This window comes from Eschrichtius robustus, chromosome 15, assembly GCF_028021215.1.
Source record: "Eschrichtius robustus isolate mEscRob2 chromosome 15, mEscRob2.pri, whole genome shotgun sequence".
NCBI classification, from domain to species: domain Eukaryota; kingdom Metazoa; phylum Chordata; class Mammalia; order Artiodactyla; family Eschrichtiidae; genus Eschrichtius; species Eschrichtius robustus.
Window position 1 is genome coordinate 12,837,367 of NC_090838.1, and position 72,089 is coordinate 12,909,455.

A 72,089-nucleotide genomic window follows, 5' to 3' on the forward strand; every position below is an offset into this window, starting at 1 on the left:
ATGCTTCAATTTTCTTATTTCCAAGTTGATAAAAATGAACTAGAGACAATCCAAGATCCATTATCTAACATTCTTCAATTCTCACTGTGGTGCAAGTTTTACGAACTGCTCTTCAAATTTACAATACAAGGAGTTTACAAATGTGTGGTTCTTTATAAATAGGTAATTTCCTTAAATCTCCTATTTTCTCCCAAATAGTGGGAAAGCATGATGCCCAAAACTTTCAAGTTGTTTTCTGGTCTAAATGTTCTTCTTCTGGTAATCCTGGATCACACAGTGACAGTTCTTATTCCAACATAATTCATCTTAGTGGGCTTATGAATATTCAAACTAAAAATCTGGAAAGAAGTGTAAAGGGTGTGAAATTAGGAACCTTCCATTTGGTGATAAAGTAGACTCTGTGTTGTTCTCATAACAAGGGCCATGAAAGTTTCTCATTGCCAATAAATAAATTTTCAACTTCTGTGAGCAAAATCAGCCACAAAAGTTTTGGCTCTTTTTTTTTTTTTTGAATTTTTGAATTTTATTTTATTTATTTTTTTATACAGCAGGTTCCTATTAGTCATCAATTTTATACACATCAAGTGTATACATGTCAACCCCAATCACCCAGTAAGTTCTGGCTTTATTATATTATCCAGCTGATATTTCTTTTTGAACTTGCATGAGTACCCCAATACATACTCACCTTGTTATTAAAGATCAAAGTACTGAAATACAGCAAAATGCGTGGTTCTAAGAATAGCACCTGGCATGTAGTTGCCATTTAGTAACTATCTGCTCATTTAATAAACATATATGAAGCACTGTATGAAGACCTGAAGACAAACGATCTGTAGGGATGTGACAAAGAGAGGCCTAGTGCACAGTCAGACGCTTCAGAGAGATCAGATAGTATGAACACTAGAAAGTACTCCCTAGATCCCCAACATAGGGGTCAGTAATGACCTCAGAAAAACTACGTGAACTGAAAAATTGGACATCAAGTCCAGATTACAGAGAGCTAAGGGATGAGTCACTGAGGAAGTAGGTAAAATTTCCATCAAAAGTTTGGCTGTAATAGGGAAGAAAGAAATATAGTGGTAGCTGGAGGGGTAGATAGTATTTAGGTGAAAAAAATGTTTAAACTGGGAGAGATTCATATAAGTTAAAATGCAGATGATACAAAAAGTCTACAAATAATAAATGCTAGAGAGGTGTGGAGAAAAGGGAACCCTCCTACACTGTTGGTGGGTGTGTAAATTGACACAGCCACTACGGAGAACAGTATGGAGGTTCCTTAAAAACTAAAAATAGAACTACCATATGATACGGCAATCCCACTCCCGGACATATATCTGGAGAAAACTCTAATTCAAAAAGACACATGCAGCCCAATGTTCATAGTAGCACTATTTACAATAACTAAGACATGGAAGCAACCTAAGTGTCAATCGACAGATGAATGGGTAAAGATGTGGTATATGGACTATTACTCAGCCATAAAAAAGAATGAAATAATGCCATTTACAGCAACATGGATGAACCTTGAGAGTATCATGATAAGTGAAGGAAGTCAGATAGAGAAAGACAAATATCTGTTATCACTTATACATGGAATCTAAAAAATGTATAAGTAAACTTATTTACAAAACAGAAACAGACTCACATACATAGAAAACAAACCTATGGTTGCCAGAGGGGAAGTGGGGGAGGGGTAAATTAGGAGCTTGGGATTAGCAGATCACACGACTATATGTAAAATAAACAACAAGGTCCTGTTATATAGCACAGGGAACGATATTCAGCATCTTATAATAATTTATAATGGAAAAGAATCTGAAAAAGAATATATATATATATATATATATATATATATATATATATATACACATATATATACATATATATAAAACTGACTCACTTTGTTGTACGGCAGAAACTAACACAACACTGTAAAACAATTATATTTCAATTAAAAAATGCAGATGATAATAGTCCCATAGAGAGGATGTTATTGTATATAGAGGAGGGAGAGAGGAGATAATCAACGTCTCCCTCCTATATATAGAAGAATCAACATCAGGAGACAAAGAGGAGCTCAGAGAAAAATAAGTCGAGAAACACATTAGGATGCATTACCCTTAGGCAGGAGAAGCAAGCGAAGTTCCACCATTTGTACTGTAACACAAACAAGGAATTTGAAAGGAATGTACTTAAGTTGGGAGGTAGCAGGAACATTTTCTAAGACTGACTACACCTCTTCAGGCTGCTGTTTTCTTACTGGACCTATTAAATCAATGGGTCCAGTAAGGATGTGCATTCATCTCTCTTCTTTCTAACAAAATGCTAATAAACACTTGGAGCAATAGTAAGAAAACTGGAGTAGAAAGCATGAAATATGCTTTCCAGTCATGATGCTACCATTTATTGGGCTTTCACCTCTGAATATAACGCAATCTGAGAAGTACAAAAATGTTTCCATATAGCACAGTGCTTGAACACAACAGTGATCCGTGGGAAAGGACGCAAATTCCCTACCTGCCTTATAGGTGTTGTTGTATGGATAAGTAAAATAATGAGTGTAAGAGTGCTTCATCACAAAGTTGGCAAAATCTATCTACAGGTATAGGATTACTGGTTTCTTTGGTTTTTTCCTTAGAGAATCTACATTTCAAAACAGTTTTTTTAAAAAAGAGGAGAACAGCGAAAGCATTAACTTAGAGCACACCAAAGTGTGGGAGGCTGGGGGGGGGGGGGAAGGAGAGCATGCAGTCAATTCCTCTATTGCACATTCAGAGAGTAAACAACAAGTTTTGGAACTGAGAGCTATAGCCTTGAAACCACCCTGGCAGGCAGGCAACCCAGCCCATGAGAGCAGCGCCCAAAGGAAGAGGAGCAAGAGTGGCCTTCAGCCAAGTACGGATCTCACTTTCTAATCTGAGCTGTACTTAAACCTCACCTCGCTTCCCCTCTTGGCGTATATCCTATCTTAAATAAAACAGGAGACAAAGTGCTCTGTGCGAGAAGGAGGTAAGCCTCAGGAAACATTATTAATGACCCACCCCTCACCTTCAGCCAGGCAGAAGATCAGCTGCCCGGAATTCTCTTATGAATCTGCATGGGGTTTGTCCAGGACACTGCATTTCCTATAACTACCTCCACTCTATTCACCGTCATTGTATGAACAAGGACAACAGTGAGACTCTATCCTTTCCCACTTGACTCCAACCCTCCTCTAGTATGGCTTCTCCAGCTCATTGACTACCTACTTGCTGCCTGGCAAGGTCAGTGCTCAATAAATATCTGATGAATAAAGAATGAATGAATGAATGAATGAATGAGTAAATGAACGATCATTCTATGAACACCACCCTGTACTGCATGCTGGAGAATGACAGGACACTTAAGCTTGGCCCTGGCCTATGGGAAACTCAGCACATGAACAATAATAGGAGCATGGTGGCTTACCATGAGCCAGCTTGGTTTGGCCTCCATCAGACCTTGAACAGTTCTCATAATCAGTGTACTCTAAAGCTCTGTTAAGTGGAAGGTGGGTTCAGATCGGTCCAGTAGATTTTTATGCACAGTGTCAGAGGAATGCACATGTTCACCCCCTCCCTGGCACTCCTCTGTTTTGATGTTGGAGGAACTGTGTCTCTTAGATGAATAGTGTATGAAGAAAACCTATATATAATAACTAAAATTTATTGAGCATTTACTACTCTTCTAAGCATTTCACATATATCCATTTGGTCCTTTCAGAGGATTCAGGGTTTTTATAACCTCCATTTTACAGGTGTAGAAAATGAGACAAAGAGAGGCTAAGATACTTGCCCAAGCCATACAGATGATAAGTGGGAGACCTAGGAATCAAATCTAGGCAGGCTAATGCCCGAGCCTGCACTCTCAACCACTACAGTTTACTGCTCTAAGAGGAGAGAGGAGGAAACAGCAGGACCCCTGAGGATAATGAAGCTTGGACTAGACTTCAGAGACAAACCAAAGCAAGTACACACTCAAGGGTAAACGTGTCTTGTTGAAGGCTGTATTTTTGCAAAATCACACGGAACACTTATTATGCACAGGGCACCCTACAAGGCACAGTGAGATGACAACAATCGGCAACAATTGAGTACCTGCCATGAACTTTACATATGTTCGTACCAACCTTGAAAAAAATCTTGCATTTTACAGATGAGGAAAGTGAGACGCAAATACTAGACTAGGTCACATAACTGGCCTGGCAGGGACAGGATTCAGACCCAAGTCTGTCTGACTCTGCAACACCTGAGCTCCTCCATGGTAGCACATGGCTCTCCAGGAGAGAGATGAAGGTGTCCTGCTTCCCAAACTGGATTCTTGAGATCCTGACGGTGGCACATTGTAGTGTCCCGGGTTAGCCTCCCTACACCCAGGTTTTCCTGCCGGCCTCCTTTCAGGCTACTTACAAACTAAAACATGACAATCAAGTGGACAGTCCACACTTGCATAACCCAGATATCCACTGAGGTATCCTGTCTTTTTCCATTTCTAATGAAACTGGCTCAAACATCCTTCTCCATGTGATTGTCACTCCATATCTTTCCAATATCTCCAAGAAGTTTGGGTGTCTTCTGAGCATGTACAGACTTCTCTTCAAACATTCCCACATGAAATAATGGCAGGAAGTATAGGGAGCTTTTCCACCCAGATCATGGCTTGCCCACCTCCCTCCTTTGGCCAATTAGGAAACTTCCACCCTCATTTTCTTACTGGATGCTGGAGACATTTCTTCCCACCCTCCGCTCTACAGTGATAACATCCATACGGGGGTCTCTTCAAACCCGGGGAAAGATTCTTATCTTCGCATTTGTCCAGGACAGTAGGTTGAAGCCCAGCTTTGTCTCCCAACGTTCCTCTTCACCCTTGGAGTCAGAACTCTCTCCTGGAACTCTGACCTCCAAACACTAAGAAGTATTATTATGGAGGGTCGCTGTCTACTCTCTCAAGAGTCTTTACCTCCAGAAAAGAAGTGGGAAACTCTAGCAGTGAGCTGGATCACTACTACAGAAATAGATGGCTTAGCTTTCCAGCCCACTTGCATATTCTCATCCTTCCCAAGCCTCAGCTTCCACATGATTCAAGCCAGATTCTCTTGGCATAAGCAACGTTTCCTTAGAAACATCCACCATCATTTGCTATAGTCAGAACGAAGGGTAATTCTTCTCATCAGAATTCCAGGATTCTGCTCCACAGGTACTCCCCACGGGGACCTGAGCAATACTGTCTTCCATGGCTGGGTTCATCCCCATCACCCCCATCACAATGTCCTGAGCCGTTACCAGCATACGCCCCAAAGACTCAAGTACAGAGAGCAATTTGTGAGTGTGGTCACCAATCATGTTCTGGGGACTACCTCCTCCCAAAAGCGTAGGTGGAAAGCATATTCATCTCTGCTCTCCAGGTCCTTTAACCGTCAGGAACTCAACCTCAGGTGGCTAAATCAAACCCATACCAACATCTTCTCCCCCAATCAGAGCTAGAGCTTGCAGTGTTGATGTTCTGTCCCAGGCTATTCCCTGAGAGTAAGCAACACCAATGCCTTCTCCCCTTTGCCTAAAATTAACCTTACTAATCAGGGAATTGGAGAAATCCCCCAGTTTTACATAGCAGTTCATATTCTTCCCGCAGAATTATACCAGAAATAATGATAACCACTCACTCCAATCGTCCTTTGGACCAGTATATCTATTTTAAGACACATTCAGAGGTCTTCAGTGAGCTAGTACATGGTTCAGAAAAAAAAAGCTGACATGCAGATAGTTCTAGCCATACTTCTGAGAAAACTTGCTTCCATAGAATCTAAGTAGATTCTACCCATATTACTGACTTCAAGTAACATGCAAGTATAAGTAAGTAGCCCAAAGTCACTGAGAGAGATATTTGACATTCTGAGGTTGCAGATGGATTGCGTACAGTTTCGTGGGTTTCCTGTCGGTTGGCTTTCCCTCCCTGCCTCATAGGTCCTGCAGCGCTGCAACATCTCCACAGTATAGTATCTATTCACAATTCGCAATCCTTCTCTCCAGTGCCTGAGAATACCCGCTCTTTCACATTGCGTATGGCCTCTCTCAAATTAGGTTTGCTAATGTTGTGGCTCCCAGTGTGAGCCCATTCACCTGAACATTCTTGCTCAGTTGTTTGATCAATAGCAAGCGTATTTGCTGTGGAACTCCTAAGCCCTCCTGGACAGCAATAAATGCAAAGAAAGTAAGGACACAGAGATTTTGGTTTCCAAGATTCTTTCATGCCTAACTGGCTAGAGGATTTTTTTTAGCCAAAATGTTTGCAAAACACTGCATATAACTGATGATCTGTATGAAATATGGAGAGAGAGATTAAACTATGAGGATAATCTCAGAATTGTTTCATAAACTCCCTCTGACTTTGGGCTGGTATTCCAAGGATAAGTACAGCCCCCAGGTTGGTTAGCGTGTCTTCTCCTGTATCATGAAACTCTTTGGCAGCCATTGTAAGAACATGCTAGGCTGCATCTTAGAGTAAGAATTTTGTGTAAAATAGAGTTGGGTACTGTAAAGTGAAAGCTCGCTGATGAAAATTATAAACTGAGTGTTATTTGATGTGTTCTATCTTATGAAAAAGGCTCAAACCCATTTTTTTTCCCAGAAATAAACTCGGGGGTAAGGAGGAGAGCAGTTGGTTTATGACTCAATTCTTGATCTTAGTCATGGTTTCCATAATATTAGTTGAGTTTTTTTGTTTCTCTTTTTCTTTTTTTTTTAATCATACCATCATCCCCTCAGTGCTATCCTTGTTATTCAATATCTTGACTCTGGTGTAGCATGCACCCCCTTTCCCTGATATCACAATCTCCTCATCTTACTCCAGTAATAAACAAATAAATGAATGAATGAATGAATGAATGAATGAATACAAAAATAAAAGATACAAAACAGACTTTTGTTGTTCTTATGCACTGAATTTCAGCCCCCCACACCACATAATATGTTGAAATGTCAACCCACAGTACCTGTGTATATGACTTTATTTGAGTATAGGGTCTTTGCAGATGATATAGTTAAGGTGAAGTCATTAGGGTGGATCCTAATCCAATCTGACTATACCCTTATAAGAAAAATTTATACACAGAGACAGAAATTTGAACACAGAAACAGAGACAGATAGAGGCATGATGACGTGAAGATGCAGGGAAATCAGCATATACAAGCCAAGGAATACCTAAGGTTATCAGAAGCTAAGGGAGAGGAATGATGGAATAGATTCTACCTCATAGCCCTCTGAAGGAATCAACCCTGCCAAAACCTTGATTTTATACTTCTAGCCTCCAGAACTGTGAGACCACAAATTTCTGTTAAGTCACCCATTTCTGTGGTACTTTGTTACAGAAGCCCCAGGAAACTAATAGAGCTGAGTAGCAGATTTTACTGAACATTGACACACTGGCACAGGGGGAAGTTGGTTTACATGGCCATGATAATAACACTTAAAATTAAGTATTAAACATTCCTCCTCTTTTAATATCGCTCAACTATCTCTGTCATTTTAGGCAACAGTTTCCTTTTCCCCTTGCTCTTCCCTCCCCCTCTCCTTTGCTAAGAAGCAGGCATACATTTCTTTTCATTTCCAAAGCAAAGATATATAGCTGTCCCTCCTGATTTCTGGACACCAACCGATCCATGGTTTTAAGGTCTCATCCTCCAACTTCAAAGAGCTAATGAAGGCATTTACCTGAACAAAGGGTATCATCTCCCTTCATCTCTTCCCCCTGAAGCACTCTCCTTCTTTATTACTGAGTAGGTATTTCCAATAGACTCAATGCAGCCTATATACCACCTGCTTATCTGAGTGTCTAGGCTTACGACCCATGTTAGGGGCAGAGAGACTTTCTCCGTGGTCTGAAGCACTCACTTTAGAGAAGATCAAGCTGGTTACATGTTTCCAGAAGAGACACCAGAAGAGAAGCCATCTCTCGGACGACAGCTCTGTTCCTACTTATTTCCTCCTCTTCCACTCAGCTGCTTTGTAAAGCTCTCTCTGACACAGCACATCTTTGTTTCTATCAGTCCACATATCCTTCATGGGAGCAATTATCTGATTCTAATTTAGAAATATAGAAGCCAGACAGCACAGAAGAAGCCCAATGTTAATCTCTCAAACTTCTTAGACATTAATTAGAACAGATAAATAAAAATATGACTTGCAGTTTTCTTGCACTAGCAGTTTAATACCCCATGCAATTGTCTTCTCACTTTCTTCACTATCTTTCCTTTCCTTCACAGCATACGAGTAGGTTTGTCAACCTGTAATTCTTCACTCCATCAATATAATTTTCTTCTGTAACCTTGGCTGTGGGTAAGTACTCATGATTCTTCATTCCTTTTCCAGTTTAGAGGATATCAGAATCAATGGGGCACTACTGTTTCTACCAAGTGCTGCACCTAAACAAAATCATTCAGCAACTCCTTCTATCATTCACTTCAAGTCAAAACAATGAAAACACGTGAGGAATCGTGAGGTAGAGACAGTAATCCTGAATTAAGAATCAGAAGTCCTGGGTCTGATTTTTTTTATTCTGTGTGATTTTTGGCAAGTTACTTAATCTCTCAAGATCTCAGTTTTCTCACCTGTAAAATGGAGATTATAATACCACATACCTTGTTCTTTCTTCCACTTTAATAAAATTTTCTTGCTCCTCATGTAGAATGAATTTTGATCCATATTCCTGCTTTAACCTATCTCTATCCAATCCATCACCAAATGCATCTACTTCTCAAATTTCCCGTGAATTGTCCAATTCCAAATTGTACTGCCAAAACTCCAGTCCAAGTGGCACAATCTCTTGCCAATAGCATTAAATGTTTTCTCTATCTGATGTCCGTTGAATGTCTCCAAGACATTTTCAGGAGTATTTTTTTGAAATATAATTCAGACCATGAAACTTCCCAGATTGAAAACTCTTTAAAAATGTTTTCCAGGGTCAGCTGTGCTTTATTTACAAATATCTCAATCAGTGATGGCAACCTAGAGGCTTGAGCTTCTGTTTGTTTGCCCTGAAGAGTATTTCAAGAGGATTTTAATTAGATCCCCGCATTTATAAATCAGGAGATTTCATACAAAATTCAGATTCCCAAGTCTCTTGGAAAATTAGAAGATTTGGTCACACTGTGACTGATTTCCTGTGGCAACCAGAAGTTGGAACAGAGTAGTTATTCCAAACGTGGACAAGACATGCCTCTCCCAGTTTGCAACACCATCCACCGTTACTGTCTTCTCGGGGGCCCACTTCATTGAAGAATATACCTTGCCGGTTTCAATATGCATTTGAGTTTTTAACCTCTAGTCTGGATCAATTGAGCTGGATTTTTCCAGTTTATGTCAAGTTCCTGGCCCAATCCTAGAAATGACTTCCTCAAGACTGGCATGTATCCACAGCTAGACATATTGACATAGAGCTTTCTAAGTCTTTAGCCTAAAAAACATGTAGAACAAAGGCTCATTAGGGAACTGACAAATGTCCGTGTATTTTTCTTTCATAAAAATCATACCACACACCTATTTAAAATGGCCAGAATCCAAATACCTGATAATATCAACTTCTGGCCAGGATGCAAAGCAACAGAAACTCTCATTTATTGCAACATGAAACAACTATTTTGAAAGACAATTTTGCAGCTTCTTATAAAACTAAACACGTCTTACCATACTATCTAGTATTCATGCTCCTATGTATTTACCCAACTGATTTTAAAACCTATGTCCACACAAAAATCTGAATACAAATATTTATAGTAGTTTTGCTCATAATAACCAAAAACCAGAAGCAACTAAGATGTCCTTCAATAGGTAAATGGATAAACAAAATGTGGTACATTCATACAATAGAATATTATTCAACGATAAAAATAAAGGAGGTTTGAAGCCATGAAAAGACATAGATGAATCTTAAGTGTTTATTTCTAAGAGGAAGAAGCCAATTTGACAGGGCTACATACTATATGATTCCAATCATATGGCATTCTGGAAAGACAAAACTATAGAGATAGTAAATAGATTAATGGTAAATCAGCTTGCCTCTAAGTTGAACGAATAATAAAATGAAGCAAGAAAAAACTTTTCCAAGGATTTGTCCTTTTCTCCTAGCTAAGGGTACCTGTCCCTTTTCTGCTGCTGCTTAACTGGGATCAACGCTATCAGTGGCCTCCAACATCCAATAGCCTCAATGTGTGTACTCTTTGGTAAAAAATGGACTAAAAAATATAACTTGAACTTCATGCTACAATCACTACACCATTTTATACAGAGTTGAGAATCCACCCAAGAGGAGAATTTCTCTGAAGAGTAGATTTCTTGTCCGTTTTCTTACCCACTTGCAAGCAGAGAATCTTACCACCTGCAGAGAGACATTGAAGATAGCCCTTGGCCCTCTTAAAGATTCAGCAGGAAGACAGTGAAAGAGAGAAATGGGATGGAGACAATCGACAACTTTAAAGGTCAAAAGTAACGCTGCAATGTAAAATATAGCCTTATAAATGTTAGCTTCTAGACAACCAAAGTAGCCACTACCTCTCCCTTGAGGAAGAGCTACTAAATGGTAGAGAGAGAGGTAGAAGTTTCTTCCCTAGTACTTCCCTGAGTTGAAAGAACATTGAGGAGAGAAGAAGGGCTTCCCATCCATTCCTGTTTGGCCCAGGTCAAAGGAATTTTGCCATTTCATATGTAAGCATTGATAACAAATGATAAGTGAGGTTTGCAGCAGAGATGTTGCATAGTCAATCCCTGATGGAAGATTTGCAATGACCTGATGAAAAATTTGTAATGATGGTGGGAACAGAGAAGTCCCCATATCTTTACGCTATTCATATTACGAGGATTTTTTGCCTCTCCTTGCTTGCCAAACTCTGACCCTCTCTCACTGTCTCACACCCACCTACCCTCTCTACATATACACAGACACAAATTGAGGACAGCTCTGTAGCTTCAGTTTGACAAAGAAGAAAGCACACTCCTGGAAGCACATTGCCAGGAGAGGTCTTTGGTCATCCATATCCGGAAGAGAACAAGAGGCTTCTGAACCATAGATGGTAACCAACTGTCCAGGTTTACCTGGGACTGAGGGGTCTCCCAAGAGACAGGACTTTCAGAGTTAAAACTGGATAAGGCCCAGGCAAATCAGGATAAGTTAGGTACCCTGACTTAGGCAAGTTGATGAACAGCTCTCATCCTTGCTATATCAGACTTATCCTTGAGGCTTTAGGTTAAAGGCAAATACCAAAAAAGCCAAGTTCCTCCTTGCCCGGCATGACTGGGATTCTTTGCTCTCCTTACTCTAGGTCAAGGAGAGCCGTACACTAGGCCCCTCTTGTGTATCTGCTGACAAATCTTCAGGAAAGAAAAGAACAAGATTAGACCAGAGACCTACAGCCTCTAAAGTACTTTTTACGACCTCCTCCCACTCCCATAGCTACAAAAGTCAAAGTTGGTAGGAATGCTATGCGGAAATCACACATCCCTACGCTCACAGAGTCAGGTCAGGATAGACTCAGAAATGGAAGTGGACCCTGAGAAGGCAAAAGAAAATATGTCTTGGTGAGGGAGAGAGGGCAGCAAAACAGAGAGGTGATTCCTTTGTCAAACAAATAGATAATGTGAAGAAGGTAGAATAAATTACATTAATGCACATCAAAGAAAATACAGCATCTTGAGAAAATGGGTGAAACTGGATAAGAATGAGGAAAAGAGTCAAGATAGGAGATGACAATTCTGTAAATGTTCACAAGACAAAAGCAACAGCCACCTTAGCCAAATTATATTTAAAGTAAGAAAAATCTGCATGTGTGAAGATAAAAGTTTGGAAGGCAATGAGGGTCGAGACTACGCAAAGACGAATCATGCCAGACAAATGATTACTCTTAATATGGGTATTACAAAGCAGAGGAAAGGAGAACAATAACTGCAATAGATCTTCATTTGTATTAATTGCTTGACATTGTCTAATGAAATCACATTGGAAACATTAATTGAAATGGTCTCAGATTAAGGCAGAAATTGCAAAGAAAGCTTTGTGGGAAACGGTAGTTAACTGGGTCTCTTGGGAGGTGAGTGGTTAGATGACATTAAGTTTGGTGCTGGGTCCAGCTCAGTTGGTGTTTCCAGTAATGGTGTATTGAAGGCAACCACAATGACCGAACTACAAGCCTCAGCCTTACTTAACTGGTGGTGGGAGGGTGAGGGAGTTGGGTGGGGAGTTGGTGAAAGACATATTCATGAAGACAGACAAATCCCTTAGCATCCATCTACCCCCAAGAGGTGAGCACTAACAACACAAGGTCATTTAATTCTGGACCAGCATTTCAGAGAGGTTGAAGGATCTGTAGCTCCCACGACAGCACTGGGGTTTTTTCTGACTGTGAGTGTTTCTGAAGAGTTTTGTTGTAAAAGAACTATCTAGCGAGAAACACGATGTCTAGAAAGTCTATTTTTTTAAACAGGGAGGAAAGCACCTTGCCGTACATAGAAAAGCACTCGAATCGTTAACTTGAGACATCTGTTCTTTGTGACTCTCAGTAATTTTTCACCAAGATGGGTACTCAACTGCATGTACTCCCTAACAAAAATCACGTATAAACTAGCTTCGAACCCTTACATCTTTGGAGCAGTTCCTCGGAGCTCTCTGAGAGGCTAGCTCCCAGTTTTTCAGTCCTCAGTAGGAGCCTGAATAAACCTTTATTCACGAAAAAAAACAAAAAACAAAAACAAAAAAACAAAGGTACCACTGGTTCTTTGTTGTCATTGTTGTTTTTCTGATGGGAATGTCATAAAGAAAACTAAAGGAATCGGAGACAAGGAAAGCATAGTTGCTTGAACAATTGCACGGAGTAGACAAAAGCACTTCATCCACTCTTTACAAGAGCATTGATAGCTTATATCTAGGAAGGGAGAGTACTTGGGAAGGCTGCGTGGGTCGGTATGTGTGATGGGTACGAGAGGGGCCTCTTCTGACTTCTCCGTTTTCAGGGATGTGGAGCAGTGTCCGTAGACTGTGGCCCACGGACGGGCGCTGGTCCACCACCCGTTGTTTCCCGGCTGCCAATAAACTGAGGACATAATTGAGAGTATGTGTGTAGAAAGTGTTATGACAAATTGTCAGACTATTCTTATGTCTGTTGAATCTCACGTTAAAAATCTCAGGTTCATCTTTCTGGTCTGCTCTTGTTCTCTTCGTTTCCTCTTCTTGCACATCAGAATAAACACTTACAGTATTTCTAAAACAGTAGCAGATTGAAAACGTTTTACATTTAGAAATCACAAAAAAGAGCAACAGACTAGAAATAAAAAAGAAAAATCCTTCCCCGCTCACAGTCTGAGAAGCACTGATGCGGGACTCAAGGTCGCCACCCACTGCAAGTGCGGATGATAGAAGAGGTGTTGGTCGGTCATGAGGCTAGAGGAGAGGTGAAGTAATTAGAAAAGCGCCAGAATGCGTGGACTATGGTAGCGGATCCTGATGTGTGGTCATTAGACCAGCAGCTTCACCATCGTCTAGAAACTTGTTGTTAGAAATGAAAATTCTCCAGCTCCACCCAGACTGACTGAATCAGAAACTTAGCAATATGTGTTTTGTAAAGCCCTCCAAGTGACTCTGATGCTCACTAAAGGTTGAGAATCACTGGAATAGGAAAATGCAGTACAATTACTGGGCACAGCACTAAGAATCCATTTGAGATCTGGACTCCTAAATTTAAAGTGAGTTCAGACGGCATGACTTGGAATTTTCTCCTTTTAACACTTCCATTTTAGGACTCCTGACTTCCAGAACTGTAAATTAGCAAGTTTATCTTGCTTTAAGTCACTGAGTCTATGGTTATGTGTCACGGCAGCAGTGGGAAACTAATACACACTCCTTCCAGGAAACCAGATGAACTTCCCACAGTCTTCCATACTCTTTCTTCCCCCACCCGCAGTACAGGCACAGAGGGTCCAGGAGAGGACCCCAAGTCCCTGTTGGAGGATGACCCCACAAGATGCAGCAGCCTGAGCCCTGGAATCACCACTTAGGAAACCACCTGTATTTAACTGTTACGTAGGAGAGAAAAAAACACTATTCTGTTAAAACTCGGGGACTCGGGGGTTTATGTTAGAGAGCAGCCAGCCTAGACAGACTAATATTGAGAGTGATCTTGATGGTGGTAAAATTGTGAGTACTGGGAGGGGAGTGAGAAGCAAAAAGAAGTCTGACAAGAAGTGCACAGAATACTGCAGCTTTCTCTTCACTTCTGCCAAGGGTGCTATGGAGAGAGGCCACAGGAGAACCGGTAGTATTGACGTATAATAACTATAGCCTAGTTAAGGACTATAATCACATCAAAGGAAAATAATTAGCACATATATTAATGAGGTTCTTTTGTAGTCCTAATGTGAATGGTAATTGTTTGCGTATTAAGACTTAATGCCTTGATCAGGTGCAAGAAATGTGAAAACAGTCATTCCCAACTCCCTGATGAGGATTATTTAAGTCCTCCTCTACACCTTTACTTGGGACACTAAAGGCTGTCAGGAAGACAAAAAAAAAAATAAAATAAAGACTGAAGTTCAAACAAATCAAGTGAGCACAGCTGGCTTAAATGGATAAGTGTTAACCAGTAACTGAATTAATTCTTCTTTCTTTCAGATCTATCTTTAAACTTGATTCCTTTTAAACATATACCCATCTGCACCAAGCTTCATTCTGTCTGCCTTCCAAATTTCCAAAGTTTGGTTTAACCAAAACACTAATTGCCTCTCCTCATTCACCTACACATTAGCCTTAGCAATAAATACAGCAAAAATCCAAGAAAGCAGTGCCATAGAAATGAAAAACAAGTCTCATACATTAGGATACTTGGCGTGTCTATAAGGAACAGCAACTAAGACAATGGGGTAAAACTCAGGTGAAAGTCAATAATTTAAAACCAAGTTGTAAATAAATAATAGAAAGTTAAACTGTCAAAAACAATTATGCAGTGGTAGCCTAGATTAAATAAACAAATGGTAGTGATGGTGAGAACAGGTTAATCCTCAAAATTTGTCCTGAAATTTTAAAAGATTAATGATTGGCATTTAAAAGGAGGGAGTTTCATTTTCTACTTTAATGCAAAAAAATAGATTTTAAAATAAAGGATAAAAAATTTTGTAAATTGAAACACGTTGAGGTCATTGTCAAAGATCTTTGGGAAGACTAGAATAAAGCTGGATACTGAAGGCATAATAATACCAGAATTTCAGTGGTGAACCACACCAGGAATTTCTGGAAAGGAGCAGCATTTCTAAATCATCTCTACATCTTCAGCGTCAGTCACAGTACCTAAAACAAGTTTTCAAAAAATACATTTATTGTAATGAACAGAATATATGATCATTTCGTTTGTACCACTTGGCAATATGGGTTTTCATTCCATTAGAATGAGAAGTCTCCATGCCAAAAAAAAAAAAGGAATAAATCTAATAAAAGTCAGCCATTTGCAGAAATGCCCAATTAATTCCACTTTTGAAAGTGGCTGACAGAATGTAAACAGTCATCATTAGACAAAGATAGACAACCGAAAGGAAGTAGTACATGCCATGCCACCACCGAGATACAAAGTTATGCCACGTGTATTCTTGGATTTGTAGTTTCTTTTTGTTCCTGTCTAATCATGATGTTTCCTTGCTGAAATCTGAAAGAACAGCTAATATTAGCTGAGACTTTAGGGAGGATATTCATTATAAGCTACAGCTGGCTGAAGGACAAAAATCATTGATTTTCAAAGGCATTTTGAACCGTGACTAAATTACGTGGTCAGAGTTTGCAGTGACTAGCAATAAGTCAAAGAGAGCAATTTTTCTTTTTTAATAACTGTGTAGATAGTAATGGCCCATGCTGACATTCAGCAGTCAAATTTTTAATAACTCAGGGGTTTTAATTTAACAGAGTCCCCCCTTCCTACCAACACAACGTATAGATGCAATCACACTTATTTCACTTTTATACTCTCACCCCCCCCTGCTCAAGAATTCCTGACAGATTTCTCTGACCTACCATGTTGTTTTGGGCTCAATTATGTTTTCCCAAAATTCATATGTTGAGGCCATAACCTCCAGATGGGCCTCAAAATATGACTGTATTTGGAGACAAGGTCTTTAAAGAGGTGATTAAATTAAAATGAGGTAATTAGAGTGGGCCCTAATACAATTTGACTGTCCTTATAAGAAGAGGTGATTTGGACATCCAGGGAAACACCAGGGTTGCAGGTGCACATGAGAAAGACCATGTGAAGACACAGCAAGAAAGCAGCCATGTGCAAGCCAAGGAGAGAAGCCTCAGAAGGAATCAAACCCACTGACACCTTGATCTTCAACTTCCAGACTCCAGAACTGTGAGAAATTAAATTTCTGTTGTTAAAGCTACTCAGTCTAGGGAGCCCTAACAAAACAACACAGATCAGGTCTGAACTCTTTCTGGCTTTAAAAATCTTGCCCCAGCCAACTTTTCTGATCCAAATTCCCAAATTACCAACATGCACCCTCAGCTCTCACCTTAGTGTCCTACACACCTCTGAGAGATCCTGTATTACCTTTCATCTTGGATGCCCCTGCTAGGGATGCTCTTTCTCCTCTTATGTCATTCATAAACCCCAAGTCAGGAGGACCACAAAGTCTGCTTTAGCCCAGCCCAGGCTCATCTCTTCCTCCTCATAACACCTACCTGGTGTTACTACACTGAAAATGGAATTATTGGCAAAATCCCAAACAAATTCAATTCTACTGAGAACCATGAGGACAGTATCACCAGTGCCTAAAACAAAGTATAACATAGAGAGGTACTTCAAAAATACTGGTTGAATGAATAAACTATCCGGAGAGGACTTTATTATTTCCTTATTTTTCACATGATAATTTTTATATTTCTTAATTTACTCATCTAGTTAAGAAGTAGTTAATGAGCCTCTTGTGTGTTTCTGGTTCTGTACTAGGCACTGAGGATACAGAAATAAATGGTATGAATTAGGTCGTCTGACCTACAGATAAGTAAACTGATTAACTATTACCTTTAACCCTCTCAGGAACATCAGGGTAGATACTATACTGAAACTACTGAACAGATGAAGAAATTCAAAGTCCGAGAGGTTGTTTCACTTACAAATGATCCAGGATCACTTGGAGAAGAAGTGGCAGAACTCGGCAGAAGCACAGGTCTGTCAAATTCAGCCCCACTTGCTCTGAATCACTGTGCTATCATTCTGTTCTGGGGGAAGTGCAGGTGCAGTGGTGGTACGGAGTGGGCCTGGAGGGGAGAGTTCTGAAGACCTTTCGGTGGAGCCCTTTGGGATTGGGGGCTGAGTGGTATGGGGAAGCAGTGCTAACTTTGGAAATCAATGGAAAGGGCCTTAAAGTGCCTGGTTTTCTTTAAAACTAGACCTAGGCTCCCAAAGTGAAAGCAGAGAGGAGAGGGCTCAGGTAGGGTTGCCAGATAAAATACCAAATATCTAGTTAAATTTGAGTTTCATGTAAACAATGAATATATTTTACTATACGTATGCTATATATGTGTATATAAATATACATTATGGTTTTTTTTGTTGCTGTTATTAAATCTGGCAATCCTAATTTCTGATCTTCTTTTGGATGTTTATTCAGCTACACTCCTCGGGTCAGGAAGTAGAAGGGACTCAGGAAAGAGCCCCACCTAGAATGTAGTATTCATTTGGTCACAGTGTTGCCCGTGTGTCATCCCTAAAGAACCTGGGACTTCTGTGCTGGGGAGGAAGCTGACAGCCTGTAGGAGGATCAGAGGGCGTTAACCCAGCTGACCTCAGAGCCTGAAATGTGCTTCCTCGTCCCACTTAATCCTATATTTATAGATCAAATTTCCAAGGTAAACTCAAATCCAAAATACATGATTATTAATTAGCTTCTGCTTAGATAGATTTAATGCACAAATCCCAATGTGGGCCCAAACCAGATAATCCCACAAAGTACATTAAGCATGACCTTGTTTCCATGCAATAACTCCTTATAAAATAAAACCCACACTATTTGGCATGATATCCAAGGCTGACCTCAAACTACCTTTCTAGACTCAACTCTCTCCACAACAGCTCCAGAGTTGTGTGAAATACAACAGGTCCTGGAGTACAGTCAAACCAGTGACAGCCCCAAGTCTGCCTATGCTATTCCTCTCCCCAACAGAGACCCTACACTTCATTTTTGATTGTCAATATCCAAGGTGAGGGAAGCAATGATAGTATCAATACTTCCCCACCCTTGCCTTCTAGCCCATCATACCACCAAGATACCAGCTGCATGCCCTGTTGTTATTCACACTCTATACAGCCAGCGTCACTGATTGAGAGTTCTCAAGGAAGTAGACATTGATATGGAGTTAAGAGTACAAAGGGTTATTGACAAAGAATATCTGTGAAAGGAAAAGGGAGGAAGCAATACTGGACAGAGGAGAGAGCTACCAGGGAGATGCCAATCTAATGATGCTTTGCCATCCCAACAGGGTACTCCAGAGCAAAAACGGCCCAGCAGAGAAGTCTCAAAATGGGTAGAAATGGTTAGGCCCTTGTACCACTGTGCTGCAGCCTTTGGCCAGAATCCATCCCAAGAACAGCATGACCAGAGCTAGAAATGAGGCATACCCTGACAATGCTAATAGTTGAAAGCTATCAGCTGATCACATCCCACAAGTAAGAGTCCTTTTTTTAAGGAGGACCCTGAGAGGAACATCTACATGGCTGTGACAGCCAGAAAGGGACTCCTAGGCAGGGTTAGTCCTTGAAGTGACTTCAGAGGCGTTCCACTCTGAAACATCCCCTAAAACTGACATAACACCTGAATTCTGCCATTCAAGTGTCATCTCTTTTAGGATGTTAAAGATCTTTGGAATTTCTGAGATTCTCAGTATATTTCTTAAAATACATATACACTCCTAGACTAAATCCATCAGCACATGTAAACAGAAAAAATTCATGACAACTGTGGCAGTATTGGATGATAACTAAGGCCACGGATGTGGGGTTTGACAGCCCTGGATATGAGTGCTTGCTAAAGGAACACATAGTTAATTGTCTTCCGCCACAGGAACTAGGCAATGGTTGACCTGTTTGTTTGCGTTCAGGAATGCAAAAGGGAAAAGAGAAGGCTAAAAAGAGGCAAGGTAGATAGGGGATTCATATTGAGCATGATTCTGACCCATATCAGGAATGCTAAGATTCCCCAGTTTGCCACTCAGTGACCCAAGCAAGTTAGCCCTGCCAAAGAATCCTGCTGGAGAGGAAGGGCTTTCAATATATAGAGTCCATTCCAGGAGCACAGGACTTAGTGGAAGGATGTGAGCTGTTCAAGCTGAATAGGCGTCTATGGTTCCCTGGCACCTGCTGGGGCAACGTGATAGATGAGATAGAATCTCTGTGGTAATGAAATTTCACAAAGACCAAGAAGTTAGTGCACAATGTCAATCAAGAATAAAGAATACTACTAAATATGTGAGAATAGGGTACTGTAGAGTCTCTCAGGAGGGCATGAAATCCTTTCTGAGAGTTCAGAGGGACCTGCTTCCAAAAGGGAAATTCAGAACAAAATTCTAAAAATTTTTAAATTTGGCCAGGATAGTGAGAAAAGTTTACAGGAAGAAGTATACGCAAAGGCTAAGAGGAGGAAGTATAACATGTTTGGGAACTGCCAGGTGTTTGGTATGCCTGGAGTAAAGAGGCTGGGAATTAAAAGAGAGGAAACTGAGAAACATTGAGAAATGTGGCTGGAGTGCTAGGTAGGGGCCAGATCCCGAAGGGCATTGCTCTTATGTGAAGGAATTTGTATTTCATCCTGACGGCAATAGGGAGTCACTGAGTGATTAGTACAATGCTTAACACATAGAAAGCGCTTATTAATATTACAAGTTATTCAATCATTCATTCAACAAGTGCTTACTGAACATTTAAAGGACTATGTGCCAGACACCTTCCTACGATGGCATTTTAAAAAATAGTGAATAAAATCTGGAACTGAATCTTTTTTCTTGGAGAGGCCTCCTATCTAATGGGAGAGTCAAACATCAGTAAAAACTAACACACAAGTGTAACACTGCAACCAAATTAGTGCCATGAAAGAGACATGTATAGTACTGTGAGGTTTCTGTGAAGAATTGGTAATGCCCTGAGATATAAAAGAATAGTAGCCATGACTACGGAAAGCAGGTTAGCGGTAAGAGTGCAGAGCAATGGGAAAAGCTTGAATAAGGACCTTGAGTAGGGATGCTGCATGGCTTGACTAAGAGACCAAAAGAAGATCAGATGTCTTGAGCCCCAGAATCTCAAGAAAGTATGGAAAGCGATAAGGCTGGAGAAAGAGGAAGGAATATTCCCATCCAGGGCTTGTATGCAAGTGATGAGAACTTAAGCTTTCATTGTGTGAGTAATAGGAAGATAGGGGGTTTTTTAAGCTGCGTGCTAAGAGAGATACAACAGATACATGATGTAATGTGACTCCTGAAAAGATCTGTCTTGTTATAGTATGAAGAACAGAGCAAGGGAGGCGTGGGAGCCTTTGGAAACAGCAGTTTTGAAACTGAAAAGAGATGATTGTGACTTGCACTTTGATGATGGCGGTGAAGATAAGCAAAAAGAAGCAGTAGGTATCAAAATAACAGGACTTTGATGGATAATATATCACATAACCGGGTGAATGATGCTGTCATTTACTGAGATGTGAACTCTGCATCAGACTTGGGGAAATCATGAGTTCAGCCTGAAATATGTTAAATTTAGCTGATATTGAGAGATAAATAGAAATGTCAATTATGCACTGAGCTCTGACTTTATAAAACATATATATAAAGTATATATATATATAAATATATAAAATCTGTGTGCAGTTCGTAATTGATCCTAGGTTAGCGGATGAGCTAACCTAGGGAGGAAGTGTAAAGTGAACTAATCTGATTTGCCTTATGCAAATGTCACATGGGCTACAGTATAAAGAATGGATTGGAGGAGGAGTTCCCAAGATGGCAGAGTAGAAAGACTCTGAGCTCACATTCTCTCAGGAACACAGCAAAATTATAACTATTTATGCAATAACTATCAATGAAAAAGAAGGGAATCTACCAGAAAAGATCTTCTACAACTAAAGTTATAAAAAATGAATCACGACAAGATGGGTAGGAGGTACAGAGTCACGGTATAGTCAAGACCCAAAACCCCAGGTGGGCAACCCACTAAAAGGAAAATAATTACAACTGTAGAGGTTGTCCCCCAGGAGTGAGGGGTCTGAGGCCCGCATCAAGCTCCCCAGCCCACAGGTCCTGCGCTGGGAAGATGAGCACTGAGAACATTTGGCTTTAAAGGCCAGCAAGGCTCACTTTCAGGAGACCCAGAGGACCGGGGGACATAGAGACTCCACTCTTAAAGAGCACACACAAAATCTCACGCGCTCCAGGACTCAGGGCAGAAGCAATAATTTGAGAGTAACCTAGCTCAGACGCACCTGCTGATCTCAGAGTGTCTCCTAGAGAGGCAGGAGGCAACTGGAGGCCCCCCTGGGGACATAGACACTGGCGGCAGCCATTTTAGGGAGCTCGTTCTACCACATGGACACTGGTGCTGATAAGCGCCATGTTGGAATTCTCTCTAGCTTATTGGCCTCAGGATCCAGCCCTGCCCCCACTCACCAGCCTGCAGGCACCAGAACTGGAAAGCCTCAGGCCAAGCAACTAACTGGGCAGGGACAGAGCCCCACCCAGCAGAGAGGATGCCTTAAGACCCTCAGAGCCCACAGCCATTCGTGGACACAGCCCTTCCCACCAGAGACCCCTGGGACCCAGCTCTACCCACCAGTGGACAGGCACCAACCCCAGAATGCCCTGGGGCCCCAGCCCCACCCACCAGCGAGTGTTAACACCTTTCTTTCTCAAACTATTCCAAAAAATTGCAGCAGAAGGAACACTTCCAAACTCATTCTATGAAGCCAGCTTCACCCTGATACCAAAACCAGAGAAAGATATCATAAAAAAAAGAAAATTATGGGCCAATATACCTGATTAACAATAGATGCAAAAATCCTCAAGAAAACATTAGCAAACCAAATCCAACGATACATTAAAAGAATCATACACCACGATCAAGTGGGTTATATCCCAAGGATACAAGGATGGTTCAATATATACAAATCAATCATTGTGATACACCACATTAACAAATTGAAGAATAAAAACCATATGATCATCTCAATAGATGCAAAAAAAGCTTTTAGCAAAATTCAGCATCCATTTATAATAAAAATGCTCCAGAAAGTGGGTATAGAGGGAACAATAAACATTAAAGAACACACTCTTAAACAAGTGGGCCGATTAAGCGATCAGAAGGGAAATTTGTAAATATCTTTAGACAAATGAAAATGAAAACACAACATGTCAACATTTATGGCATGTAGTCAAAGAAGTGCTCAGATGGAAGTTTATACTTGTAAATGCTTACATTCAAAAAGAGAAAGGTCTCAGATTGACAACCAACTTTACAACTAAAAGAACTAGAACAAGAAAAACAAACTAAGCACAAAGATAGTGGGAGGAAGGAAATAATAATAATAAAGATTAAAAATAATATAAAGATTATAGAAGAGATAAAGAAACTAGAAAATAGAAAAAACAATAGAGAAAATCAATAAAACCAAGAATTGGCTCTTTGAAAAGATAAAAAAATTGAAAAAAAACCCACAAAACTTTAGCTAGACTCACTAAGAAAAAAAGAAAGAAGACAAATAACTGAAATCATAAATGAAAGAGGGGACTACAAATGTCACAGAAGTTAAAAAAAAAAGTGTGCTTGAACAATTACATGGCAACAAACTGGATAACCTGGATGAATAAGACAAAATCTGAGAAACAAACAACCTACCAAAACTGAATTATGAAGAAGTAAAAAATCTGAATAGACCTATAACTCATAAGGAGATTGAATCACTAATCAAAAACCTCTCAATAAGGAAATTCTCAGGGCCAGATGTTTTCATTGGTGAATACCAGGAAACATTTAAAGAAGAATTATCACCAAAACTGCTCAAACTTTTCCAAGAAATTGAAGAGAATGGAACATTTCTTAACTCATTCTATGAGGCCAACATTATGCTCAAATCAAAGTCAGACAAAGACACTACAAGAAAAGAAAACTACAGACCAATATCCCTTATGAATATTGATGCCAAAATCTACAACAAAATACTAGAAACCTGAATTCGACAGCATATTAAAAGGATTATATGCCAAAACCAAGTGAGATTTATTCCTGGAATGCAAGAATAGTTTAATGTACAAAAATCCATCAATGTAATACACCACACATTAACAAAATGAAGGGGTAAAAACACATGATCATCTCAATTGATGCAAAAAAAGAGTATTTGAAAAAAATTCAATACCTGTTCATGATAAAACAATAGTCAATAAATTAGGAATAGAAGTAAATTATCTCAGCATAATAAAAGCCATATATAAAAAACCCACAACCAATATCATATGCAATAATGTAAGCTCTTCTTCTAAGAGCAGGAAGTAGAAAAAGATGCCTGCTTCCACCACTTCTATTCAACATAGTACTGAAAGTCCTAGCCAGTACAATTAGGCAAGAAAAATAAATAAAAAGCATATAAATTGGAAAGGAAGAAGTGAAATTACGCTTGCAGACATCATGATCTTTAGGGTAGAAAATCTTAAAGATTACACACACACACATACATACTCACGCACCTCAGAACAAATGAATTTAGCAAAAGTTGCAGGATATGAAATCAACACACAAAAATCAATTGCACGTCTATGTACTAAAAATGAGCAAACTGAAAAGGAAATTTTTAAATTGCATTTACAATAACATCAAAAACAATAAAGTAAATAGGAATAAACTTAACCAAGGAGACAAAAGACTTGTACACAAAAAACTATAAAATGTTGCTGAAAGAAATTAAAGATTTTAAAAAATGGAATGGATTCTGTTCATGGATTGCAAAACTTAATATTGTTAAGATGTCACTATTACCCAAAGTGTTCTGCAGGTCCAATGCAATCCCTACCAAAATTTCAATGACATTTTTTTGAAGAAATAGAAAAAGTTCACCTAAAATTCTTATGAAATGTAAAGGGGGCGCTCAAACAGCCAAAACAATCTTGAAAAAAAATGAACAAAGTTGGCAGTCTCACACTTCGTGATTTTAAAACTTACTGCAAATCCAAAGTCACCAAAGCAATGTTGTACTGGCATAACAACAGATACATAAACAGTAGAATAGAACAGAGATCCCAAAAATAAATCCTTGCATATATGGTCAAATGATTTTCAACAAAGATGCCAAGACAATTCAATGGGGAAAAGAGGCTTTTAATAGTGATGGGAAAACTGGATGTCCACATGTAAAAGAATGAAGCTGGATCCTTACCGTACACTATATACAAAAAATAACTAGACGGATCAACAACCTAAACATAAGAGCTAAAACTATAAAATTCTTTGAATAAAACAGTGGCAAATCTTCATGATATTAGATTTGACGACGATTTCTTGGCTATGACACCAAAAGCACAGGCAACAGAAGAAAAAATAGACTTCGTCCAACTTCATCAAAATTAAGAACTTTGTGCATCAAAGGACACTCACAACAGATTGAAATGGCAACCCAGAGACTGGGAGAAAATATTTGCAAATCACATATCTGATAAGGGATTGATATCCAGAATATATAAGGAACTCCTACAACTCAATAACAACAAAAACATACAACCTGATTTAAAACTGGGCAAAGGACTTGAACAGATATTTCTCGAAAAATGTATATAAATGGCCAATAAGCACATGAAGAGATGCTCAACATCACTAGTCATTAGGAAAATGCAAATCAAACCCACAATGATATACCACTCCACACCTCTTAAGTGGCTATTATAAAACAAAGTAACTAACACAAACTAACAAAAAAACAGAAAATAACAACTGTTGGCAAGGATGTGGAGAAATTGGACTTGTACATTGCTGGTGTGAATGTAAAATGGAATAGCTACCATGGAAAATGTTATGGTGATTCTTCAGAAAAATTACATGGAATTACCATGTGATCCAACAATTCCACTTCTGGGTATATACCCAAAACTTGAATAGTTATTGGTACACCTACATTCATAGCAGCATTATTTAGAGTAGCTAAAATGTGGAAGCAACTCATGTCCATCAACCGATGAATAGATAAACAAAAATGTGGTACATACAATGCAATATTGTTCAGCTTTAAAAAGAAAGGAAATTTTGACACATGGTACAGCCAGGATGAACCTTGAAAACATTATGCTATGTAAAATAAGCCAGTCACAAAAGGACATGTATTGTATGATTCCTGTTATATAAGGTCCCTAGAATAGTCAAACTCACAGAGACAGAAAGTAAAATGATTGTTGCCAATGACTTGGAAGAGGGGGAATAAGGAGTTAGTGTTTCACAGGTACAGAATTTCAGTTGAGGAAGACGGAAAAGTTCTGAATGGGGGTGATGGTTTCAGAATAATGTGAATGCATTTAATGCCACAGAACTATACATTTAAAATGGTTAAAATGGTAAATTTATGCTATGTATATGTTACCACAATAAAAAAAGTTACAAAAAATGTGGGATACAGCTAAAAACCATGCTTAAAAAGAAATTTATAACATTAAATGTGAATACTGGAAAAAATTCTCCAATTATTGACTTAAGCTTTCATATTAATCTTTAAAAAGAAATGCAAATTAAAACCAAAGATGCAGAACACAGGATATAACAAAGATAAGAGTAGGAAACTCAATCAAAGAGGAAACAAAATTGAAAGAGAAAATTTAACATAATCAAAAGGTGTATATCTAAAAGATTAATAAATTGAAAAATTATCAATACTAGTAATGAGAAGGGTGATATTACAACAGATCCTATGAAAATTAGAATAAAAGTAAGGGAATACTTTGAACAAGTTCATGTCAGGAAATTTCATAATTTAAATCAAATGGATAAATCTGTGAAAAACACAAATTATGAAAGCTCATTAAAGAAGAAATAGACAAAAAAATAGTTCTAGATCTATTTTTAAATTAATTTATAGTTATAAACCCTTCTATAAAGAAAATACCAGTCCCAGATTTCACTCGGTGAATTTTGCTGAACATTTAAAGAAAATATAATGTCAATTCTATACAAAATATTTTTTTTTTAAAAGTAGGAGAGGAGGGAGTACTTCTCAACTCTATGAGTATTACCCTGATTGAAGGAAAAAAAACTAACTCCATCTCAATATTTCTCATGAACATAGACACAAAAATTCTTAGCAAAATGTTAGCAAATTGAATTCAATATGTAAAAAAGATATACGTAATGACCAAAGAGATTTTATCCCAGGAATGTAAAGCTGGCTTAGAATTCAAAAAATCAATGTAATTTACAATTACAGACTAAAGGAGAAAAAACATATAGCAATTGTGATGGATGAAAATAGAATGCTTTGACAAAATTCAACATCCATTCATAAGAAAAACTCTCAGCAAACTAAGAAGAGAGGGAGACTTCCTCAATCTGATGAAAGACATGTATACAAATCTTAAACCTGTCATCACTACTAATGATAAAATAGTGAATACTTTTCCTCCCAATATCAGGAAGAAGGCAAGGATGTCTCTTCTCACCATATTTATTCTAGACTGTATTGGAGGATGAAAAGGTCACATGTAGACACATTAGTAGACAGTCCTAGCTGTTAGTGTCAACTGCCCGCCACGTGAGTGACTCATCTTGTATGTCTAGCCCAGTTGAACCTTCGAATATTTCCAGTCTCAGCCACTATTTGGCTGCAACCTCACGAGCAACTCCAAGGAATAATCACCCAGCTGAACCAAGTCTATCCACAGAAATGCAAGACAAATTATGGGATGTGGGGATATAAGTATTCGTATAGCTGATTCACATTATTATACAGCAGAAACTAACACAACAGTGTAAAGCAATTATACTCCAATGAAGATGTTTTAAAAAAAAGAAAAAAAATGCTGACAAAAAAAAATTGTTGTTTTAAGCCATTAAATGTTGAGGTAGTTTGTAACCCAGCAATTGACAACTGATATAAAAAATATTTGCAATAGCAAGAAAGAAACCAGACAATATTACTTAGGGATAAACTTAATGAAACCTCCAGAATACTGCTGAGAAATTGAAGTAGCATGAACACACTGCAGCTTTTCCTGTCTACAGGCATCCAGCAACTGTTAAAAAATGCAGCTTCTAGTAGCCTTGTTCCCAATAGGTGAGCCAATCCGTGTTCTCTGGGGACCTTTGCAGCTAATAAATTGTTCTTTCTAAAGCGAGCTTCTGGAGCAACAGTCTGTCCCCATTTCGCTGCCCAAGGAAAGATTCTCCAAGGATAAATATGGGGAGATCTGCAAACGTTCTTCCTTCCAAGATCAAAGAAGACTCCAGAGTTTTGTCTAAACTACAGAAAGACCATATACAAAATCCATGCCCCTTTATGAAACACATCCTATTCTCTGCTCTGAATGCAGTTCCTGGGAGCTCAGTCTCCTGGGAATATGACACTGCACTGGGCTAACTCATCAGTGCTCTGGGAGGGGTGTCAGGAAATGCCATCAGCCACCAATACACCAGAAACGCTACCCAGCACATGGTACCTCAGATACACTGCCACTTTCAAATGTATCACTGTTTGAAATATATCACTGTATTTCAGTTCTTATTCTGTGCTGAAGACCTTGGTATATATCTTATTTAATTCCTTACAGCAACCGTTTTTTTTCAATTCCAAAGTTGCAGAGATTCCCAACCATGCTAAGAAAATCGTTTTAGCCCCATTTTTCATGTAGAAAAACTGATTCGTAGAATCCATTGAATCAGTAGAACCTACATTCTATCTGAATTTGAAGTCTTTGCTTTGTTCATCTCCACTTTGCCTCTGCTTGCTTTTATCCCTGTTTGCTGACTTATCTGTGTCCCCCATTAGACTATGAGACCATCAAGTACAAAGACTATGCCTTATTAATTTTTAGATCTCTAGGAAATAGCATAGTGCTTATCTCTTAATCATTATTCACAAAATGTCACTTCAACTTTTGGATTAGAAGTTGCATCACACATATCTTAGTCTAAGTATTATCTCCCTCAACCAGACTGTAAGATCCCGTAAGGCAGGGGTCACATTTTATTCACCTTTGCATTCTTGGCATCTAGCTCGAGGGCTGGCACACAGTGAAAGTTTCACAGTAGAATAAGTGACAGACGCAACTCACCCAATTGCCCTGGCCTTCACTAACCAGCAGTAAAATTCCCAGAAGAGCTATAGAAAGCAGTAGGGGTATTAATGAAATAAGAGTCTGTGAATAATTTAGTAATTAACATTGTCTACATTTGCATTTATTTGCATAATGCTTCTTAGCTTATGAAATGTTTCCACATCCATTTTCTAACGTAATCTTTCCAAGACTCCTATGAGGTACAAAAAGCAAATACAATCGGCATTTTATAGAAAAGATTCTGGGTCTTGCCCAAAGATACAAAACTGGATAGTGGTGATGTTAGAAATAATACTCAGATTTCCTGGCGTCCTGCGTAGAACTTTTCCCACCGGATCACCCTTTGACCAAGGTGAACGACTGAGCATTCAATTTGGAATGCAACCATTTATAGCTGTGGGCCTGCAGTCAGGTTTTTTAAATTTTTGAACTGCTGTGTCCTCTTTTGTAAAATTGCAATAATTATTATTAACCTGACTTCCCCAGTCAAGTCACATTTACTAAAATATCTATTAATATTAATCTACACGAATATAATACATTAATTTAATAATAGAATTAAATTGTATTACTAGAATAATATTAATATTTATTGAGTCATATTTATTCTTTTTATTAAAAATAAAAGTGCAAAGAAGATAAAATACTGATTGAATCCAACGTAAAAGTATTAAAATTCTGAGGAAGAAATGAGAAATCTTCCCCAAAAAGCAGAGAGATTTGACAAGTAATATCTTTCCTAAATTCTGCTCCTTGTTTTCTTCTGAGCCTAGGAGTCTAGTGGGGTAGAGCTCTCTGTTATCCCAAAGCAGCCCTCCTCAATAATTTAGGAAGCCTCCAGTATCCAGCCTGGTTGGCTCTCCCTGCACTGCAATCCAGGATTTGAGCTGCACTGCTGATTCTTTAACCTAGCTCTTCACTACCTTTTGGTAGTGAAGAATGCCTTTTGGTAATTATGAATGCCTTTTGGTAATTATTAAGAATGCCTTTTGGTAATTATTCATATTTATGTAAAATATCTCATATATCCAAAAAGGGGAGCTGCTTTAGATGGTTCTTCAGTGAGCTTTCTAACTGCCAGACAAAAAGTCCCACCCATTTGCTAGCTAGTGACCAGCATGACCTATGGATTAAGAATATACTACCTTATGACGTTATGGGCAAGAATCAGATAGTTTTTCCAGTTCTGAAGAAATTTTTATTAACTTCCTAGGATTTCGAGGGTAGTCAAATCTAATTTGTAAGAACATGCGAAGTCAACAGGCCTATGAAAATGTCAGGGATTCCTTGCTAAGGACAAATGTATATGGGTCAAATGGTGAGTCTGAATCCACTCAAATTTCTCACTGCCTCCAATGTAAATCCTCGACTCAAGCAAACAGCACTATTCCCCTACTTCTAGCATCCTCTCTGTGCCTGTGATTAAACTCACTCAGACCCGGAATGCCTTTTCAACTCCTCTGCAACCATAAAAATAATGGTTGCCATTTATTATTACCTAATAGGGTGCATCTATTCCCAAACTTAAGTCACTAAAGGAATTGTTGTCTCCATTTTACAGATGATGAACCAGAGGCTCGAGAAAGTTAAGCAGTGTATGCAAAATGCACACCTAGTGATAGAAGCAGGATTTAAATTCTGTTTAGGTCAAATGCATGCTCTTCCCATTATGCTCCTTCTCTCAGGACTAGCTCAAAGCCCACCTCCTTCCAGAAAGTCTCCTTTGAGCATGCAACTCTGAATGACCTCACACTTCTTTCTTCTCCACTCACTGACTACTTAGCACACTTTGCCTGGTGGTGACTCCTGGTCTCTAATGCTGTCTTCCACTCAGCCACAAAATTCTTGGGGACAGAATATACTCTTATATTGCTGGTATATCTTACCTCTCTTCCACTATGTTTTTTATCCCATTAAAATAAAATTTTGTGGTAAGGACAAACATCTACTTGGATGTCCTATTGATCTCTGCATACCTTTAGATGTTTTGAATAGTGCTGTGTACAAAGTAGACATCTAAAAACTGGATGTTGACATGAATATAAATTGGATTTAGACTAAATATCCATTTGAAAGACAAAGAAAGTAGGATGCAAAGAGGTTAAAAGCCAAAATTCTCACAGAAATTTTCTGACAGGGCTAGGTCTGTGGATTCACTGACCAGTGGATTTTTTTCCCACATTATATCTAGGGTGACCTTTCAATTTATTGCCCAAACTTTGGCATTTTTAAGAGTCAAAGTGAGTAATATTTAAAATTTTTCTAGGACAATAGGCATAAACTACAGTGTATCATCACCTAATTATTTCTCACGGCCTTTACCAATGGCAATAAGGGCTGCACATGCTTATATACAGTGCATACAAAGTGCCAAGTGCTGTTCTGAGATTATAAATACCATCTATGATATAGTTATAGATATACATGTACATGTGAAACAACTTGTGTAATCTCCATAAATAAGTACTATTATTATTCCATCGTACAGATGAGAAAACTGAGGCACAGAGAGGATAAGTAACTTGCCTAAAGTCATACATCTAACAAACATTGGAACTAAAGATTTGAACTCAAATAGTCTAGCTCACAAGCCATTGCTCTTAACCACCACAAAATAGAAAGCAAGTACTCAATAATATCTGATGGTTATTTATTCCTAAGATCACTTCCCTTGATCAAGGTGCCATTATTATGGCATAGTAGAAAGAGCCCAGGGTCAGGAAGTAAAAGAAATGGAATCCAGTGTCCACCCACCCTCTGAATCACCAGGTCACACTCCTCAGTTTTCCATCCTTAAGAATGTTAGACTACTCTTGAAGTCTACTAGCTTGAGAGACTCCGTTTATAGGATTGATGGATATGATTTTACTTCAGGGTTTAACATGGCCTAGCACCTGATGGGTACTGAGGGAGAACTCACCTTAGTCTGAGTCCTGAGGGACAATTATCCTTGACTTCGGAGGGCCTTGATGACAATACGCCAGGTTACTCACAACAGCCTGTGAAATTGGTACAGCATCTCCAATTTCAGACGGGAAAGGAGAAATTCAGGGAAATTAAATTATTTACCCAACGTCACAGTATTATATGGAAGTATATGGAAGACCCAGGATTGGAATCCAGTCTATCTAACTCCAAAGCTGTGATCATTGTACTAGAGCACTCTGGCAGACAAATATCACCTAAGTTCACAAACACAGCTTGTTTTTCCAGCTCCTCAATTTCACGATTCACTAGTTCTGTGGGTCAGAAGTACTAACATCCAGAAAGCACAAGAAGCATTGTTTGGGAGAGGAGGGGGGAAAGGCAAGAAAAGAATTCCATCCAATTCAACCAGCTTTAGTACCCGTGCCATTCGTATTGCTCACACATACTTAGAAACTAAATATAATAAAGGTGTTTATGGAGACACCACAGAAGTATACTGCTGAATTTCTGAGGTTCTATGGTTGCCAGGGAGACAATGATCTTCTCTTACTTACAGGAAAGCTTCTTTAAGAGTGGGACATGACTCAGAGATACCAGGAACTGGAATCTTTACAGGGGAACTGTCTGTGTGAAGCATACAGAGTCATCACCATACACCTGTCTGACTTGAGTTTCCCAAAGTCCATCTCCATCTCCCAAAGATTCTTCCTGCACAAATGCTGGGGTATGGGTCCCACCACTGTTATTCAGTCTGCTGAGGACAATGGGTCCCAAGCCCAGTCTGGTTTCTTTAGAAATCTTCCCCCCTCTTAGTGAGAGGCACCAGGACCAGCACAAAAGGGCACTTTGGGGGATAAGCAGGGCTTTCAGATATAGACCCTGAAACATCTTCCTGGCCCACCTTAGAACTGGCTCCATTCCTGACTTCCTTTGTTGCTGGCTTCTCATTACAGTTTCTGTTCATGTCCCAATTTCCTTTCTGCTCTGACCTGCAATATCTGTTCCACTCCTGGAGATCTCTGTCTTCCCTCATCCAGAATTTGGGATTCTGCAAGACAACCCTACAAGAGACAGTGTTCCCATAACCCCTGTTTTCATTTCAGCTCTCAGAAACTTTTAGGTAACCCTTGCCCTTTCCCTAGTAGCCAGAAGGCCTACTGCCATGGGGCAGAGTCAGCTCAAAGAAAGGGTCTTAATAGTCACAATTCCAGCGCTCAGCCTGATGACATTCTCCCCTCTCTACCGTCTCAGTAAGAGCACAGCCAGCCCTTGCTGTCCTGCTTGGGCTGCTCCCTGTCAGCCAGCTGTGGACAGCTGCAGCTGTCAGAGTGTCTCCTCATTGGTCTTGGTCCTGCCCTTTAGGCTGCACAAAGTCTAGCCCCACCCCTCTGGCCCAGGAAGTCCCTTGAGAGGGGTGCTGGCCACTCTCAAGCCCCCTGCCCCAAGTCCTCTCCTCCAGCACCTCCCCACAGGACCACACACCATTCCTGTCGAGAATATACAGATAGTGCTCTAATCCCTCACCAGGACTTTGGCTTCTTGAATGGAATGACCATAGGACATCCACGGGACAACACGGGAACATCATATCCCATTCTTCCTGAGGTTCCTCACTGACACTCCTCACACAGGCCCTCAAGTCCTGACTTGTGTTTTCAGGCTTCCTTGTCCCTGCTTTTCCTCAGTCTGAGTGCTGTCTACTTGGGAAATCTCAGTCCTTTCCATGACCATATTTCTACTTTCCACAAGGAAGCAGTAACTTTCCACAAGTCCTTTTCCCTCCCCTCTCTAACACTGTCTTCTCAGAGTCAAACAGCACGTATTGAGTACTTATAGTGTTCTCAATTCTGACCGGCTTTATTAGGATTTCCTGGGATAGATACTCTGAACTCTGCCATTGAACACCCACTGGTGAACATTGCCTTGGGGGAAAGAGAGTCCCTTCCCTTCTCAGCTATAAGAGTATCTGCTCAACTCCATGCCTTTAAACCAGACCAACTACCCCAAACCCTATGGAGTACTCCCTAGTGGCCAATGAAAATGAGCCTTGGACATTCCAGCCCCACTGATGACAAATGTCTCTGAACTCTCCATTCACCCTTCTCCTTCTCTCTCACCTCTGGAACCACCCTTTATGTCCTTGACTCCCAGCTTCCAGAATCTGCCCCACACTAGTCATGCCTTGGAATGAAACCCAGGTTTGCTTTTTGGCACTGCTCCTGGCATATTTCTCTGACAAGGTATGTGGTCACCCTCCGCATTGTGTTAGCTTGCTTGCCCAGCGACCTGCACAGTTTGAACCAGGCAGGCACCAGTGCACACCCTATGCAATGGGTCAAGTTTTGAAGATACAGCTAGACATGTAAGATCCACTTTAGCAGTGACACGAAAAAAAGAGCTTGTGTGGAAGTCACAAGCAGTGGCCCTGGAAAGCTTCTTTTGGTCAGTAGGAGCTTCTCACCGAGTTTCTAGCCATCATTCCATGCTCATGCTCGTCTGTTTTCCAGGCAGACAAGTTGATTTCCAAAGCCTAACGCCGAGGCAAAGGACCCACTGTACATCCAGAATCACTAACCTCCTTCCTGGTCAGCCTCAAAGGCACTTCTGTGGGTGCTGCAGCTGGCTCTCTAGCACATAGGCCAAAAGGACCGATACCCACCTAATGAAACCTCAGTCTGGCCAAATGTGAAGTCATTTCATTCACTATGCAGAGATTATTTACACCTCATGAAATTTTGGCCAGAAAATTTTGTTTTCATTTTCAGAGGTAATGATGGCCTGACTGAAAAAAATTATAGCATTTTAAACAATACTCATCTGGTAATAATTTATGCATCCATCACACAGAAGTCTTATTAGATATAGACTATGTTTGATGGAATCAAAATCTAATCAGAAGCCCCTATTCCAAAATATCCAGCTGAAAACCCAGGTGGGAAAGTAAGTCTGTGGAAGGACAAAAATGAAAGCAGCATACAAGCAGAGCTTTATCCTTAGAAAGCATATGTTGTTACAATTTTTAGTCACCATTGGAATGTTGGCTTGTCAAAAAGAAAAATATATATATATATATAGAGAGAGAGAATTAATTAAAAACTGAGCCATCTTAGGCACTTATCAGCCTTTTCCCCAGGAGAGGACAAACTCCTCTAGGGCTAACTCCCTAGCCAGGCATGAAGACTCAACAACGGAACTCCGTGTCCTTGTTCTCCACTCACCCCTTTCACCCCTTCGGTTTCCTCTGTTCTGAGCACCTGATCATTCTTCAAACATGACTGAACCTATTCTAATGTCTGGACCTGGATTCCTCCATCCTATGTACAAGGCTTCCCATCTTTGCCCTTCCCAACTCTTCCCATTAGTGAATTCCAAACTAAAATTCCTCCTCCCTCAAGAAGCCCTCCTAAATAGATTCAACCCCCAAACTTCTCCTCCTCTTCACCCACAGCGTATACAGACTGTGCCAGTAAATTAGAAATAAAATTGGCCCTTTCTTAGTACACTGTCTCAGATAGTTTTCTCACTTAACTCCTGAATCTCCTAATTTAAGATTGATCTCACTCACTTTCAGGCATCGGCAACAACTTCACATCCATCAGGAGGGCTATTATGGGAAAAACAGAAAATAAGAAGTGTTAGTGGGGGGGCTTCCCTGGTGGCGCAGTGGTTGAGAATCTGCCTGCTAATGCAAGGGACACAGGTTCGAGCCCTGTATTTAATTAATAAATAAATAAATAAATAAATAAATAAATAAATAAATAAATAAATAAAAATTAAAAAAAAAAAAAGAAGTGTTAGTGGGGATGTGGAGAAGTTGGAACCCTTGTGCACTGGTGGTGGGAATGTAAAATGGCACTGCCACTGTGGAAAACAGTGTGTCAATTCCTCAAAAAATTCAAAATAAAAGTACCACATGACCCCTATTGCCATATGGTAATAAAATTATCATATAATGGAAGTGAAAGTAATTAACGCCACTGAAGTCTACACTTAAAAATTGTTAAGATGGTAAATTTTGTTATGTATACTTTACCACAATAACAACAACAACAACAAAAAATAGAGAAAAAGACTGAGACTGAAGGAAGAAAAACTAACTTTCTTAATCTCTCCTGTGCTAAGTGATTTTCATAGACTCTCCTTTTTAATCTTTGCAACAACCTTGATTTTAACCCCATATTTCAGATGAGCAGATGAAGCTGAGGCTGAGCATGTCAGTGATTTTCCTGTGCTTTCCAACTTGCAGAAAATGCAGATTTGAACACAGGCCTAGCTGACCTATGGCCACCACTCATAGGTTCCTCCTCAACGTTTCTCCTTCCTTATACTCCATCTCCTCACATACAGCTTACGACCCTGAGAAAGGGGAATGTGCCTTAAGTGTCAGTGCCTCCTCATTAGCATAGCCAAAGCTACAATAGGTGCTTCTTAATTGTTTATTGAATTGATTCTCCTCCTTGCTTAGGTAGTGAATGACCCAGAACTGGTCGGTGCTTCAGTGTCATTTTTACCTGAGATTACTGGACTCAACTCATGGCAAATCTGTGATCAGCCAGGCTGCCAGGCTGTGCCCTTCTCCGTTGCAATCTACAAAAGAAAGAATCTATTTTAGGATTTCCCACGTCCGCTGTGGTTCTGAGTAATGCCTGAGATTTGTTACCTAGCAATTAAGCAAGAAAAGATGGGAAATTGTATTTACATTTTCCACACGGTTGAGCTTTCTATACCTAACCTTGAATACTTAATACTGTGCTGAGTTATGACTCATCAAGGAAAGATAGTTTTACTTATAAAAAAGGAAACAAAGCTTAACTCTCAGTAGGATGGTTACCTCACAGAGAAAAGAGAGTAGAACATACGTTTTTAAATTGTAAATGTTGAAAATGAAAAATAAATTACTTCTCTTACTGAAAGCGAGGACTTTTCAGATCTTCTCTTGATCCCTAACCTTCATCAAACTAGTAATAATAGTACTAATTTCTCATTTTCATGACTTATCCATCTGGAAAGCCCTTACCCTAATAGCCGCATACTCAAATCTCATCTTCCTTCAAGGTTCAGCTCCATACCCTTCTTCCATGAAGACTTCTCTGACCAACTCCCCATCTCCCTTCTTTCCTGCCATTTACCTTGTCCAGTAGTCTGCACTTTAATTTGCTAATGCTACTTATTTACATCTCACATCTTCCCTTTAAACTCGGTCCTACTTCAGAATAAGAGATTTTATTTCTTTAAACCATAGCCCAAGACATTGTAGTCACTCAGTAAGTATGTACTGTTGATATATACTTCACATATTGTGTTTATTACATTTCACTTGTATATATAGAATGCAGAGTTTAAATCTATCCAGTTTCCTTTAGAACACAGGGCAGAAGAATATCTACAGTTATTGCCAGTAATATGGTTTTTAAAGGGCTGCCAGTTTTACTTGGGAAAACTATTTATGATGAAATGTCCTCTTATGCATTTATATCACTGGACCCGGAAGAAGCCAGGACAAGCACAGACAAGGGTGGACAGGATGTGGTACTTCCTGGGAATGCTGTTAGATTCCATTTTTAAGATTCTTCTAATGTTAAGGGCAGGAACTTCAAGAACATGTAGTAACCTGGTTAAATATTAATGCTCCACAGGCTAGGAGACGAGTCTGATGTTTAATTTTCAGTGCTTTACTTCCCTGCCATCTTCCAGACAACAGAAAATTAAATTCTGACTTTACTGCAGTGCTTTTCAACCTACCTTCAGTTTAGAATCATCTGTGGTGATACGGAAAAACACAAATTCCCCAGCCCTACCTCCAGAGATTTGGATGCAATTGATCTGGGCATCAGTATCTGTTGAAAGCTCCCAAGGTGATTTTAAAGTGTAACCAGAATTGAGAACCACTGATAAAATGTTTGATTTATCAATTCCTCACTCTGAACCTACCCTAAGTGCCAAAATAAAAAACATTAAAAGTAACAATCCAGCCTCCATGCTGCCTCAGAAAAATGGGAATTTATTAGGTTTTAACAGAAAGAATATAGTAATAAAAGATATGGTACAGGATGGGCAAATGCCCAATGACATTTCCAAGTCTGGGTACCTTGGGTCTTAGACACTTCTTCCTCTGCACAGAGCCACACTGTGGCTGTTAGAATAAATACCTATGATTTTTTGAAATCAACCAAGAAAAGACTTCCCTGGTAAGAAGTTGGCAGTCCTTACCACCCAGAAAAATGGCACCAACGTATCACTAGGCATTTCAGTCTTCATTGCTTCTGAGTGATGGGATATTGAAGCCATGTAAAACTGTTCCTTGCCAAAAGCAGAGGAAAGGTCATTTTTTATGTCAAGTATTCCCTTGAACAATTGGAACAAGTTCACAACTGGGATGGAGATGGAGGCAGAGATAGGGGGACTTTATGAGAAAACACAGATTTATTGTTGACCAAATTATAATCAGAAGAAGCAGAAGGCATCCCCACCGGCAACATGGACTAAATTAGACTCCCCAGGGTAGGCTGAACTCTTCCAGAAAGAGTAACAGACCTGTTTTCTTGTTGCATGAGATGAATCACCCTTCAGTGTTAGTCAACAAACAATTGACTTGGTTACAAGGGGACTATTGGTTATAAGAAGAAAGCATAAAATGCATTCAAAATGGTCCATTTTGTAGGTGAGATGATTAGAAGAAACATTTTAACTCAGAACGTATACAAAATGGGGGCATCTAAAGAGGTATAACAAGAGCATTGGGTCAAAAGCCCCTCAGACCATATATTCTTTGGGTTTCAGTTGTCCCTACATGTCCCTCAAGCACCTAAAATTCGGCCAGTGAAAAATTGAGCCCAACTCCTCTCCCCTATTCTCAGTCTTGGATGGTAGCCCTACCCAGAAGCCTATGTTAGAAGCCTAAGCTTTACCTTGATTTTTCCTCCGTCCTTCCTCCCATCCATGTCCAATTGCTTACCAGGCTTTACCAGTTTCTCTGCCTTGAACTAGGCCTAGTTCAAGTTAGGCCTTTATCATTGCTTGTCTAAATCATGGGTTACCAAACCAGAACTCTTGGAACAAATCTGGGCCCTCAACCTGTTTTTGTAAATAAAGTTTTATTTACATATCATCTAGGACTGCTTTCAAGCTACAGTTAACAGAGTTGAGTAGTTGCAACACATAACATACATAGTCCACAAAGGCAAAAATATTTACTATCTGGCCCTTTACAGAAAAACCTTGCTAACTCATGGTCTATGTCACTGCAATATTCTTCTAAAAGATTATCCTACTCCACCCTCTCCCCTACATCCAAACTTTATCCCTCACACTACTAATAGAATAGTCTTTCAAAAATAAAACTCCAGGGCTTCCTTGGTGGCACAGTGGTTGAGAGTCTGCCTGCCGATGCAGGGGACATGGGTTCGAGCCCTGGTCCGGGAAGATCCCACATGCCGCGGTGCAGCTAGGCCCGTGAGCCACAACTACTGAGCCTGCGCGTCTGGAGCCTGTGCTCCGCAACAAGAGAGGCCGCGACAGTGAGAGGCCCGCGCACCGCGATGAAGAGTGGCTCCCACTTGCCGCAACTAGAGTAAGCCCTCGCACAGAAACGAGGACCCAACACAGCCAAAAATAAATAAATAAATAAATAAAAATTAAAAAAATAAATAAATAAAACTCCAATCATTTCCCTCCATAGCTTAAAAGGATGGCTTCTCATGAAAAGTAAGATCCAAATTGTCAGCCTGGCATTCAAGACCCCACACTATATCTTCTCACCCAATCCCAGGTTCCCTCAGCTCGTTCATTCTCCCTTCTAAGCAGCATAGCTTTTCTTTCCTTGGGGAATCTATGCTCCAATTTGACATGAAGTTCATTCAGGCATGTTTCAACTCACAGAGGGCTTATCATATCATCATTTCAAAAAGCAAACGCTCCCCTAAAGGAATTTACTTTCCAGTTTATTCTACTTACTTTATTATGTAATGGCCTTGATAGAGAAGATGATCAGAAAGCTTTAACAGAGGTAGATCTTCAAGTGGAAAGAGTTTACCAGGTATTAGAGATTAGGGAAGGGCTTCAGAGACAATTGTTTGAACAAAGTTAAAAAGGGAAGGTATTCTTGAGAAACAACAAAAAGTTTGCTGTGTGGTGCTGAATAGCCCTAGATAAGGACAGAAAGGTAATTTGTAAAATTTTAATGTCATAGTAAGGACCTTGTACATATCCGATACCAGCCAAAATTCTAATGATGGTAGGATCTTAAAATCATCCCACATGTGGAAAACCAATCCAAGACTGCTAAGCAAGGAAATTCCAGGATTAGATTCTCCTTATAAAAAGGAAGCTGGTGAGAGTGAGAAATAAGGAAAGGAAAAAATAAAGGCAAGAATCCAGTATAGAAGTAATTATAATAGCCCAGTGAAAAATGAAAAGGCCTGAACTTGGGTGGTGGCAGTTGAAATCAAACATGGAATTAGCAATTAACTGGATCTAGGAACTCTGGATAAAAGAACGAATGCTGAATCTAAGGCTTCTAGTTTGTACAATTAGCTAACTGGATAGAGGGACTTGTAGCCAAAATCAAGATTACAGGAGAAGGACCTGATTTGGAAGGCAAGTGGCAGATGCAGATAATAAGTTTCATTTATACATGTTAAATCCCAGATGCTGGAGATTATCTAGGTGGAACTACCAAGGATGAAGTTAAAAATGTGTACCTGTTCCTCCAGTGAAAACCTGGTGCTAGAGATTGAAATACCATCAAGTTTGGGGAGTGGTAGAAACCTTGAGAGAATGTAGCCATGTCATCTTGGCTTCAAGGTTGCCCATAAGCATCTTGCTTCATGATCTTGGTTGGCTCCATGAGCCTTAGGAAAAGAAATTGTAAACCAATCAAAGAAAAAATGTTCTGATTCTCTCAACCAGAAACTTTAAAAGGAAGTAGAACTGAAGAGAATGAGACCACTTAGAATTTAAATTCAGTGTATGTTTTTGAAAATAACCCACAAATAAAGAAAAGGGAGGGGTATTATATAAGAAAATGTTAAGAGAGGATTATTCCCGTGTAGGTCAAAGGCCTAATTAACTGGGTACCAGTAGATCTGGAAAGTTAAAGAGATGCAAATTCTCCACATGAGATGAGGAGGTAGCTGCATTTCTGCTTCCTGGGAGGGGTCATCCCAGTTTTGCTGTAACAGGACCAGGAGGCAGAATGGTGAGCTCTACCTCCAGGAGTAAAAGCTGAGAGAAGAAAAAGGTTCCTACGATCACCTCAACGGAGTTAGGAACTAAAAGCCAAGGGGAACATGAAACTGGGAACTTTGACACTTCACTTTGAAATTTTGGCTTTCCTTTGCTTCTTTCTCACCGAAATCAGCCATAAAGCCCTTATAATAAAAAAAAAGCCTGTAAATGTATTTAGGGGTACAATAAAGAAGCAGATAACTCTCAGCGGACAAGACTATGCTCTGCTCTACAGTAGTCTGAAAGAGAGGGAACCCAAAGAGATCAAGCAGGAGGGGATAGCCATTAAAGGAGAGAAATGCAAGCTGAATTTCTAGGTTCTACATCAAAGAAATAAAGGAGATCCTGAAATGTCAGCCTATAATTAAGAAAGGGGCCAAGAAATAGCTCTCATTCCCTCTCATATTTTTAAAGAGCATATTATGGAAGGTACCAAAAAGACAATGCATCTAATGGCAAAATATAGTGTGTCACATCTTTACCAAGGAAGGCTGGAATCCAGAAACCACTAAAATTTCTAGAGACAATCAAGGGGAATATTGAAGGGGTTCAACGGTCAAGGAATGGCTAGATCCAATACTCAGGTTGAATAATTCTGATGGGATAGATTTAAAGCATAATACTCAAACTTAAGTTGGCTTCCTCTTCTCCATGAAGAATAATCTCAGTTTGTTCATTCAAGAAACATTAATTAGCTTCTCGGCCTTTTGGCTAAGATCAAGTGAAGAAACATTAATTATTCATGTATTTGTACAAACTACTGTATTAGATATTCACAGAAACACACACAGTCTCTACACTTCAAAGGGATCACAGTCCAAGGAAGGATACTAAAGCCAAGTGAAGACAAGGCCACAGACAAAAGTGAAGTCATATGAGAGCACATGGGCACTGTCACGCCCAGTTGAATCCCCCAACCCTAAAGTGTGATATACAGCACAGACCCACTGCTTGTGTCTCTGAGGCACAGAAGGGGATGAGGGAGATGCCCAAAGACTGGAAATGAGCAAATGTAATGACAGAAAGAAAAAAATATACGCCTCATCAACAGAAGACCCACAGGTTGATATATTTAGACTGGTCAGCTGTCAGGGCCAGCCAGGCTAACAGGGCCAGAGGCTACATCTCGGCTGCAATCTGATTCTCTGTTGTTCCTTCCTCTTTCACATAGACTCCTGGAAAAAGAATTTTTGCTCCTTCTTATGAAGTGACAAGACACAGTGGAAATAGCACAGGCTTAGAAGTCTGACCAATCCCCCATCCTTCACTTGTTATCTACATGATCTTGGCTACATTTTTCAACCTTCCTGAAACTCTGTTTCCTCATCTATGAAATGAGAATAAAAGTTCTGCCCTTAAGTTTGCTGTAAAGATTCACTGAGAACATAAATTTAGTATTTAGTTCAGTGTTTGGCAAATAAGAGCTAATCGATAAATATTATTCGTTATTATTACTGTTATCCCTTTGCCCTCAAGTACAAGCATACTTCCCTTACCAACTTCTGTCTGGTGTAGTTTCTCCCTGTTTGGCTAGGAAGTCACACAGATGTATTTTTTTGTAGCAGCTATAGCAACTCTGCCACCATCATAGCTCAGGAGATGATTGTCGGATAGGAACTGTGGACACAGTTCCCCAGCCTGAAGACCTTGGTGGTCCACTCCTCTCCACGCTGCCCTCTGCTGACCACAGACAGTCACTGCAATTGACCTTCCAGGTCCTAGCAGTGTCAGACTACAGGAGAGATCCTTCTCGCTGACAGATATCTAGAATTAGTTGTTGATAAACAGGTCATTTATAGTCATATAGCAAAGAAGGAGATGACCACCAAGAGTCAAAATGGACCTATTAAGAAAATATATCCTGTTAAATTAACATCATTCTTCTGTGTAATGGCATTATTAGTCTGATCATTAGAAAATATATTAAACAGAATTGCCATAAAACACTTGCTAAATGTTTTCTAATAACCTTGTGGAAAAGATGTAACTATTAGGTGAAATAAATATCAGACAGGAGGCTCCACGGCATGGATGAGTAATCAAACTGTAGAATTTATGTTAATGAATCTTGAAGGTTGCCCCAAGGCTCCATCAACAATCCTATCCCACTCAACATTTTCATAATTGACATGAATGAAGATAAAAGATATATCATATTTTCCAATGATACAATATTAGGCTGAACAGCTCATGTGATAAACAGACTCCACCTTCCAAAAATCTCACCAAACTCAATTTAATAAATAGTTACTGAGTTGCCTCTATCTTCCAAGCACTAAAGACAGATTGACAAACAAGGACTCTACCCTCATAGAGTAAATGCCTTGTGGAAATTCAAAACTGTATTTGGAATAACCTGAATTAAAATATTGGAAAGCAAGTTATTTTTTAATATTTGGCCTGAACAAAACATACCTGTTGAAAGATATAATCCACAAACAACTAGTTTGCAATACACAGTCTAAATCAGCAATATTTACTCAGTGACTAAAATCACTATTTAATCGTAGGTGAAAGTCACAGAAGAATTCATATAAACGTGAAAGCTCCCTGGACATCTGTCCTAGTTGGACCATATATGGGTAATTGTAAAATGGACGGAAACCTATGCTGACAAACTAGAGAGTGGCCACAGTTTGGTGACCAAGAGGGATCGAGATATCTTACCTCAGGAACACTCAAAAAAGACCATGTTTGTTGGGTTAGAGACAAGAAAACTAAGGAAAGAGGCAATGTGTGTTGTGTATGTGTGTGCACACATGTGGGCATATTTGTGATAGGGATTAAGAAGCAGGGTAGCTTTTTTCAAACACTGAAGATATGTCATATCCTTCACCATAGTGGACTGTGGTAGATGGATACAGTTTTCACTACAAGTACACTTTCCTTTCACTGTGTCTTCTAGTAATGGGAGCCTTTTTCCTGTGGGAAATTTATTCCACATCGTCCAGGTAGGGCTAAGTGCTAGGCTTCCCCCACTCCAAGCAACACCCAGCTCCGATTTGGGGTGTCACATGACCCTAACCTTCTTCCACTAAAGTTTTGCTAGTGTTATCAGGAAAAAGGCACTTTCGTTTCTCTGAGAGTTCCACTAAGGCTCACATAAGCCAGGGGCTACCAAGGATCATCTTTTCCGTTACTTAGAGCCCAACAGAGAGGGAAAAAAAAAAAGAACTAACAGAGAAAATTAGAGCTCAGAGATTTAAAGAGGGGAATTGCTGTGATATGGTTTAAGTACCTGTATCCACCTTACATGATGTTAGACCAATCACTGTATCTTTTCAATAAGTTATCTTTTTGTTTAAGGTACTTTGAGGGGGTTTCTATTATTTACCCTAAAAAAATCCTGACCATTATTTTCACTAAACACTAAGTACTTTATGAACTGTGTCTTCCTTACTCATCTTTATAACCCAGTGTGAAGTAGAGACCTTAAGATATAGTAAGAACTAAAAAAAAAAAAAAAGAAAAAAAAAAGATATAGTAAGTACTCAGTAATTGCTATGATAAATTGAAGTGAACCAAAACTTCAAGGAGGCTGATTTTGACTCAGTTAAGGGCAGTCTTCCTAAAGACTGGCATTGTTATGGACTGACTGTGTCCCTTCAAAGTTCATATGTTGAAACCTAATCCCAATGTGATGCTATTAGGACTTTTAGGAGATGATTAAGTTTCGAGGGTGGAGCCCTCATGAATGGGATTAGTGCTCTTATAAGAGACCCCAGAGAGCTCCTCTGTCCCTTCTGCCATGTGAGCGCACAGCAGGAAGTCAGTCATCTATGAACCAGGAAGGAGGTCCTCATCAGACACCAAATCTGCCGACACCTTAATCTTGGACTTCCCAGACTCCAGAACTACATGAAACAAATGTTTGTTGTTTAAGTCACCCAGTCTATGGCAATTAGTTACAGCAGCCCGAACTGACTAAGATAGGTGTGGTTCAATATCAGTACCACAAAAAGCATCACTAAAGGTGTTCAAGCTGAGACTGTGACTGTTCAGGCTGCTGAGGGTGGGTACTTGGGGAAAGCATCCTATAAGCGGGTTCCTTCTGGTCCAGGGTCTGTGATTCTAGGTAATATGTACCTTCTTTCCACCACTGAAAATACCCTTTATGTTGTTTTTCTATCAGATTTCATTAAAATTAACTTATCTTTTGGCCTTTTATTCATTTGCTTTACTCTTTAAGTTCTATGACACAGTAATTACTGGAAAGGTTGGCATAAGGCAAGCTGAAAGAAAACTGAAGCAGCACTGCGAATAGCCCCGTTAAGCATTTTGTTTAGATGTTTGTCAGTGATTGGAGATTGACAATCAGCACACACAGAGTGGGAAGAACTAAAGTTGGCTCACAGGTTCCCCGAAGGGTGGAGTCTGAGCAGAAGTGCTTTCAATTTCTCACCCAGAAGTCTGGCCTATAAACGTGTAACGAACTCTTGAGAGGTTTTTTTTTGTTGTTGAAGGAGAAACACTGGGAGCTGTGGACCCCACTGGAATCCTAGCCGTTGATTTATCTTTAGTGAATAAGGATGAAGAAGCCATCTATTTCTTGGGAAATTCTCTTGGCCTTCAACCAAAAACGGTTAAAACATATCTGGAAGAAGAACTAGATAAGTGGGCCAAAATGGGAGCCTATGGTCATGATGTAGGGAAACGTCCTTGGATTATAGGAGATGAGACTATTTTAGGACTTATGACTGACATTGTAAGAGCCAATGAGAAAGAAATAGCCCTAATGAATGGTTTGACTGTTAATTTACATCTTCTATTGTTATCGTTTTTCAAGCCTACGCCCAAACGGTATAAAGTTCTCCTGGAAGCTAAAGCCTTCCCTTCAGATCATTATGCTATTGAGTCACAGCTTCAACTTCATGGACTTAACATTGAGAAAAGTATGCGGCTTATAAAGCCAAGAGAGGGGGAAGAAGCACTGAGATTAGAGGACATCCTTGAAGTAATTGAGAATGAAGGTGACTCTACTGCAGTGATCCTGTTCAGTGGTCTGCACTTTTATACTGGCCAGCTCTTTAATATGCCTGCCATCACGAAAGCCGGACAAGCAAGGGGTTGTTTGGTTGGCTTTGATCTGGCACATGCAGTTGGAAATGTTGAACTCCACTTACATGAGTGGGGAGTTGATTTTGCCTGCTGGTGTTCCTACAAGTATTTAAATACAGGAGCAGGAGGTCTTGCTGGTGCCTTTGTCCATGAAAAGCATGCCTATACAATTAAACCTGCGTTAGTGGGATGGTTTGGCCATGAATTAAGCACCAGATTTAAGATGGATAACAAACTGCAGTTAATCCCTGGGGTCAATGGATTCCGAATTTCAAATCCTCCCATTCTATTGGTCTGTTCCTTACATGCTAGTTTAGAGATCTTCAGGCAAGCAACTATGAAAGCACTGAGGAGAAAATCTGTTGTGCTAACTGGTTATCTGCAATACATGATCAAGCATCACTTCAGCCAGGATAAAGCAGAAACCAAGAAAACAGTTGTGAACATAATTACTCCATCCCATATAGAGGATCGCGGCTGCCAGCTAACCCTAACATTTTCTATTCCAATTAAATATATTTTCCAAGAACTAGAAAAAAGAGGAGTGGTTTGTGACAAACGGGATCCAAATGGGATTCGAGTGGCTCCAGTTCCTCTCTACAATTCTTTCCATGACGTTTATAAATTTATCAATCTGCTCATTTCTGCACTTGACTCTGCAGAAACAAAAAGTAGCCGAGTTTTCCATAGCAACTTAAGCAAATAATATGGAAAGACTGTGGTTATTTTATTACTATTATTCAAGTTTTAATTATTTCAAAACTGATTACACATAACTGGCAGTCAATTGTATACTTCACAGAAAAACAAGACAATTTTTTTAAGGGTCTGTGGCCTTGAGATATCTGCATGGCTGTCCAATTTCTTGGTGTTTGGTGGATCAAAGTCTTTACCGGTGCAAGTATTATGTACACAGTCTTGATTAGCTGTCATATTTCATTGTTAATGAAATGTTTTTTGTTGTTTTAATTTATAATTTGACTGACAACTTCACAATGTACGTGGAAATTTTTGTGTCTATTTTAGAAATATTACTTTAATTTTAATTTACCAAAGAGTTTCCTATAGGCACTGTAGTTGAACAGTCTGATGTATGTATGCTTTTTACAATGTTCCATCTAACTCCAATCTGAGGAACAGAAAATGCATTTTCTAGGGCAGTGGATTTCAAATATTTTGGTCACAATCCACACTAAGGAATACATTTAACATCAGAGTTTAATTTGTGTACAAGCCTTATTTCATTGATTCTAATACACAATTTTTTTAATCGTATGTTAACATCTGGTAAAGAAGAAATGTCTTTCAATTTTCATTCAGCAGCTTACAATTGCCATTGGCCATTCTTTCATGTTACCATCCCTGACATTACCATGATTTTCATAGTGAGTAGATATCATCCTAGATCTGGTTTTAAAAATGGTATATACAGCAAAAACAAAAGTTGCATAAATTATTTGCTTGTGCTTTCATATTTATTATTTTATCTCATTACAACTAATTTTGGTTGAAGCTCATTAAATTGATTTCTTTACTCAAAAAAAAAAAAGAGATAGCATGTAAAACTATTTAAAATAAGGGTAAAATCAGAACAAAGTTTAGTTATGTTTGAGGACTGTCTGAAGGAATGAATATATGAGAAGAAAAGTAAAAGATGGGGAAGACATAAATAAAAATTGGAATATTCAAGTGCAGAACTGTCAAGAACCAAACTTGTTTGATTTACTAATCTCCAGGTAGATACCACTGTATTAATCATATACTTTCATATTAAATGGTTTCTGTAATCAGAGCATCTTTTAAAAAAGAAAGTTTAAATGAATTCAATCTTTAATTTTATTGTCTTGACTATGCTCTCAAAATCCTATGTTGACTATTACATTTTTATCCTGGACATAAATAAATGTATAAACAAAAATCTGAAAACAAAGCAAAGGTTAAAGATTTATTATAAAATATAAGCCATGAAGCATTTTTACTGTCAAAACTGAGACTTTGCTTAGTGATTAGAAAATGTGATCCTGTATACATCGTTACCTCCACACCGGCTTAATGGTTCTGCATAGAAAGTAATCATCAGAAATGATCCTCATGGACCGTTGTTCAAGTTCTTAATCTGCTTAGCAGTTCCTTCATGTGTGATTTACACTCTCCCTTATTGCCAGGCAGCTGCAGAAAACACCTTTTTTTTCTGGTCTTTGGGAATCGTTTTGTTGCAGTAGGTAATACCAACTCTGACAATGCTATGACATCACTAATACTATTTGTGATATGTGCTTGCAGCTAAATCCTGCCACCTTTTCTGCAGAGCAAACTTGACTCGTATCTATGCAGATAAAATAATAGCCCTATGTCCTCACTGAAATAAGTGAATCACTGTGATATTTCAGTAAATATTGAGAAGCATCTATTCTTTTTTCGTACCTAACTATCATCTAGAATTCTGTGTGACACGCACAGGCCAGAGATGGCAGGGTAGAAAGAAAAAGAGGCAGCGAGCCTGGGCAAGGGAGAAGATGGAAGAGGGAAAGAGACATATTGCAAAGTATAAGGATATGAGCATTTAGTTTTTATAAGAAAATTACCCCCGAGTTCTAGAATAAAACTAGTATTGCTATCATCTACTTTGCTACCCTGAAAAGGAAGACAAACGTGCTTACAGGAAGGAAAAGAAAAAATTATGCTACAAGATTTAATTCTACATTCTGACCATTCTTTTTTTGTCACATCCCCTATACAATCACGTGAGAATATCATTTTAAATGACCTTAAGTAAAAGGTAAAGTACAAGATGAAAATTTATGTAGGACCAAGGGCATTATTTCTCTCTTTTGCAGAGCTGTCTTATTGTTATATTGTTCTTGTAATAAAAAACAAAAAGACCTTCAGATACCAGCAAAGAAATTTTGCTTTTGACTACTATTTTCTCAGCAACATGGCAAATATTTGGTGGGGTAACATATACATACAAAAATAACTCATGAGTCAAAAAAATCATTCCTGTGGGAAGTACTTTTGAAAGTATGTAATTAACCTCAAACAAAAGCAAGTGAAGGACACCTTTCAAAGGAAACATTTCCGCACTGGAGAATTAGTTCGCTTTTCTTTCTTTTCCAAATACAAAATGACTTTCCTTGATTCTCCTCCCACACACTAATTCAAATAAACCATGCAGTATGAAGCTTTTTAAATACTGAGAGAAGATATTTCAAAGGTCATATTAACATCTGAAAACGGTCCTTTAACATTTTGCAAATATTTAGAGATTTTGCACAGAAATTCACTAAATTTCTCATTTTTGATTGTCAGCATCCCCTAATAATTGAAACCTTAGGAGATTAGAAAATGCTGTGCGTGTTGCTATCTTGTCCTCAGCACCATCAGCCATGTGCAGGGACACAGCTAAGGGAAGATGTCAGTATTCCAACCTGAGAGATAGCAGAAGAAATTATCATTCTGCCTACTCTTAAAATAAGGGCTGAACTCAGTGAAAAGAATTTTGGCAAAGCAAAATTACAAGTATTTCACCATACAAAGAGTCAAACAAATTAACATCGTAAATGAGTCTACTTTTCAAGATACAGGAGCACAGTGTCCAGAGGAGGACCCTGAGATTATTCTGCCCCCGACTTTTTTCTTCTTGATACTGTCTACACAGCAGATATGTCCAGTGAACACCATTCCTGCCAGGCCATCACCAGCATTGCCAACTCAACCTCAGAAATAAAGTGTTTTCTTTCTGAAACTGGTAAAGCATACTTTTGACAATTCCAGGGTATATGTCAAAGACTAACTTGGGCCAACAGATAAGCAGAAGATTGTCACATATATAAGTAAGTTTTGTCACAGGTGCTTCGGGGCTATCATTTCTAAATCCGACCCCATATTAGAATCACCCAGAGAACTTTAAAAATGCAGATTCCAAGGCCCAGCTCCAGAATCAAGCTTTCTCAGGGCACCGGCGCTGGGGGAAATGGGGGTCACAGGAGCATATGAGGCTTTCTCATGTTCAAAATCACATGGCAGGCAAGAGACAGAACTAGAAGAACTCAAGTCTCCTATTACCAAAGATATTTAGTCACCATCTTCTCTGTGCCATAATACACACTTCATCCCAAATTAACTAGCCAGATTACATGATTTCTCGGTCTTCCTCCTGCTTTTATTCCAATTGCTTCCAATAGCAATAAGCACAAAATCCAGCCTCCTCACCAGGGCAGGGCCTGCTTCATGGGCACGTGGCTCACACAGTCACGCCGGGCCCACAGTAAGAAGGGCCCACACTTAGTTAATGCTTTGTTGTCTTCGTCTTGAAATCCTTAATAATTTCTTATAAAGGGGTCCTGCGTTTTCATTTTGCACCAGGCCCCACAAATTATGCAGTCAGTCGTGCCTAGCGGGGCCCGGGATCTGGCCCCAGCCTCCTCTCACCTCACCTACCTCGGCTCTTCTCTTCCTTCACTGGGCTCCAGCCACCCTCGCTTGCTTTCTGTCCCTCGCACATGCTAAAAAACTAGGTCAGAGCATAAGGCTTAGCTTAGAGACTGCATGAGGTCTCGCACATCCCTTAATTGTAAGTTTAGCTCTCAGGATCCTACCATCCTCTGCCCAACACCAAAACAATGACGATGTGCTTGGTGGCGTTTGCAAAGAGAGAGATGGTAGAGCTCAAAAAGGGGCCTTGACTTTGCCTGCCACCCTGCCACGTGGTCAGAAGGGAGACAAAGTGCTACTTGGTACTCTTGCCTTTTGATCCTTGCTGGTAGCAAAGAGGAAGTGTGTCCCAAACATTGACCTGGGAATTGAGCAATCAGGTTATCAGTGGTTTCTGGAGGGACTGGAAGAGAGAATTGGAGAGACTGCAGGGGGAAATAAAAAGACAAGGTGAAACAGCCTCTCCTGCAGTCAAATAGATTTTAAAATACATTAAAATGTATTTCTAAGCCACAATAATATAAGCTAATTAGGGAGAAAGAGAGGCTAAATGTAGAAAGTCTCAATTATGCTAAATTTCAAAGAACTTAAGAGAATTGTATAAAGCTGCTTAGGGGCTCTGCTTCAGTGGACCACAACAAAGAATTTCCAAGTGTGAAAAGCCAGTTTCCTTGAGTAGATAAAAAGATCTTGGCAATTTGGCATGCTATTAATTTGGTAAGCAAATCTTTTCCTTATAAATTGAACAAGAGTGACTGCAGATTTCAGATCAGTGGGTGCTGAATCCCTGTGCAGTATATTTCTCCTCTCCTTAGTGCAGGACAATTCTAGAGCCAATGCTGTACTCACACACCCACTACTCCTGGAAATATGAACTATGAAATCCCCAGGAGCACCAAGAGAAGCTAGTGTTTCAATTAGGCACTATGCCTTTCCATGACAGCTTTCTCCAAAATTGCCCCATGTTAGGGGCATGGCAGAGAATATACTTTAAATATTATTAGAATACTCCTGAGTGACTGAGCAATCCTTGAAAGGCTTGAATCCCAAATGTTGACAAGGGGATTGAATTCAAGGACAACCCTCCAGGAAAGGCAGCAAAGAGTAACAGAAAGAGAGTAGTCTTTAAAGTTGACCTACTTGAATGCCAACTCTGCCATTAGCTCCCTGGAGAACACAGGAAAGATATTTTGACAGGCAGGTTTCATCTGGTGAATGAAGGAAGGACCCTGTCTTGAAGAGTGGTTGGGAGAACCAAAGGGAGTAAAAAAGGTAAGATGAGTGTGGGTGATCTCCTAAACTATCATTACATAGTTTGAAATTCACGCTATAGTTTTTCTTTAAGCATCTTCACTAAAGAATATAGGAGCTGGAAAGGATCAAGAGAATCATTTCAAATGATGCTTTCATGTAGCAGATGAATATCTGAGTCTTGCCTAGCATCACGTTGATAGCTTTGGAAAAATGTAGGGGTTCAGAACAAGTCGCCCCAAGATGTGGCACTCTGGCCTGCAAATTCATATGTGCTGAAAACAATCAAGGCCCAAAAGACTTAGGAAGAACCTCTGACCTTCCTCCTAATGCCTAAAAGAATTTAGATAGAGAACCTATTCCAGGAAGGGAACTATCACCATGGTTCTCCTGGAACCTTCAGCCTTCCGTATCCCGTATTGTACGGTCAGCATCCTCAGATTCAACCAACCCAGACTGAATTTCTACACCATTTTATATAAAGGACTTGAGCATCCATGGATTTTGGTATCTGTGGGGATCCTGGAACCAATCTCCATGGATACGGAGAGACAACTGTATAATATGAATTAGGTGTGGTAGATAGGGAAGAACCTAGCAGAGCCTGTTTGATCAAAGGCCTCTTTATGTCCCATTGTTTCTGGATGACCCTGTAAACATTTGTTTACCAGACATTTACTCTTTTCATTCTTCTTGTGAATTGCCTTCCTTCCCTTTGAAGGCCAGACCCCTAACACTCTCTCTTTAGTCCGGAATGATGTATAGACATACAGAGCTCATTTTGCTTGACTGTCTTTGGAGTCTCCCATGTTTATGCAGATTCCCTGTATGTACATGATTAAGTTTAGGGGATTTTTTTCTCCTGTTAATCTGTCTTATGTCATTTTAATTATTCAACCAGCTGAAAGAACTAAGAGGAAAGGAGGGAAATTTTCCTCTCCCCAACAATAGCAAGAGGACATGAACCCAAGGTCATCTTGCCTGGGGCCCTTTCTGTCACTTCCTTCTTCACTGGGGGCCAAGTCGTAAGGACAAAGCCTGCCTTAAGCAGCAAAGCTAAAAGGAAACCGTCTGAGTCCAAAGTTGTACATAGTCCAGCCCATCCTGCTAGATAATAATAAAAGCGACAGCTCCATTTTTTGAGCGGCTGACAGGTGCCAGGCATTGTGTTAGACATCTTACCTTACCACCCTCCTCACCCATTCACAGCAGCCCTGCCTTTACAGACAAGAAAGGTGCCACTAGCAAGTGCCAGTCACGTCCTCAAGGTCATACAGCTGGTACCAGACAGAACCTCGATTTAAATTAAAGTCTGCCTTTGCTATGGACCCTGCTCTTTTCAAGTAAGGGAATGGAAGAGAAAGTGTGGAACCATGAAGAAGGTGAATTCTGCAGGAGGTGACAGCAACCCTGGCGGGTCCTCACAAGGTGAGAGCCCCAGCACTGCTGGTGCCCACTGCAGAGGTTACATAACACTGGCCTGCAGGAGTGCCTGGTACGCTGCAGGCGTGGACCGGCTGGAGGACGTCGCCACTGCCTGGGAATCGTTATCTTTTTAAAAAAATCACCACGCTGCTAACTGCAGAGAAAAAAAAGGCAATATCAAGTTTTCAGAAACTCTGAATTGGAGATCAGCCAAGGGAAACTCAGTTTGCTGCAGAGGATTCAGTAATAAAATGCTGTGTGCATTTGGGCCGGATGTATGGGGAAAAGCAAACGGAACAGGGCAGAGTTTTTAGCTCTAACATTGTCTTCAATAATTGGACAGTGGGGTTTACAGTTATTGGAAGTCCTTGATGGGGAGTTTAACAGAAACTCTCCTGCAGGAAAAAGAAAGGAAAAAAAAAAAAAACCAAAACATTAAAGAACCCACAGCTGTTTTCACCTTGGGTCCAGTTCTCCAGTTGAAATTGTTCTCCCAGCGGCAAACCTAACGTGGTACAAGCACTGCTCTATAGACAACATTTGTCTAATCAGGATTTTGGTTTTGGTCCCATCTGTTTAACAGAATTGCTCATCACCTCAAAGTTAACTGAAATCTGTTTGTTATCAACAAATTACATAAGAACCTGGTAAATATTTTATAAAGAGAATTGTAAATATTTCCCTCTCTGTTCAAGGAATAAGTGATTATTTACCCATAACCTGCTTGGCCGCCTCTTGTAGGTGGTCAAGAGGACATTTTCAAAGCTGCTGTGGCTCATCAGGAAGGGTAGAGAAATTTCCAGCCTCCAGGACACTATTGTCACTGTTAGGTCAAAGAGTCCAGTAAATCAAGAAGACATAACATCATGATATCAGCTTAACAGGGCAAAAGAAAATCCAAGAGGGAAATTATCATTGCCTTCAGAGATTATGCAGTGTGGTCAAAAGAATACAGACTTGAGAGCCAGACAGACCTGGGTTTGAATCCTGGCTCTGTCACCGACTGCTGTGTGGTCTTAGGAAAGCCACTTTATCTCTTGCAGTCTCAACTCTCCACATAGGGTTGTTATCATCTGGTAAGCAAGTTGCCTAGAACAGTGCGGGGCACACAGTAATAATAATAGCAATGATGATACTAGTAGTAGCACTTGTTAAGTAATCACTCAACACATTTTACTTGCCTTCTTCCAACCTCTTCTCTTCTTTTCAACCAAGTGTTTCCTGCGTTAGGTAGAGAAACCAGCTGACCTCTGAAGCATCTTCCAGCTCTAAGGTTCCAAACAAGTCCACCAGGCCATGTTAGCTACTGGTGTTGTCACAAGAGTGTAAGGCAGAAGAAGTGCTTCTTGGGAATGACATCCTGGAAGATGGGCCCCCCATTGTGTCTTTCCATAGTGCAGTATAGGGTCATTCTGCCTTTACTGAATGAATGGATGAATGGATGAATGCATGGATGGAGAAAAACATCCAGCCTAGGACCCTGACTTGCAATGAACAGCTGTGTGGCTTGAATCTAGCCCTATAGGAGTCTATGTTTGTGTATCAGCCTTGGAAAGGCAGCAGTGAGAGAGTGGAACCAAATGAGGCACAGGACACGTCAATGGAAAACGTAGGTCCATGTTTTCAGCTACCAGGGACTTCTCTGCTTGGACCAGGAGGTAAACCCACAATCCTTGAAAAGCAGCAATGCCTGGGTTCTCACCACTGAGCCCCATCAGCACACAGTTCTCCATACCATACCCATGCCTGTGCTCTGCCTTTCTATTTTCCAGGGGTGCCTTGGCACTTGTAACACTTTTTAGCACATATTTAAAACTCTTTTGCTGGACTCTTTGGGTTCCCTGCAGTTTGGAGTGAGCTGAGAGGGGCCTGCATGTCTATCTATTAAATGTTCCCTGGCACAGAACAATCCTGGGAGGCCTCAGTCAAGACCTTGCAACTTCAGGAGACCTACTCTCCATTCTCTGCCCACATGGCGTCCCCCAACTCCACACAATCTAGCTCCTGATGACAGATATGCCAGAGTGTCTTGTGTCCCACAGCCCTGCCTGTCTCCATGAGAGTGAAGGCTCCTTGAGGGCAGGCACAGAGAACACATCTGCTTCCGTCTCTCAACTCTCCGTTTCCCACACATAGAAGGTCTGGCTGATTAACATTCTGCTGCAGCATCTCTGCCTCCTTCCACAGGGGTTAGATTCTTCCTCTCTGAGTCGAGGACCCCCAGCCTTGAGAGCCTAAGGGGGAGGGAGGGGTGAGATCGAAGGCTGAGGGACCTGGGCTGCTCCTCCCCCCAGTGAAGATGCGTGTGCGTTTGCAGGGGGACGTCTACGGACCAGGGCAGAGGAGGGTGAGGGCCAGACCATTTGGCCCCCAAGGACATGCTCAGAGTCAGGGAACCTATACTGCAGACAAAAGATAATCCTCCAGAGATTTCCATGTGTTAAAAGGCACAAAGCTCCTTTCCCAAAGGGTGAAACTCTGGACAAGCCCAATCCGGAGGCCATTGACTGGCCTCAAATGGCCTAGAGGACATGTGCAAACATGGAAAGTTTGTGGATTCAGACCCATCCTCTGCTCCCACACTAAAGTGGGCAGTGGGACACTGGACCCTTGAACACAATTTGTCATTGTCCTCATCTTCACAGGACAGAAATAACTTGTGATGTACAGACAATTAGAACAGAACTGTCTCTCAGCAGTCACTAAATGACCTTGAGTTTCCAAGGCCTCATGCAAGTAGCTATTTAACAGGAGGCTGGAAGAGCAAACCAAAGTCCTTCCTTCCACTGTCTTTCTTGCCAACTTTAAATAGTCTCCATATTTTTTTTCTATAGGATTCTTCCTGGGCTTGATGCTCTGACTAGATTTCCATGCTTTGGGAAGACCTGAGTTGTACCCAATAATTACCAGATGGCTGTTAATTACCTCCAATTACTCACTTTTCACCTCTAGCCTCATCTTTACCATAGTGCTTCCAGCAAACAAATCTATTAGAATAAACCCACCTACACTGGGCCATCCCGACGGAAGTAGGCAGTTTGACCTTATGAAGTAAAGGCTGTTTTCCACAGCTCACCCCTCTGAGGTTTCTACATCCCTTGGGAATTTGATCTAGGCCTTTGGGGCCATGATCAAACATGGCCATGTTTAGCTACTCCCCACACTGTCATCTACCACTGGGTTATGCTCCCACAAATCAAGTCTCCTGGGAAGGTTTTCAAAGAAGGTCTTTATTTGAAAATCAAGTTGTTCCCTCCATGCTTTGCCCAGCCCATGGGAGCCAGGAGATTTTATTTCAAGGTGAGAAGCGGGGCAGCTAATAGACTATATTCTTCTGAATTTTAGAGGCAGCATTCATTCTCTGCCAAAAATAGGGGCTCCAATTGCCAATCTGCTCCTATTCCAGGGCATTCATTGAACTCCTTAAAACCACTAATTATATCCTGTGGAAATCATAATCCTTCCTACTGGCTTTTGGGCTTGCCTATTTTCAATGAAGTCAGTAGGCCCCAAATGCTGACTCTCTATGAAAGTTCTTCCATATGAATAGAGGAAAAGTAGAAGGAAGAAATAGTCTTGGCTTGGAATTCAGAGACCTGGATGTTAGTCTCAGTTCTGACATGAACGGTTCAGGGGACTTTTATTCACGTGCACCTATTTCCTCAATTCTAAAATGAAAGATTGGGAATGACATTTTCAGTGTCACTTCCAGTCCCAAACAATGCTAAATTAGCCCATCCTTCCATGGGCTCTCAAAGTTTCTCTGAGCAGAGAAGCAAGAACTTAAGCCCTGGGTCTGAGGCAAGGGGAATCAGCTAGTACAAGGGAAGAAAGGAAGGCAACGAATAAAAGCTAGGATATATAAGACGTTGTTTGCCAAAATATATTCCAGGAAACAACATGGCCCTGGAAAACAATAGGTGCTGCTATCTTTAAAGGGTGCTCTATGGTCAAATAAATTTGGAAAATATTCAGTTAACAAATGGCTTCCTTTACTGCGGGTCTTCTCACAGCAATTAAAATGCTAATATGAATTGTAGATCTCCCAATGGTGCATACAGCATGTATGACATCTCAAAGTTATATTCTGAAGAAACCACTCTGGGAAATGTTAATCTAAGAGAAGCTACAACCATCAACAGAGCTGTTAGCAAACAGGGCAAGATATCCCTGGAGATAACACCTAGGGAAAGTTAGATTGTCACTGTAAATGAAATAATAACGGCTATGGATTCCTTCTGCAGTAAGGATTTGAATATATAGGAACTCAATTCTTTCAATCAGTATTTATTAAGTGCTTCCTATGGATTTAGGCCTGTGCTGGGAAGAAGAGAGTATTTTTAAGTGAGTGTGTGTGTGTGTGTGTGTGTGTGTGTGTGCACGTGCGCACACACATGCATACACTGAGCAGAGGTAGGGAGTGGAGGAAGTGTGGTAAAGAGAAATACTTGATCAAAGACCTCAAGACGTAATCTGGTGAGTTAACCTAAGTTAATTATAGAAAACTACGCAGGGTACCAAGCTTTGTGATCAAGACAATGTAAGCATGTGTATCAACGAGAGATGGCACAGTCAGGAAAAGCTTTGTGGAGAGTCAAGGCTCATACTGGTCTACTAGAAATTCAGTTAGTATAGATTGGGTGATAACGTGACACAACTGACACGTAAGGTTTGTCTCCACTTATAAGTCAAGTGCTGACAAATATTTCTTAGCACTGAGAGTTAGAACAGAATAATTGGAAGTGCTGCCACAAAGTGTAGAATTACTTGTCTATGCCTCTAGTCAGTTGCAATGTACGGCCATTTGCCACTGCCACTTTAATATATAATTCTTCCTGTTCTCCTCCTACTCTATGCTATCAATCCCACTCCCTGTCCTCTGGGTTTCCCTCGATTCATGTAAATTAATGACCATTTCAAGTCCCAATTTGTGGCCAGTCTCTTAAGAGGTCCTGGAAAAAATACCATGCACCTCGCTTATTCCATCATTCTTTTCCACTGTGGATTTCCTGGTTTCATGTGAGCTCACTGTGCATAATATGCTCACAGGGAGTGTGTTCATGAGCATTCACCCCACTTAAAGCTGAGATGAGTCTTCCAACACATACTGGGAAAAGGAGATAGTTGCCCATCCACCTTCTCCACAACTGTCGTGCCAAAGAACCCCACATGCTCTCTTTGCATAGTATTTACCAGGGTATGTGAGTGCTGAGAACTCAATCTGGTAAATTTCAATAGGCCAGACGATTAAAAAAAAAAAGAAGATCATGCTCAGTCAATTGCTATGATACATAACAGGTCTTCAAGATGACCCCCCATGAGTCACACCTCCATGTGTTCACTTCCTTTGTAGTCCCCTCTCCCAGTGAATTTTAGGTGGCCTTGTCTAACCAATAGAATGTACCAACAATGATACTCTGTGACTTCTGAAGCTAGTTCATACAAAGCCTTGAAGTTTCTGCCTTGGTCTCTGGGAACAATCACTCTTGAAATGCTCACGCTAGATGCAGTCAGCCTTCATGTAAGCATTTTGACTGCCCTGAGACTACTAGGCTTCAAAAAACTCAAGCCACCTGGGGGCAAGCTGAAGATGCCAGGTGGAGAGAGTTGATGCTACAGAACACTAAGGTGACAGAGGAATGAAGAAGTCATCCTGGAAGTGGATCCTCCAGCCCCAGGCACCCCAGCTAAGGTCCCATATATCAGAGACAAACTGCCAGATGAAAGTTTTCCTGAATTCCCAACCCATAGAGTCACGAGCCAAAGAAGATGTTTTCGTTAAGCCACTAAGTTTCAGGGAGTTTATTATGCAGCAATAAATAATGAGAACACTTGCTCTCATCCATTGCAGGAGTTAACTTCAAATGAAAGGAACACGCAGAATAGGTTTTGATTGTTGACATAAGAAGAAACTGAGATGAAAGTTTAACTGCCTGACAAGGGCAATGGTATCCATATTTTTCCTAACTGAGAAACTGTCAATTCCAATAAGAGGAAATGAGATCTAGACTATCAAGCAGTGGGAGTAATTTGAAGGAGAACGATAGAAGGAAATGTGTATGGAGCACTTGATATTTTCAGGTATGGTTGCATGAATTCTCTCACGCAATCCCCATAATAAACTTGTTTTAGAGTGGTATCTTTATAAGTGCTCACTTTATAAATCAGGAAACTGAGCCAGAGAGAGAAGAACGGGCTGCCAGGTCACAGAGCTTAAACGAGTCTGCTGCTTCTCACAGGGTTGAGAAGTAGACCTCACAAGCTAGCAGCTAGGTATTATTCTGAGTGCTCCCTCAAGGTTGATTCTGAAATTAAAGGTAGTAACAGAGCTAGCAGCCTGTGGGTAGAGACAGGATCACTTCCAGGGAACCACTTAAGAAAGGGATAGAAAATCCAAGCCCCATGTAAAAATCCAGTTTTAACTCCCTGAACTCCTGCTGAGGAAATTCCTTTCCACATATATTTATTGAGTACCTCCTGTGCTAGGGCTCCAACGATGAGTAAGAACTACCCCTGACTCAAAGAACTCGTAATCCAGTAGAGAAAGCATTCACGCAAATTCACTAGTGTTAAGAGGGCTGCGCAAAATGTCTCAGGAGAAGCTGCCCTTTGCCCTACCTGAGGGGTCTGGAAGCGTGTTCTAGAAGAGCTGCTGACTACACTCATCTTTGCAGGACAGGCAGAAGTCAGCCAGCCTGAAGGGACTGAAGATGTCCTCCTTGTAGGGAGACACTCCACCTCTGGCCTCCCTGCCTATCATTTCTGGATCCTCTGTGATAAACCTGCAGAAAGGTATGACTGCCTCTTTCTTTCTATTAAACCTGTCACTGGAGTTTCTAGTACTTTGTCAAAATATAATGCACACATGAAGCCTGAGTAGGATGATAAATTGAGAAAGCTGAATTCTCTGTGTGCTTTGGAAATAAAGCCCAAAAGAAAATACCTTGAATATTGATGGGAGGTTTAATACTTCATTTTTTTATCTTTCTCTCAAAGCACACTTCACACTCCACTGAACTAGTTCATAGATCTGGCTGAAAATCTTCCATTTTGTGCATCTTTGCTGGACATTGTCGTTTACCCCAAATGCTCCTACCTCTCAATATAAAACTTCATTTCTTATCCCTTTTTAGAGAAGAACTCTCACTGGCTAAACCCAGACATGACGAACTGAAGAGGAAAAATGCTATTTCCTCCAACTTTGGTTCTCCTCTTCTCTTCTTTCTCCTTCTTCCCTCTATCTCTCTCAGTACGTCTCTCTCTCTGTCTAGACCTCTCTCTGTCTCTGTCTTCCTTTCCTTCTTTTTCTCTTCTCTGAAACCGTATCTCCAACTCCCTTTTCTTTATTTTCATCCACCCTTTAAGTACATTTTAATGTAATGAAAAAGTCAGCTTTTGAAATCAAGTTGATTCCAATCTTCTTACTGAACTTACACACACACACACACACACACACACACACAATTGCACACAAAACACACATTTGCATGCACATGGCACCATGTTCTTTGCATATTCTCCATTCATTCTCTTCTCCCTCCTCTTTGCTCTTCCAAATCCTTCTGTCCTTTCAAGTTCATATCCTGGCTCCTGCAGGCAAGTCTCTTCAATCCTTCCAGGCCACAGAGACTTCTCCCCCTTTGGAGTTCTGATAGCATTTATTTCTGTACCATCTATCATAGCATGAAATTAACCATTGCCTAGAATTGTTCTCTCATAATACTTTTATTCCTGAGAAGATAGATTCTTCTCCATAGCTAAAAATGTCTCCTGTACTGCATTCCCCTGCTCAAGAATCTTGAATGGTTCCCTGTGGCCTATAGCAGTGTTTCTCTAACTCTTCCAATGAAGCAAAGACCGCTAAATAGAATGTACGCATACTGTTCATGACTCTGGGGTAGAGTCCAACTGCCCCCTCTCACAAAATGTCCTTAATAGCTCATGGTTTCGCTTTTCAAATGCAAGCAAATTTAACATTATAACTTATAGTAAAGCTTTCTGTAAATCTGTAGAGATGAACTCAAATTCATGAGATATGAAAATGTGGGAACATTCGAGATAATTAAGTCTAAAGCCTAATCCTTTCACAGAAGGGCAGCAGTGAGGAGAGGAAGCCCATGCTTTAGAGACCACTGCAGGGCCAAGGGTGGCCATATCAGTGCCGTAAATTGTTCTGTGGCCTCCTAGCACTTTCACAATATAGACCAAACTCTCTAGCATGACATTCAGTACCATCTGTGACTTGGACACTCTCTGCTTCTCCAGCCTCACCTTTCATGCTGCATCTCTCTGTCCTCATGCACACGCCGCTCTAGCCATAAGGAAGTGCATGCAATGTCTTACATACACCTTGGCATTCACATTTCATGATGCTCTTTTCCTGAATGTCCTTTCATATCAACCCTCCACACACACCTCTCAGTCCCAAGCCAGCTGGTGAACTCTTTCTCCAGGAAGGTGTTTTGTGCTAATGATGTACCAAGCATCATCCTGTTCTTCCACTTTCTATTACAATGTCTCTTACATTATTTCACTCATTTGTTAAAAAAAAAAAGAATTGTTCAAGCCCCCTCACCCAGTAAGGGGCAGGGGGAGCATAAAGTAATGCAGGGCAGTAATATTGACTTGTAGGTTTTGGTAGAACGGTTGGTATGCAAAAATATGTACAAATAAAAAGTCAGCTTTTCATGGAATGGGAACTTTTCCCATAGAATGGGAAAATCATTTGATGTTAAAAAACAAAAACAAACTAAAAACTTTGTTGGGGGGAGGGGAATACAGAGGTTCTGTATGTAGCTATTCATCTAAGATGCCTAATGCACACTAGAACAACTGGTGCTAGTGCTGGGAAATAATCCCAAGGGGAGCAGACCTCTCTCCTGAGTGTCTCAGGCAGCCTGGAAACTGGCTCTTGCTCTCTCCCTTCTTCCTCAACTCTTCTCCCACGAGCTGCTAGAAAGAGAATACAGCATGTCCCAGACACTCGGGAGCTTTCAGGTGAGTTGAATGGTTGAGTCATACACATGTACTTTAAAAGCAGTGTCAGAGCTTTCCAAGAGCTACATAAAGTGACCCAAGAGCTACAGTTTCTGAGGGAAGGAAAGAGTCCAGTGCTGGAGGGTTAGGGAAATCATCCTGGAGGAGGGCAGAATCCTTCAGAGATGGGAGCTGGTCTCAGAATTTTTCAAGGCCATTTTTGCTGCTTGTATATTCTGATGTCAAAGGACGCAGCCTTGATTTCCACTAAATTCTTGTTTAAATGCCATGGCTCACAGTGGAATGGTCCTTTAGTATTGCTGGCCTTAGGGGATGGGATTTCCATGAGGAGCCACTATCTTAATCTATACCCTCTGCACTCCCACTCCCCAAAGAAGAAAGGGGCTAGCATTTCTTGAGTATCCACCAAGTCCAGGAACACATTTAGCATATAAGTACATGTTTACAGTGAATCCTCCCCAAAACCTGTGAGATATGCTCATTTTATAATTGAAGAACCTCTGGCAAAGCCCAGTTAAGCAACTTGCCCAAGGTCATACAGCAGGTAAGGGGCATACCTGAGCTTTAAAGACAGCTTTTCTGATTTCAAAGCACATATTCCTTCTACAACATCAGAAACTGCATTGGTGTAACATTATTCTGTGCTTTATTTTATTGAGATCCAAATGTCATTGAGCTTATAACTGTACATAACTACTGTCCAAAATATATATTGTATTAATATACCCCAAACTCTCTAAGTTTAAAAAACATTTCCATCAACTTACTCTGGGCTAAAGCTTTCCACAGTTACATCATTGATGAACTCTGCAAAGGGTAAACCATGATTTACCTGGCAGTATTTTGCATGATTCCTCCAAACTTTTTTATTTAACTCAATGCTATCCCTGAACTCCTGTCTAGCTTTCTGGGAAGAAAATGCAGCGGAATCACCTGCTTTAAGGTTAGGCATAGCTAAATGTTAACCATAAATAGTATGTCTTACAATCCCCATGTTGCTAATGATTTTCTTTTGGATTTTAAAGCCAGCTAATTAAAGAGCTGAAAGCAATGTAATATTGCATAAGTCAAACTTTATATAACATTTAGTCCTTGGTTTTGGCCTCTCACTTATATTGTCACCTTATGCCTGAAGAAATTAGTTGGGGTTAAACAAATGTATGAACCATGTAAATATTCCCTGGCAGTTCTGCCTTGCCCCCAGAGTACTCCTAGAGGTGGGCAACACATCCCAGTAGACCCTGGGCACAGTGCTGCACAAAAGCAGTCATTACATGGGAAGCTCATTATGCGACTCCCCTTAGCAAGCCTGCTGAAGGGCCTTCCTACTTGGTCCTAACACCCTCCTCATGGATAATGGGTCTAAAGGAAGTTACATGCAGGGTCCTCATCTGCTAAGCTGGGGTCCCATGGGATAGTGGGATCAAACCAGGATCCAGACCAGGCTGCCGGAGTGAGCTGGGCTGTGACAGGGCACAGGTGATGTGACTACTGGGAAGTGTAATGGAAACTCAGGGAGGCGTTATGAAGAATCTAATCAAGGGGGTACTTTAAGTAGGACTGGCAGCAGATAATGGGCCCTGGGATACATTTCTCAGTGGCCATGGAAGGAATTATGAGTGGACGACAAGGTAAAGGGGGTCCAGAAGTACCAACCAGAGAACAAAGGCATAGAGGGCGAGGCAAGATGGAGTTTCAGAAGAGAAGGAGCCCAGTTACCAGAGTGAAGGTACAAGTTAGAATAGCTCAAGCACTGAGAATCACTTGATGTTGAGCTACTGATTTCACAAAGTGTGTTTATAAATATCTATGCCTTCTTATTCATTTTATTTCAAACACTCATACCGCTTTCTGTGCTTCAGTCACCTTTTAAAATACTCACAAACATTTATTTAAAAGCTGTAACAACCCTTAGAGGCAGATGCTAGTATTATCCCCACTTTATTAGTTAGGAAACTGAGGCACAGGGAAGTTAAGAAACTTGCTCAAGGTTACAGAGTTAGAAATTAATTATTATTTTAAATTTTACCTAGAACACGGTGAGCCTTTTCAATTTGCAAACAAGTGTTCATTTCACCTCCATAAAATTATATATCTCATATATTGTTCATTATTGTCTACAATCTATTGCTCGGTTTAATTTTTTCTTCAGAATGACTATTTTTCTAGGATTGGATATTTACTTTGTGATCCACATATCTATGATCTTTTTGTTCATGTTTTTATTTTGTCCTTTCCTCTGCATTTGAAGAAAGTATTTCAAATTTATCTTTGATTTCTTTTTTTATACCTTTCACTTCTCTTTTTTCCTTCCATTGCAGATTTTTATTTCAATATTGTATTTTTACTTTCTCAAATTCTTTTATTTCAACCAGTCCTTTTTTATCTCTACCTTCCCTTCAATTTGGTCTCACCTTATGACTGCCTATTCCTTAGACTGAGAACAGGCCATCTTACATTTTATTAAATGCATCTAACAAGGGGTTTCTGAAATTGTCTTCTAGTTTCTGGAGTAAAATTTGTTTTCTAAGGTATCTTATTCTGAGTATTTTAGATTATTCTACTTTCTTGGAGGTTTAGAGAAACAATATGTGGAATATCCTTCCAGCCACCATCCCCCATACACACACAGACGTGCACGTGCACGCACCTACACACGTGCACATAGTCCACTTGGGTTTCATCACTCAGATATATATCTGGAGTAAATATTGATGTGTACAACCTTGAGTCCAAATTCTGAGACCTAACACAATTCAGTGTAGCTCTGGTTGGTCTAGTATGAGATGTTTTGTTCTTGATGTCAGGTTTCCTGTCACACCACAAGATTAGAACAGGATGTAGCTCTTCTTTGAATAACTATAGTATTCAAATGGCTTCTCATTGCACAATATATTGTACAAATGAAATTCTAGGGGAAAGAGAAATATGTTTTCACACACACACACATAAAGAAAAAACCTGGCCAGAGGAGAAGGAAGTATCTGATGGATGTGGTGTGCCTTGGGGCAAAAGATTTTTAAATTCCTTCTGATTTATTTCATACTTGGAAAAACAAACAAGAAAGCCACAATCCATCAGACCAGTGATAAGGCACTAGATGCCTTCTCGCTCCCATAGTCCCTAAGAGTTTAAAGTCGAATGAGTAGATACTACACTTGCTCCTTCAAAAAGGAGGTCTATCCTGTTACTGTAGCAGATGGTACCATGCTCAATATCAGAGCAGTTTTCAACAGTGAGAGAATTCATGCTGGCTAGTTCATTACATACATATCTGTTCCATTTCTTCTTTTGGGCAATCAGGCATATGGGAAGTTTAGATTTTGACAATGAATCTTGTTGAATGATACATATAAAAAGATATCTTGATATCAAGGTAGCGTGTTGGTCAGGTAATGACCTAGTAACAGAAAGAAATGTCTAGGAAGAGGACTTCATTGATCACACTGTGAACAATATCCTATATTCTATCCTTGTCCTGTTGGAATAGTAGCCTTAATGGTATGGAAATTCTTGGAGTGACATCTCAAAAACAAAAACCAATTTGGATGAAGAAATACAAAAAGAGGTCCAGATGGCTTTTGTTGTGCTCACCATTGTAAATGAGGATGGCTGTCCGTAGCAGCCAGAGTGCATCTGTTCGCCATTTTATTCAATTACTTAATTAGAATAATGTTCTCTCCTTAATTGTCACTGTTTTAATAAAACAGAATATCAAAGTAAAGTTGTTATTCGATATTTTCTAAGTAGAGTTTAAATGCATAGGAGGAAAGCATCATCCGATATTTCACTGAGTCTCAAATACATGTCCCTCTCCCTCATCCTGTAGAGTTAATTCTCCCATCAGATGTGTAAAGCTTCTGTTTAAGCAGAGGAAAATTTGGGGCCAAACTTCTAATGTTATCCCCTCCAGCAGATCTATCACTGTGTTGTTGAGGAGAGAAAGTTGGCAGCAAGGAACAGCGTGATTAATCACATTGTTGTTTCTTTAACTCAGATAAATCCATCTCACATGCTTCGTGAGAATTGTCCACTCGGTAAAATAGGATATAAATGAGCAAGCCTAGGAATGGAAATCTCCCGGTGATATGGCAGATATCCAGAAAAACATTGTCTACTTCTTCGGAGTTATGACACTTTTCAGAAACCATTCTGCATCTCCATAGTTAAATGCATTTATAAGGTTCCTATGAGAAAGGGTCTGTCCACCCTAAAAGTTAAAAACAATTCTTCAGCAGCGAAGCAAGACTGATAAACTATCAGGAGCCCTCTGAATGCAAACCAAAAAAAAGAAAAAAAGGAAAAAGTTACTGCATCTTCCATCTATCGTGGGTGGGCTATGAGCTCAGGATCTTGAGACCTATAGACTCATAGCGCTGAAAGAGTCCCCAAAGTCCATTCAGCCCACATGCAAACTCCCTGGGATGCATTTTAAGAATACTAATACTTTAACCCCACCTCATACTACTAAATCCAAACCTTTCAGGAAGGGACTGGATATCGGTATTCTTTAGACGCCCCCGGGAGATTCTAATGTGCAACCAGGATTGAGAACCACTTGCCTCTGGCCAAATGAGGCAAAAGAAGAATCGGGGAATTCAAATCACCCGACTGGAGAAAGACCATCATAGGGGATGCAGATGGCATATGTGGGCATCTGAAATATCTCCCTATCCAAGCTGAATGCAAGTTGCACATGTTAAAAAGAAATGATGATGGGGCAGTTGAAAACAACAACAACAAAAGACTACTTTAGTGTTATTTAGAAGTGCATAGAAGGCAGTTTAAAGTCTCTTTCTTTCAGTTAGGAGCTGTTGATGAGAAAGTTGCTCTCAAGGCCTGAAGCAGCCCAGAAATGTGTGTGTGCCCTTGAAAGAATCAAAGGTCGTAATTTAGTAAAAGTCAAAACAAAACAAAAACATTAAATTTTACCTAGATTATTTTAATTCTTAACCCTTACTCTGATTTGTATATTTCCTTTATATTATTTAGTATAACCATTTGGAATTAATAAGTAGTTAATTCTATGATTTCAAGAGGATATTTCCTTTGGCGGAGAAAGCCTGAGTGGGTATTAGAGAAGCCGTGGGATGGGGAGCATAGGGGACTTACTGGGCCATGGGGATGGGGAAGGAAGCAACATTAAGAATTCATTTTTTTCTTTTACTAAATCCAAGAGAAAAGAGCCATGGTGTCAAGGCTAAAATTTTGTTTTGGACCCCTCAGCACACATTTCACAAATGGTGTCTTTCTCCTAGACCAACTGCAAGTCTGCAAGTCCATTAACTGCCCTGGTAAAAGTTCACTACTACTGTCTAGAAGCTTCCAGAAGCTGAGTGGAAAGAGATCAAGGAGACCCATGAGTCAAAGTGGGCTAGAAATTCAGGATCCAAGTCTCAGGCTCCCTCCAAACCTTCTGACCTGGGGTGCTGCTACCCACTGGGCCCCAGGGAGGCCCCATACCAGCAAGCTCTGCCATCTGTCCAGAAGTCCCACGTGGGACCAACTACCTTTTTTATTCTTTTAACATCTTTATTGGAGTATAATTGCTTTACAATGGTGTGTTAGTTTCTGCTTTATAACAAAGTGAATCAGTTATACATATACATATGTTCCCATATCTCTTCCCTCTTGCGTCTCCCTCCCTCCCACCCTCCCTATCCCACCCCTCTAGGTGGTCACAAAGCACGGAGCTGATCTCCCTGTGCTATGCAGTTGCTTCCCACTAGCTATCTATTTTACGTTTGGTAGTGTATATATGTCCATGCCGCTCTCTCACTTTGTCACAGCTTACCCTTCCCCCTCCCCATATTTCAGTTTCACCACTTGGTCTTCTGTATAGGTTTACCTGCATTCGTTTGTACAAGATTTGATTGGGATTTATTTGATTTTGATGAATAACTGACTTGTGGTTTAGTCTTAGAACTAATGATGCCAGACAGTTCCTAAAGAATCTGCCTTCTATGATTCACAGCCAACTTCATAGGAATTTAGCCCAGACATAAATGTAGTAAATCCAAGATTGATCTGAGGAAGACTACATCATTCATGTTTCTCTCTGATACTTGACATAAGCCTGTTTTCTGTTGAGGATACCAATGTATCCACTGTAACTTATTTTTGCTCTGAGCATGGCTTCAACTGTACTGATGCCCCTCCTCCTTGGCGACTCACATAAGACAGTTCAACTGCCCTGAGCCGAGCAGGATCTATTATGGCCAATGTCCCCTCTGGCTAGAACTGCCCAAGCCACAGTCCTTGGCTCAGAGAAGTAGTGGTAGCCCAGGTCTTGTACAGAGCTGTTGACTCACTGAAGCAGCACGGGCTCCTGACCCGGAGGCTGGACTCCCATGGCTGGCCAGCAAACCATGAGAGAGCTTATCATGAAGGCACAGCCAGTAGAGGTGATAGATACTGACCAATCAGAGCAGCAACCTACTGCCTTTGAATTAGCAACTCCAGAGAGGATTGGCCAGACAGGAACAAATTGAGCATGAAGCACTCCCATGCAAAGAAGCTTAGACTCCACAAAAAAGAGAACTTATGGGTCCCAGAGCTGCCCTGGGCCCTGAATAGACTCCCAGTCCCAGAACCACTCCACCAGCATTCCACTCCAAACCCACCTTTTCTCTGTATGGCCTGAGAAAATCTCTATTCCCTACAACTATAGATCTCGCACAATGGAATGAATTCTAGACTTGGAATTGTGACAAACTGGATTAGAGTTCTAGTTCTGTCACTTACTAGGTAAGTCAACTTGTTTAATTCTTTTGAATTTGATTTCCTAACTTGTAAAAGAGGAGAAATGTCCATTACCTGGTCCCAATGTTAAAAAGTTGATGTGAAAAACTTTTTATATGAAAGTTAGAACAATGTCTTGCATATAGGTAGTCAACAAATGTTAGATATTGTTTTTATTGTGATGATTAAATAAGATAAGAACTGTTTCAGGCACACAGCAGACACTAATACATGGTAATAATTAGAACAGTCTGTACAAATAGAAGACAGGCTCTAAAGCAACATCTCTATCATTAGCAAAGAGTTATCTGTTACTCAAGTTTTCTCTTTAACAAGTGGAAACAAGGGAGGAGGTTTGCTGAGAAGCCCACAGCCCAGTGCTCTGCTGGCAGGCATGGTGAGAAGCCCCCTCCTGGGGAAGAGGCCAACATGCACTGTCTTACCCACTTAACAGAGAATGCCCTATTGCTGTCACTACCACTCCTTCCTACTAGAAGAATCAGTGTTATTGATACGGAACAATTTAATTTAAATCCAATCTAGTTGCAATAGGAATATCTATTTTCAGCAAGACTCCCAGCCAACTGAGCTAAAGAATGCTAACAAATTTGGGAGGAGATCCCTAGAGAAAGAATGTCATGAAAATTTGGCCTCCTGCTCTGAATCTGTTACACAAGGGAAGCTGGGAAAGGGAGCTGGTGGAACCTGATGGTGCCACTCAATCCCCCAAGTTCTGACAGAGGCTGCCCTGGCCTGCCCAGCTCCAGCCTCCTGTGAGTGTGAGGAGAAGGGTAGGTGAGTGAGCTAAGACATGAGGCAGAGGAGTCTATGGTCCCTTCTCACAGAGTACTTTTGCTGTGTCTGTGGATGCTGTTCAAGCTCAGAAGAAGAGGGGCTACAGATGGGGAACATTTGCCAAAGGATGAAGAATAGGAAGGAGCTGAGGCTTGGGGTATGACAGAGCGAGCACAGTAGAAGGAGAAAAGTAAACCTTTTTAATGTTTATGTAAACATAAACAGTAAACATTGATAGACTTGATTCATTTATTAAATCTGTAGCCTCTCTCACACTTTGGGCAAGTTGCTTCTATAATTTTACCTGTCTGAACCCTGCTAAGATATTTTCTGATCATTCAGGTTCAAAAAAGAAAACAGAGACCCAGAGCCAGGCACCTTATAAAGTGCAATGAGATGCGCTAACCGTCCATTGCCTTTACCATGAGAACAATGCAAGGGGAGTAAGTTGATCACGACCTAACATAGTCTGTGTTTGCAAAGTTGGTTTGGTTCACACTTTTAGCAATTTTTCAGAACAGTGGCTATTATTAAACCAACCTGGATTGTTTTCTCTGTTAACATAGTCTCTTAGAGATGAAAGAAACATTGGAGCAGTGTTTTACAAGCTGTGTTCCACAACAAAGTAGTTCCAAGAAATATAATGGGTACTACAAGAAAAGAGGATTCTCTGTCAGAAAAGTTTATGAGATCACAATGTGCGTAAGGATATTAAAGGCTTTAGAAGTCCTACAGTAAAAAAAAGAAAAACCCAAAAACTATGAAGCTTGGTTTAACTCAACATTTCCTAAGCTTATTTGATGAAAGTATCCTATTTTCATGAATCACTTCTCTAAGGTCATGCAGAACAGGATCCACATAACATTGGTTTAAAAAACACTGCCTTCAAGTGTTTTCTTACCAAAATATCTGGTCCTGTAACCCACTCAATTAAAAGACAGCTTCTTTAACATCCCTGACAAAAAGACTTTCAGTTCACACTCTGCTTAGGCATGTCCCATGACTAGAAAGACTTTACCTCAGGGGACATCTAGTTCCACGTCTGAAAAATGACTGGTGACAAGAGCGTGGAAATTGGAGTTAGAAGACCTGGACTCTAAAACCCTACTGGCCATGAGCTTTTCTCCTCTGAGCCTTGGAGTCTTTCTGTGTAAAATGGCCATGATGACTACCTACATAAAACTATATAAAGTTTATAGTTTATTGTCTCTGCTGGTATTCTACTAGTAGCCAAGAGTTGCCTCCTATAACCTTACTTCTGTTAGCCTTATCTTGTCTTCTGGAGACAAACAGAACTGAGTGAAAATTGTCCCGGTTTCACATAGTATTCTGTCAGTTAGATCACAGTTACACTGAACTTCTCAAAATTCCCTTTTCTGGGATATACTCAGTTATTTAACTACAGCTTGTAAAATAAGAAAACATAGTACCAAGTTCCTTCAAAATCATGGGATTTTTCTCTGCAGATACAATTGCTTAAGGCTCTTCCTAATATTTTTTATCAGGGATTAAACCGAATATTTCACGTTTGATCTCACACCAGCAGAAAAGAGTATCACTCCCACCATGCACCAATTAGTAAAACTAAGTTTAGGTTCATGTATTAACAGTCTTGGGCTACTTAGGGCTCAACTGATCTTGTGGTCAATTAAAAGCAAAGTCTTTCTGGCAGAAGTGCTACCAAGCTGTGTCTCTCGGGCTTGTTCAGTTGACTATTTAAACCTAAAAGCAGTACTTTACCCTTTACCTTTTAAAGGTCAAACTTGCTGGTTTCAACCCAGCATCCTGGCCTCTTGTTTTCCTCTTCGATTCCAATATGAAGGCTGTGTCATCTGCAAGGCTGATGAGCGCCTCTCTCTTGCACAGCCTCATCCAAGTCTTGGCTAAAACTGTTGATCAGAAGCTCATCAGCAAAGTCAAGTCTCCAGCAACAGCAGCGTCCTCAACTTTCAAACCAGATCATAGTGAGGAAGTTATGCCATTTGTCACACACAGGGAGAAGGGAAATTGCAAACTACTGCCAATAATCCACTCTTCCTGAAAGTAAATAGAAACGATCTTTCAAAAAATCCGCCAAAATGAAGTTGAAGATATTTTAAGTTTTTCTCCTTCAATAGTAGGCAAAAACAATGCCTGAGATATTGCTTCTTTGTGTTCCTATGAACTTTCGCTGTGAATGTCAAACAGAATAAGCAGTCGTCTGCACAGTCTCACCTGAAGTGGCGCAAAAGACTTTTTATTTTATTTGTGTATTCATTCATTCAGTCAGTCAACAAGTCATCAAGCATATATTACGTGCTTGTTGTTTTCAGGAAATGTAGTGAGCTCAGGACATTTAAGATAAAGCATATCTCTACCCTTGGGAGCTTAATCACATAAAGGGGGTAATAGAAACTCAAATGAGTGAAAGAAGCGTTAGAGAGCTTTACCACCTATTAGAGTTTAATAAGGTGATATAAAATTAGGATACGATAATACATAGTGTATCTATATATCTTATACCTAAATATATTTCTACAACTACATCGATATCGATATAACAAAACAATACGGGAAAAGATTATGGAAGTTTTCATTTAAAATCTCAACAGATAGAACAGATGATCTGTGAAGCAACAATAATAATGTGATGTGTTTTATAAAATAAAACTATACAATGTTTTCTCAACAAAGTCACACACCTAGTAAGCAGTAGAAAAAGACTGAGGTGTAGGCCATCCACCCCGAGACTGCACCCTGAACTATGACTTTACCGTATTTCACCTTCTAGAATGACAAAGTTCAAAACAAGGATTAATTTTCAGTGGTGTTGAGGATATTTGAAAACTCTCATGAACTGATAGTGTGAATTCAAATTGCATGGTTTTTGTAAGACAGTCTCCAAATGAATTACAATATAAAATGTGCATGC

At 40.1% G+C, this 72,089-nt stretch overlaps 1 pseudogene; it reads left to right on the forward strand.

Moving 5' to 3' along the window:
• Positions 1-20,202: 20,202 nt before the first annotated feature.
• On the forward strand, positions 20,203-46,305 carry LOC137777329 (kynureninase pseudogene; annotated as a pseudogene).
• The last annotated feature ends 25,784 nt before the right edge of the window (positions 46,306-72,089 follow it).